This window comes from Solanum tuberosum, unplaced genomic scaffold (assembly GCF_000226075.1).
Source record: "Solanum tuberosum cultivar DM 1-3 516 R44 unplaced genomic scaffold, SolTub_3.0 scf00130, whole genome shotgun sequence".
NCBI classification, from domain to species: domain Eukaryota; kingdom Viridiplantae; phylum Streptophyta; class Magnoliopsida; order Solanales; family Solanaceae; genus Solanum; species Solanum tuberosum.
Window position 1 is genome coordinate 648,337 of NW_006239060.1, and position 72,089 is coordinate 720,425.

The following is a 72,089-nucleotide window of genomic DNA, read 5'->3' on the forward strand; positions in this document are numbered from 1 at the left end:
TTTGCTGCCAATTTTGCGTCTAGTACCGCATTTGCTGCTCGTGCGACCGCGGTGGCAAACTCCTCTTCCATTCTCCTTTCTCTGGTTTCTTGGATCTCTTGCCTGAGCCGCTGCAATTCCATCCTCAAATCCCCCTCAATTAGCTCTATGTCGATACATTTGCCCTTTTCCATCTTAGCAGCAATTTCACCTTTTCTGAGATAATAGAGTAATATTTTAGGATTTGATAATAGGATTTTATTTCTGGCTGAGAAACTAAAGATACATGGAATTTTGATCAGACATTTGGTAGTGACTTGAATTTGGTATTGCGGAAATTTTCAGAAAATTTTTGAAAAGGAGTGGGCTAAAAATGTTCCTATTCAAAGCAACAATACCACATAAACAGTTTAAAGCACACAAGCATATATCGCGTGTCCTAAACAAGTAGGGGGCCCTTTTGAGCCAAGGGTAGGCCTAGCGTATTTGAAAGATGTATGTGTAGAATTGAACCATTTTGTTACCCCAAAGCAAATTTCGCATATAAAATGATGTTCGATAAAGCAAAAATAAGCAGGGGGGAAGTAAGGAATAAACGGGAAACACAAAAGAAAAGGCCCACGCAGAAATTCCTCATGCATTTCCTGGGCTTCTCTTATTACCTCTCTTAGTTCTATCAAAGTTTTGGACCCTTTGTCCTCTACACTGCGGTAAATGTTCGGTACTGAGAAAGAGATACCATGTATATTGCCTTTCAGCCAAGCTTTGTAAGTTTCTTGAGTTACGCTCTCGAGGGCGTACTTATCCTCTTCTTGCTTTCAGAGAAATTCCTCATGCATTTCCTGGGCTTCTCTTATTACCTCTCTTAGTTCTATCAAAGTTTTGGACTCTTTGTCCTCTACACTGTGGTAAATGTTCGGTACTGAGAAAGAGATACCATGTATATTGCCCTTCAGCCAAGCTTTGTAAGTTTCATCGTACCCGCATTAAATCGATCTATGGCAATGGTGTCCTTGTTCATTCGCACTGCTCTTTTCCATTCTCTCAGCATCTCCGAAGCCTCGGGCACTCTATCATCCCCGATGTCGAACACATAGATACAGTAGTATGCTTCTGGGTGTGTAGTTTGTCTTCTTTCGAACTGCCTCCGGACCCGGATGGGCGCATATAGGCGAATACCTCGAATACCTGGTAAAGGAAGCACATGTTTTATGTCGCCCCATACTATGGCATCTTTCGAGATGAAACGGTCGAACATCCACTGGATATTTTCTTCTCTCAACTCAGAGAAAATTTGAGCCCATCTTTCTCTGGTTCTTTTTTTCTAAGTCTGCTCAGAACAACATGTCATTCAAACTCTTAAGAGCATTATGCTAATCGAGGGTATGAAGTTTTTGAGTTCCGTGTCTCTTCATCAAGTGACTCATTATCCACCATTGAAGAAGAAGGTTGCAACCCTGAAAGTAACCATCAAGTGACTCATTATCCACCAAAGCACGGTACATATCAGAAAGGATGACAGGTGCGATAGGATAATACTTTACTTGCCCTTGGTTCATATGTCCGTGGAATAGAATGTGTGCAAGCATTATCACCCGGGTGTTGATACTGAGGCTCGGGCCGTCTGGGAAAACCATGGTGCCTAATAGTGCGATAGTAAATGCCAAATGTCTGATCTCGTCCCATTCTCTGAAAGTGACCCTGAACTCTTGGTTGTAATTCGTATAGAAGCTCGCATGCCCGAATCTGACATAGAGATCCATAAAAGAAACGCTAGAACCCTCGGCCCAGTAGGCGCAATCCTTTCTTAATCCGAGCCAGTTTACAATATCCTCGGGGTAGGCTTGTTAGGGATTATGATGTTTTCCCATTTTCTCACTCTTTCTTCAACCCCTGTACCGACTGTGTCTATTCCGTCCCAAATTTCCTTAATTGCCGGAGTGATTTCCATGGTTCCAAATCGGAACACCATTTTCTCATTGTCCCAATAACCTGTGAGTACTTCAATTAGCTCGGGCCACCCGACCATATTGATCAGTTCTGTTAAGGCCCCTATATATTTGTTGAGGGCCCTTTTATGAACCACAGTGAGGTCGTTGTACCACAATTTGAGCAGAACTAGGGTTTCCATTACCATGTTAAATTTGGGAAATCGATCCATACCTACAAAATGAAGCACGGTTAAGGTTCCCTTCCTCAAATAGGCAACAATCGAGTTTCCACACATACATCTTTCAAATGTCAAATAATATGATATGTCGTTAGGTCGTGGACCTTGGACATGATTTTTTGGCGGTTTTACTAATGGACTTAATACGCCTTGGATATTCAGCCGTATTAGGCTAATGCTTAGATTTGGATTTGGTTTCGCTCAACTCTAGGTTGACTAGAATTGTTTAGAAATGACGGTTACCCGAGTCGATCAAACAATGGGGTGAAGTCTAATAAACGACGTTGTATGACCACAAGTCAACTATTCGTTTATCATTTCCAAATAATTCAACTTGTATTTTTTAAACAAGTAAACAGTTAAACACTTAGCCAAATACTTAATCTTAAGGTTAGAACCATTCAAGTCCCCAGCAGAGTCGTCATTCTGTTTTATTTAAAAATATATTTTAAATTGGTATAAGAGTCGCCACTTAATTTTTAAGAAAAATCAAGAAAACTATCGATTACAAAAGACTAAAATAGAAAATCTCATGAAAACTTTAAAGGAGTTCACAGTTCTTATTAGCATTTTAGAAAAGGATTTAAAGCACCCGAAACGCCCGCTAATACACGGTTATTCGGCGATTATTTATTTGGCTAAAAATAATCTTAACTTAGCTTGAATCGCAAAATTGAAATATATCTAAACTAAATGTTTTGTAAACTTATTTATTTGTTTATTTTATTATTATTATTTTTTTTAGTCGAATAAAAGATGAATAATTTATTTAAGTAATTAATTCAAAATGTGTGTCTTTCTGGGATTTGAATTTTTCAACCTTAAGATTAACAACCAATATTAACAAGTAAATAAACATAATCAAAATGAAGAGGGAAAGAGATTTGGGCACAAATCTGGTTTTCTGTCCGCTTAGGCCAGTATTTTGGCCTAATTTTTGTTTTGGGACCAAAAGCCCAATATTTAGTACTTGTCCTAAACTAATCTTTAAAATTTGTTTTTCTTTGGGCCGTTGGCCAAATTCTTGTCTCCTTGTACCTGTCTTAATAGCTAATAGATAATAATAATAATAATTACAATAAAAGGGCTTAGGCCCAAAAATAGCAAAATACAATTTTAAAATAAAGAGTGGACTCAATTTCTCGACTCTCCAATCTATTGCATATTCTTCCGGAACCTGTTCGTCGGTTTTTTATGGCTGGCTGACTCAGAAAGAGGAAATTAAGTCTTTATGGCTCTCTCGAAACACAAGAGGAGTAAAATGAATTCGTGGCGAATGCGAACATATTTTACATGCATCATAAAGAAGGAAAAAGCAAGGATTAAAGTGCGATCTAATCGAAATGAATAAATAAAGAAGTATGCTGAATTATACAAGAATGCATATATTAATTTCAAAGAAATTAACAAGCATGAGAGGAGATAATAGAAATATGTTGGAAATTAGTGAATCTTACAAGATATGACTGAGAAAAACCGTGACTATTTCACACAAGCACATTTAGTATGACAGCTTGATAGCACACCTGTAATAGAGGCGAGAGGGAATCCAACTAGCATCAAATAGCAGGATAATCGAATGCAGACAAATAGTAAATGCGAATTATTAACTCCTAAGGAAATCAAATGCTAAATTGACCACTTTTCAACCAAAGACGCTTAAATACGTCACACCATAACAAACTATCAAGAACTCAATAACAAATATTAGCAAACAAAACGAAAACAGGGCTACAGACGCCACGTTGGAGCAGAAAAGATGATAAGAGTATCACAAAGATAAATCATTACCTTCTTTCGAGCAGCGAACGAGGACAGAGCAAGTAGGGAATGCAACGAGATTTCGCCACCAAAACTCAAACCGAACAGCAAAAGAGAAGCCTAGGCAACAACTAGAACTCGAGCTAACTTAAAGGACGACGGTGATCGAACTAGAAGGACGGAAGCTAACTTTCTTTCTCTCTTTCAAGTGTATTCCCTATATATCCTATAGTTATTCCGATGTATCGTTCCCCTCTTTTTCCAACGCCCCCAATTTTCCTTTCTAAATTTTTTCCAATCTTTTTGTCCCCCTTCTCAACAATGAATCAACAACAACATATATATGAGGGAAATAGGGTTCGAAATGGGGGGGGGGAGTCTGAAAAATTCAGGTTCAAAGCCCATCCGAAAATTTCAAAACTCAAAAACTTCTTTCACCATTTTGGGGGAGACATGTTTTTCTCAAATTTTCTCCCCAATCTGAAAGAGGAAAGGGGAGAAACGCGTGCTTTCTACTCATTGCAATTGTACAGGCTGAAAGGGACCTGAGGAAGACGACAACAAATTCGCATTCTGTACTCGTCCAAGGTGTGAATCATCCTTCTCTTTTCTGTGTATCTTAACGTCATAAGGACGCCGCTTGAACTAAAGTTGTTGTTCGAAGCTGCTGCTGATGTCGTTTTGTTACTGCAGTGTATTGTTCTTGTTTCGCCGTGAAGTTTGACGCGTGTTGTTGTTGTAACGTTGAATTGGAATCGTCATCGTTAGCTGCTGCTGAAGTTAATGTAGCCAGGTTAGCGTGGAATGTTTGGAGAAGTTTCTGCGTTTCTTTTAAGGAATAGAAGAGTTGGGCCGGGTCAGGATATTTGTTGGTGGACTGCTAGAAAATTTCCAGATAGACCCAAAATTGGTCTACTAAGTGGGTTTAATAAAAGGCTAGATTTGGCCAAATGAATTACGAAATTAGCCAACTTATTAACCAAATTGAGTTTAACTTGCAAAATTGGCTAAAATCTAAATGAGATGAATTTAAACAAGATTAATTAACAAGCTTCTTAAATTTAACAAAATAAAATAATTAACTTAATCAAACTAATTAATTCAAAAAGTTAACTATAATTTAAGCTAAACTAATTAACAAAATATTTATGTAAAAGTAAAATCTTTTTGACATGATTTTCGAATATTTATAAGGTATACTAATTATATAAAAACATATTTATTATTTAAAAATCATAAGATGACTAAAATTACCTGAAAATAACTTGAAATATATTTGAATTTTTATAAAATTAATTATTCCAAATTGTTTGAAATTAATGAAGGTCGAAAATTAATTTCTATCGTGGATGCCCAAAATTGGGTGTCAACAGGTATAACTAATCAAATTATTGCTAGATTGTTTTTGTCTTAGTTTTAGAGGTGTAATATTAAATTATCACTAATTGAATTCATGAAAGGAAAAAAAAAGGGTCTCATTGATGGTATGGGTACGCCGTAGATTTTAGAAGTCAACGATGAATAATGAAGGGAAAGGGAATTTAATTTGATTTGGGAAGATGATGGGTTAGTGAGAATCCTAGTTGGTAGCTTAGGTGGAGGGAGTAGTTTCATGTGGCTTGTCACGTCATTAAAAATTTGGGATGTTAACTCCGAAGGGTATTTGTGGTCTTTTGGGATAACGACGGGGGTATTTTTGATCCCAAAATATAACGGAGGGTATAAGTGATCTATTTCGCATAGTTCAGGAGTATTTTTGACCCTTTTCCGATTATCACAAGATTGAGTTTGGTAAATCATAATATGATATTTTTAACTTAAATGAGGTCTTAAATTTACAATGTTAGTTATGAATTACCATATATATTACGATATATATATATATATATATATATATATATATATAAAACATTATAACGTAAACATTATAATTTTACCTTAAAATCATGATCGTCCTTGTAATTAAGTAAACTTCACAGAATTCATGAATAAGGTGATAAAAAACCCAAGTTGTATCAAAGGGCATATCAAATGCATTGGCAATGTGTTCATCTGAACTTAGAATATGTAAGGTGTGTTATAAGATTTCATTAAATATGTATAAATATAAATTTTTAATTTTGTAGATTTGATGGTAGTAGAATTACAAATTTGATCCATAAAATATAAATTCTAGATTCATTTCTGACCATAAACTCATATTAAAATACCCCTTGAAGAAATATTAATGCCACTAACATTGGCGTAATAAAAAATTTCATGAAGGGTGTACAAAAATTGTCATCGAGTTATTGCTCACTTCAAATCAAAAGTTGTGCGTTTTTAATATCTTACAGATTTTAAGCAGGTCACAATTAAGAAAAACAAAAGGTGGATGCAGTGAATCAAACCTAAGCGTTGTGTAAGTTTCGTGCATATCATTGTCACTGCGCTATGAGTCTATTTTTAAGTGTTTGACCTATATATATGTCACGACCCAAGGATACCTCCTAGACGTAACACGGCATACTTGACCCCGAATGGGTTGCATACAAGCCCTTAACATAATCATACACATAAAGTCATAAGAATGATGCGAAAAATTTAAAACTTTTACAATCGAAGTCAACTTCTTTTTCATAAACGAAAATAAGAATCTAGACTTAGCTTGTCTCAATCACCATCTAATACAATAGAGAGTACAAATATGGTCAAAAGCCCTTTACATCAATAAAGTCTCATAAGTAGAGAGTACAATAAAAGCTAGAAAATGATATCATCTTGTCCTCGAACTTGAGGACTCACCAAGCCTAGGGAATAGTCAACCCAAGCTTCACTTGAAAGAAGTAGTACGTCTCAACGGCCGGAACCTACACTCATAGAATGTAGAAAATATGGGTTAGCACAAATAATGTACTAAGTATGGAAGCCATGCACAAAAATCTTTAAAACATGCATAAAAGGGACATTTAGTTGAAATCAGGCCTTTATCAAGTTTAAAAGTCATTATGCACATTCATGAAGAAACATAAGTCAAATCAACATTTAAGCAACCCAAAGCCACACTAGTACAATGCAAAGGTAAGATCCCATAACCCTACCAAATGCCAAGTATCACATTTAGGCCACCAACAACATACATATCTTACTTTTGCCTCATCCATAACCAACATACATAAGTAAGGACTCATTCATGTTCATAACTTGTAACAAGTAAAGTTAACCTTAACATTCATACATATCTTACATACATAATCCATAAGTCTTCATAGCATAAGAGAACCTCACCATAACCCCCTCTTAAAGTCTACTTGTGCAATGCATAAGTGAAGTCCCATACCCCCACTCACACTAAGAAGTACCTCTTAAGAAGTCATAATTAAAGTCCATGTTCTTATCATAGTTCATATTCGTATCTTATAGGGAAGTTTAGCCTTAATCGACATAGACCATGTGAGCTACATGAAATCCGGTGTTCTACCCCCACACCGAAAAGAGGTGTCCTACTTGCCTAAGGTAGAACTTTCATAATAGCTTTTAGGTGGATCCACTAGCTAATGACCTATGTGGGCACATAGTTATGGGATAATGATATTGCTACTAGAAACCCTAACTACTAACGTGGAGGTTTCCATCTCATGAGATAACCATATTGGGAACCCAACTACTAGCGTGAAGGAATCCATCTCATACTCATATCCACTCGGTGCTAAGCATAATTCCCTTTAGAATTCATATTAGTCTTTACTTAAGTTCATGGTCATAAGAGAATGCACTAGGCACTCAACCAACATACATAATAATAACTCATAGATTAATTAGGTGAGAATGTCCTTTCAACGTTAGAATCATCAACATGTGAGTAAACCTTTCACATAACATTCATAGTGTTTCATAAGAATAGTCTTTCAATCAACATAACAAGCTTGTCATAACATACCTACATACTTCATGCATAATCAAGTGTAAGGGTATAGGGAAGAAAAAATCTTGCATCAATACCACAATTTACACAATAAGTCTATAGGACCATCACTATCTAAGTGAATCATGAGTTCATATACAATCTTCATCAACATATACAAACCCTAGATATTGCCCTTTAAGGCTAGGAATCAAGATCAACCCTAACTTCTAGAATTACAACACTAAATAGGGGAATTTCATGATTCAACAACTTGATAAACATAAACATAATCAATTGTCAAGCTTCCATGATCAATCAAGTCACACATTAGTTCACAATTTAGGAAGAAGGGGAAATCATGGGTCCAAGGGAGATTTTCATCAAAATCCAATAATACTCCCTTAATCTAACCATAAATCATCATAATCAATCATAATAAACCATAATTAAACAGTAGAAATCGTTTTGGAAGAAGACCCATGACTAGAGTGAAACCCTAAATTTTTGAAAGTCTTAAAATATAGTTTGAAGGGGATTCTTGGGGGATAGCTACCCAAGAATGAAAAGCATCCATACCTTGGCTTGATTTCCACAAGAAATTGGAGGAGAAAGTCTGGTTCTTGAACCCCTAGCTTGACCTTGACCTTGCTCTTCAATGGAGTCCTAGAGAGAATTTTTTGGAGAGGGAAGTTGGTTTCTAATTTGAGTCTTTTGAGTTATGAGGGATTAAAGGGTAGTTATTAGTATTAAAAGACTTAAATATATATTATAAAACCATAAAAACCATCCCCTAACTCTAATTAATTAATTAGGATTTACCCCTTAATTGGCCGAGAATAAGCAGTCCCAGGGATGACCTATGACTCCCCCACCTACGGACCGTAGGTGGGGTGACGCTATGTACTGGTGAAGTGTTGTTTGCTTCAGAGAAGGGGGAGGACCAGGGGAGAAATGGGGAGACTAAGTCTCGACCCACGACCCCCACCTACGGGGCGTGGGTGCCCATTTCGTGAGTCAAGCTGTTTTGACAGCTTTTTGGGGAAGCCCCTTGGCCCTCCTTGGGGGGGCCATGCCTTGTCGTTTAGGCACTAGGACCTTAGTACTAACTTAGGGAAGTTATTTTAGGACTCAAATCTTCATGTTAATCCTATTTAGGACACTAGACTAAAAGTTAGGCTCTAGCTTAGGTCATTAGATTTTCGGGGTGTTACAATATACAATGTAATTTTTTGACGAATGGTATTCAGTTGAACAGTTTGACATCATTGTAACTCATGGGCGGACCTACACAGTGGGTCAAGTGGGTTCTTCGTTGAAAATTAATACTATATATATATATATATATATATATATACACATACACATATGAGCTCATTATGTCATGTGAAATCATTTTTATGAGTTTTTTTCAACCCCTAATAAATTTCCTCAAATTCTTTGTTACAGATATATTCAACTAAAGAATTTTTAATATAATAATTCATCGGAAAAAAAAATTTGAAAAAAAAATGAAAGAAAACAATGAGCCTAGGTTGGAAGTCAAAGTACAAAAGCATCACCACCACGTGTCATTAGATAAAATCAAAGAAAAACTATTTTTCTTTCTTTGAGAAAGCAACAAATTATTTAGAAGCAGCAGTTCCCAGGTGCGGCGTTCGGCGGGAAATTATTTAAAAAATTAGAAAGATGGAAAAATTATTTTTATGTACTTTTAAATAATTAAAACGTAACGTTCAATATTAACAACATGACAAATTATAGTGGCCCCTCTACTTTGTCACCACGACTAGCAAATTAAAGCTGGTAAACAAACACTAAAATAAAAAAAGATTTGGGCTTTTCTTCATCAATTGGAACTAATATAATAATGCAAATAAGAAACTTAACAAATCAATAATATATACACACTCAAGCTATAAAATATTATAAAGAGTTTAATCTCTATTTAGTCTTGATACGTGGAATAAAGTTAGATATTACCAGATTCAATTTGGTATGAGAGTTTAGCGCCATGTTTGGTATAAATCGAATACCAAACTTAATTTTAAGATGTCATATTGGCATAATACATAAATATACTCTTCAACTTGACCTCATTTTATATTTATGTTTTTCAATTTTGGATTGCACAAATAGACACTTAAACTTGTATAAAGTTGAACGAGTAGACACATGAATATTAAATGACATAATACACGTAGGACACCATTTAAGATACAAATTGTCATATATATAGGATGTCACGTAGTACGTGTGCGTCTATTTGTTCAACTTTATACAAGTTTAAGTGTTTATTTGTGTGCAATCATAGTTGAAGGACATAAATATAAGTTGAAACCAAGTTAAAAAAACATATTTCTGTCATATTTTATCGCATTCAACTTAGAATCATCTTATACCATGTTTCATATAGAATAAATTAGTCCAAAGATTATAATCCCAAATTAATTTAATCTCCATAACAAAATACCCTCTAAAATAAAAGATGTGGTATTTCTAGATTTTTTTAAATCTCCTTATTAATTGTTTTTGGACTCCACCACTATTATAAAAAAGAGAAATCAATTACCCAGAAAAATAAAGCAAAATACTACACAAATAAACTATGCTAATATTGTCAACAATATCTTTTTACTTTTGGTATAAAATTTAAAACTCTTATCGAAAAGCTTTTATATGCACATAAACTTCAGAGTAATATAATTTGTGATTTACATTGTAACTTATTACGTTTTATTTTATCTTTTTAAAACAATCTACACCTTAATCTTAATTCCTTATAAAATCATAGAAACTCAATAATTTATGTTTAAAATATTTAAGATCATAAATTTCAAAAATCTCGTAAATATTGCAAAAGCCATTACAAAATGTCCCCTAGTAACCCTACACACATACTTTATATTGTCCCCTTTCATTTGACACTCCTTATAAAAACTCCCTACAAAGTCCACTATTAGCCCCACCTTCATATTTGCACCATTTCCTAGTCTGTTCGTGTGCTTCTTCTTCTTCTTCATCTTCATCTAATAATATTATGGCTACTACTGGGACAGGTTCATCACCTTGCGGCGCATGTAAATTCTTGCGCCGCAAGTGTGCTGTTGATTGTGTTTTTGCTCCGTATTTTTGTTCGGAACAAGGTCCTGCTAGATTTGCAGCCATACATAAGGTGTTTGGGGCTAGTAATGTTTCGAAATTGTTGTTACACCTTCCTGTCCCGGATCGATGTGAGGCTGTTGTTACTATTGCTTATGAAGCTCAAGCTAGGATCAAAGATCCTGTCTATGGTTGTGTTGCACATATTTTCGCCTTACAACAACAGGTAACTCTTCACTTTAATCTTTTGATACTGGATTTCATTGCTGGTTAGAGTTATACATGTAGAATTTTCATGTTAAAATATAGGAGTACTAGTTAACGGATTTAGTTATTCATATATAATCATGGTGTTTTTGGAAATTAATAGTACATAAATTAACCTATGTTTATGCATATTTTATTTCCGTGAAATTGTCAAATACTCTCTCTAGTCCATAATAAGTGTTAGATAAAAAAATTTATAGTTTAAAATAAGTGAATTTCTTAAAGTGCAAGACAATTGTTAGAGATTTTTTTTTTCTTTTCATATTTATCGGTTCTTAATTACTTTATAATTTCTAGTTTGGGAATGATGAGAAGGGTAATAATGAAAAATAAATTTAATTTTATAAAGTGTTACATAGTGGAACATAATTTCCTTTGAAAATGCTTTTTTCATAAAGTATTTTCCTTAGTACCTAGCTAACATATTACACACCCTCAATGTCAATTTTTTTTTCTTGGTACGTAATTGATTTCAATTTTGTTATATTTGTTAGGTAGCATATCTTCAATCTCAACTTATGCAAGTGAAGACTCAGCTGGCACAAAGTTTACTCAACAATTCAAGAAATTCAGACAATTTTTATCCTCATCAATGGTCCAACAACAATATGGCATCATCTTTCCAACAAAATAATAATAATAATCCAACATATACTATGAATTCAAATTCATCACCACAAAGTTCACTTGAATCGATTGACCATTATAGCGATGGAATAAATAATAATAATAATAATGTACCAGAGATTCAAAGCCGACTAGATCAAGTGTTTTATCATCAAGCGGCCTACACTAGTAATAGTAGGAAGAGGCCTTCTCAAACTGAGTTGGGTGAACTTCAAGCATTGGCTCTTAGGATGATGAAAAACTAATTAATAATTAGTAGTTTAATTTCTTTGTTTAATCTTAAATCATGCATGTGTACATAGACTATGAGAGAGAGAAGAAACTTTGTTTCATCTTATGTTAATCAAGAGCCTACAAAGGAGGCTATTTTTTTTTCTCAAGGAGATACTTATATTATTGCAAAAATGATCTTTTCTTTTCTTTGTCCTTATTTTTATTTTTGAGTATATTTAGAATGAATGTGAGCTTATTATATGTATATAAATTTAATTTTATTTCTAGATGTATATACAATAGCTTAGTTAAATTTATGAAAATTTTCTTTAGATTCACTTTAAGTTAGCTCCTAATTACTATTATAGTCTGCTTGATCACACTTCTAGAAAGTCAATAATATTTATTTCTTTAAACTACTCATTTTAAAAAGTTATACATGTTTGATCATACTTTTAGAAATGAATAGGTGTTTTTGAGTAGCAGCAAAAGAGAGTAATACTCTATCCGGACTTAGCTTGTTATATTTTTTGTTTTGAGAAATTATGTGTTTTTATTATAATACTCTTATAGTGAAAGAAGTAAAAAAAATAAAAAGTATGTGGGAATGATCAACTATACCCTTGAACTTTGTTAGAACTTAAACGGATCAAATATATCACTACATGTATCTTTTTAAATTAATTTTTAATTTTCATTGGGCAAAAACGGTATTATGTCCATTATTTGCATAACAGTAGAGGTATACCGTAAAGTTAAAATATATATCAGATCATTTTCCCTTTCAAAATACTGTTTTAAAAACTTGATCATTATAAATATGCATAAGATATGGTTTATACCAGGTGGTCTTAGAAAGCTAGTACTCGGAGAATACTCCTTTCGACCATTTTTATTTGTCATGTTGCACTTTTCGAAAGTCAATTTGAATAATTTTCAAAATTAAATTAGATTACATTAATTTGATATTTTAAACAAAAACTTATTCAAAAACTAAACGAAAACTACTATAAATTGCAACTTTTTGTATACCAATAAGATGAAAAAATACATCGAAAAATGTTAGTAAAAATTCTTATAATTATAGTTTGACTCTAAAAAAATCATGACAATTAAAAGTTGACGGTGGGAGCAGTAATGTAGACTTTGACTAATGATATCTTTGACATTTTTGGAAGAGGTCTAGGAATTTGAGTTGTACTGATTATGATATCTTCATTAATTTATAAAATTTACACTGGTCTTTAATTTGCATCGAGAAGGATAAGAAGACTTCAATTTCATTCGTTTCTCGAAGAGATCAAAAATTTAATAAATTAAACAAGCTAAAAGTCTACCTTCCTGCAAATTCGTTTGCTAGAAATAATTAAATTCAGAATGTGTGATCTATTCTATACATAAATTAATTTGTTTTGCTTGTCGTTTGATAGAACTATTACGCTCAGGGTCGTTTGGTATGGTACGCAAGATGAAGATATTTTATATATTGAAATATTTTATAAGATCATTTAATAATCATTCATCATATATTTATACAGAGGTGGCTCAACGTAATTGGGGGCCTAAAGCGAAATTTCAATTTGAGGCCTAAAATATAAACGAACTTTATATACATATTTATTCAAAATTTATTTTTCTTACACTGATGAAAATTATTAGTATTTAATATTGTTTTTTCAGTTATTGATTTTAGGTAAGATTTTATCAACTCAACATTAAAAAACATCCTTTGAGTGAGGCAATTATTATATGACTTGTTAACATAATTTTACAAGTAATAAGTTGACAAACATAAAATAAAGATAAGAGTTAGAACCATAGAATCTGATTCAAGAAGTTGATGATTTGGTAAACACCATTTTAAGATGCTTGTTGTAATGTTTGAATCTAAAATTTAAAAAGAAATAAAAAAGAATTTGTAATTCACTTTGTTCAACACTTTTCACTATTAATTTTTATTTTTAACAAAGTATAAAAGATGTTAAAGTGGATAAAATAATATATTTTTTATCCTAATTAAACAATTTTTTCTATAAAAATTTAACACATAATTTATTCTTGATAATAATTTGGGTCCCCCAAAAGGCATAAGCCTTAATCTACAAAGGCAAGAGCATTTATAGAATAGCATAATACTAAAATTAACTAATATCTTAAATTAAATATAGAACAAAATTAGTTATCAATTTTATCTCAAAATTATTATTTTTTATCTCATGTATCAAACGATTCCAAGATTTTTAACGTGAAAATATGATGCAAACAGAGAATAGACCCTCTAACGTACATTGATGGAATAATAAAATTGGATTGACTGAATACATTGATACTCCTTTTAAGTTTGACAATAATTTTTTTGTTAGATATTTAAATTATGATATGTTCTAATTAAATATTTGTGTATTATTATGTTTATATTAGACATTTCTATGTATATCAAATATTGAAAAATACTTTTGGATGTATTTTTATTAAGAAATTTGGTTTCTTAATAAGTCAAGTTCTTTGATTAAGTATGGCAAAAACGTAACGAATGAAAAATTGACAATATTGTTAACAACGAGATGACACTACTTGTATTATCTTGCCACGATTGTGTAAATATATGAGGAACTCATTTCTTTGATTGTTTCCAACTCTTTTGCATGAAACCTTAGTCACACAATTTCAGAGACGGATTCAAAATTTTAAAATTAATTAATATCTTTAAGGGCTGATTTCTTTGAAATTATGAATTCAAAACTTGTGTATTTTAGGATTTATGTCAAAATAGGTGAGTAATGAGTTTAATTAAACCCATATTCAAAATATGAATATGATCGAAAACATAGTTTGAATTGCTTAAGTATGCCGATAACTCCTTTGGACTGATTGGACATTGTTGTTTTACTCTAATTTGGTTTTTGTTTACCCAATAGGCCCCCCTTGGCGAGTATATTTCTGAATTTGCAATTCATATGGATAAAATCTACTTTATCCGATTCATATAATAATTAATATGATGATTTTAGCTTAACCATACCCTTTTAGAAATCTATTCATCCACATATCTAAATAAGGGTATATTTGAAAAATTGACCATTAATACTTTTTTGATTATGTGAAAATTTTAATAATTTTAATTTGAACTAAATATAAAAACTAAAAATATCATATAATATGAATCGAGAGTACAAGAAGATCATGATTCATTTATTCTGAAAGGTCACACGTTGGAGATTAAAAGTATATCTACTAAATTAAAGGGTTCCTCTTGCCTGTAATTGATGTTTAATTAAGTTGGTTTACCTAACATTAAGTAATATTTTTATAATTTTAATACCCATGATTATATGCACCTGTATTCGAATTTTTAGACAACTTGTCCCCTTAATTAACTGCATTTTGTCTGCATCGTCACCAAATTACGTTCTAATAGCAATTCTCTATTCTTTAAATCCTTTAGTTGAAACATCACATTGTGCATTTACTACTAATATTTTTGGAGTATATGAAGTTTTTTTTTTCTAAAACATTATAGTAAGCAGACAAAATAAGGTTCAAAACTCTTCCAATTTGTCGAAAATGATGTGTACTATAGTACTACCATCTATGAATAAAGAAATTAAAATTATATTAAATGCTGAAGAAAAAAAAAATCGTGAAGCTAGAAGTCTGGATACGAGTTGAGTCGAATTCAATAACTGTTGCTTGTATTTATATTAAGAAGTTTATTAAATACTTAAAATTGTTGTTATAAATTCAAAATCAATAAGATTAAAATGCTGACTTCAGCTCTAATGAATGTGATGGATCTAGTGGTGACCAACTTTCCAAAGACAAAACAGAAAGAACAAGAAAGAGTTTAATTTAATTAAATTAAATTAATCAGATCAATCATATCAGGTATACTTCGAGCCCATGACCCAAAGTCTTTAAAAAATAAAAAAAATAGAGCCAATTTATTAGTCAAGCTGCACGTAACACAATTTTCAAACTTCATTTCGGCGTTAAATAATTGAAACAAGATAAAAAGGGTTTCTTTTTAAAAAATAAAATAAAGTTTACTTATAATATAAGTTCAATCTCCATAGTAGACTCCATTAATTGCATTTAGAAAAGTAATTATTCGTTGATACTATTAGTTAATTAAGTACACGATGGGTGGGGACTCTTTTGTTGATTATATATCATGTTCAACAAGAAAAAGTTCTTTTCTAAAAGTTGTAAGTTGTAACAATGACCAAGAAAAAGAAAGATGACCAAATAAAGTAATCCAACTCATTATAATTGGTATTATTATTGTTTAATGATAGTATAACCTATGTATAATCAATGTATATACTACATACTTATTATGTTAATTTTTTTTCCACAGCCGCTATGTGACATGCTCGACCCAGAAGACAGAGATTTCAAGTCCCAAGCCCAAATCACTGACCACCTCGAAAGGTTATATCAGCGAACTGTTATAGCTATGCAAGTGAATATTTTTAGTAGATCGACGAAAAATGTTTAAAACCCCACAACTAATATATGTATACATTTAGTAGGTGTTTAGGTATGATTTTGTATTTAAAAGTAGGGGTGTACATGACCGGGTTGGTTCGGGTTTTTCAAATATCAAATCAAACCATTCGTGTCGGATTTTTAAATCTATAAACCAAACCAATAAAACCCGGGTTTTTCAACCTCGGATTTTTTTCGAGTTTTTTGGATTTTTGGGTTTTTTCGGGTTTTTCCGGTGATGTATTCATACAAACATATAATTTACTTGTACTTCAAATATTTATTTAGTCCTACCAAAATACAACTACCTAAGGTGTTTCTTAAGAAAATAACACAAAATATGATATGAGTAATGACACTAAAATATCCAACAAAAAATAATAATAATGAAATCGCGTAAAATAAATATTGCAAATTAACAAGTCATAATGAAAATGATCATATTTTAAAAGTACTAAATCATGCTAAAATAAGTTTAATAAGTATTAGTTACATGACTAATTATTAAAGGAAATTAAAATTAGATTATGTATTTGAATTGTCTAAACCAATATAAAACCAAAGAAAAAATATATAATATTATTGTCATTCTTAGTGTTGAATTGATTTTCTTTTTGCATTAGTATTAATTTGATTTTGATTTAAGCTTTATTTTTAAAAAGATAAAAACTATGAAAAAGTATAAGAAACATTTAAAAATTATATCAAAGTAAATATTTTTTATGTATAAAATAAAAATTTAAAAATTATATATATAATGTCGGATTGGTTTGGTCTCAGGTTGGTTTTTTTAGTTTAAAACCAAACCAACCCAAATATAGTTGGGGGTTTTTTTTTTCAATACCAAACCAAGTCAAACCAATCACTAGTCGGGTTTTTTTTCTCGGTTTGCGATTTGGTTCGGTTTTCGATTCAGTTTTGTACACCCTATTTAAAAGTAGTATTTGAAATCGAAGCTGTAAAGAGTATTTTGAAGTGAAGTCCTTTTGGAGCATGAAAATAAAATTAAAGTTTTATGAGTGAAAACTTGAACGACTTGTAGATTTTTTTTTTCTTTTCAAACTTAAAACTTAAAATTAAAATAATACTAATCTAATTCGATGAACAAACAATTACAATTATTTGGAAGCAAAATCTATGGTCAAACGAAGTCTTAATTAATTCCTTCCGTTTGCTTTTTTTGGGTCAATGAATGCCCTTTCAAGTTGAAAAAGAAGAATCTGTTATGCTATTTAACTGATATTGAAATTAACATATACTATAAAGTGTTCAATGGACCATTTTTATTTCTGGGTCAAACAAAGGAATAGAGGGGAAAAAATGAAAGAAGAAAAAGACGTGTGATCAACTTTAGGTTATAAAGAAAGTCAAAAGTTTAAGACACTATTTAGCTTCAATTCTACGATAATAAGATTTTTGTTCTATCGAGGTTGGTCTGTTATATGCTATGACAAATAAAAATAATTTTAATGCAACTACTTTAGTTCATAGTAATGAATTGTTGAGGCTTAACATACCCTTTATGATAATGCGTGATAACATAAATTAAAGATTACTTTTCACTATTATCCTTTGAATTATTCTAATGTTTTGCTACTGAAAAAGTAAAGTAGTTAAGAACTTCATTGATAAATATGGAAAAAAGTCCAACAATTTTTTTGAATTTTGAATTATGAAAAAAATCCCAACAATTCAATTAATATGAACTTGATGGATCGTGCTTGACTTTTGGCCGATGATTCTGAATTAATTATAAATAAAAAGAAGTAGAATTTTTTTTAAAAAAAAATGGAAAACAGAGATAATTTCGCTTAAGAGCTATAATGGGTAGGTAAAAGTAATTAGTTTAAACTTCAATAGGTAGAAAAATAAAGGATTAGATAAAGATGATTAATTTGATTTTTGTGGATAATTATATAGCTTTATTAAAAAAAAGTCCTTCTAGAATCTGTGGCTAAAAATAAAAAATAATAAATCTGTGGCTATTCTAGTAAAAAAAAAAGTAGTAGTACTTAAAATAAAATAAAATTGTAGGCTTGAGTTTTCACCAAAAATCAGCTAGAGTTGGCAACTAAAAAAAAGTGAAGGCCTAACACTAAGGAAATTTACCTATCATTAAAAAATTGAAAGTTGGTGGACTGCACACGTGAGAAATTTCTCTATAAGTCGAGTTTTTTTTTTCGTTTTAATTTGTTTGTTCTATTTTTTTTTAATATGGTACAAGATAAAAAATAATTCTTGACAACTTTTCAAACGAGTAGTCGTCTCGGGTCAAATGAATCAAGGAAAATTATCTTGATATTGCGGTTACCTTTTCAGAATCTCATCATGAGACCTAAGTATGTCATTCTCTTGGTCATTTCAACTTTTCATATGATATTTTTAAGACAACAAAATAAAGAATATTTTGGTACATTCTAAATATTTTTAATTTAAGACCACGTGATAAAAAATATTCTTTACTTTTCTTGAACTCTGAGTCAATTTAAAGTCAGGATAAATAATTTGAAACGAAGGAGTACCTACTTTCATTTTAAAGAAAATAACATTAATATACTCGGAGAATGATTTTTTTTTTAAAAATAAGATTGTTTCCAACATTTCAAGATAAAATTGTGATATAATCTAAGGAAAATTACATTTCAAAAGCTAGTTATTAAGATTGAAAAGTTCAAAACTATGTAAAACGCATATAACACTTTGAAATATTGATACGAAATTCAAGTCTCATACCTTACAATATCGTATAACAAATGATCACGCCCCACATCTATCGTTCTCGTATGACCCAATACAGCCTACGATCCAAATGGGCTTTTAGAATGGCTTGGGCCTAATTGGCTTGTAGATGCAGAAAAAGCCGAGCCACTTTTTAAATAAAATGTCTTTGTTGACAATTACTTTTAGAATAAAATTATTCGAGAAATTAAAGTCTTATTTATTTACTATTTCTCATTTATATTGTAATTCGTTTATTTTTGAGAAGTGATTATGAGAATTTTTTCCTTTTTATGTTTATAATAAATGGATTTAAGATTTCAATAAAAGTAGCTATACTTTCACAGAGTGTTCAGTGTAGTAACTTTGCAATCTCAATAGGCCTTAAGTTAAGAGCTAAAGTTATAAGCAGCTTGATGTAATCGTTGATCATAATCGCAAAAAAAAAGAGAATTCAGAATTTAATTATTTTGAGTTCAATTTCTACGATCTTTAATATTGAGCCGTTATATTTTAAAAGTTAGATATAAACAAGATAACATCACTCTGCATCCGCCTCTGATTGCGAAGTCAGGTATTTTACCAAAAAATCTGAGTGTTCATTAGTATATACTGGATCCGAGCTCGTAAAGGAACCCCCTTCGATAAAAAATTACACAGTTTATATATAGTTAAAATCATATTTTATGTATATATAGAGTAGATGTTCAATCTCCTTCGACCTTTTCGTGTATTAACTTCTTCATACTTTGAACTCCATAATAAAAATTTCAGATCCACTACTGAATATATATACACATAGAATATGATTTTTTAGAAAAAGATGTTCAACTAATCACCCGTAAAACAGAAGAAGTACTATAGCTAGTCCCCTTGGTAGTTCAACTTGTATAATTATTGGATGGATAGGAAGTAGGGGTGTACATAGCTGGGTTGGTTCGGGTTTTTCAATTATCAAACCAAATCAGTTGTGTCGGATTTTTAAATCAATAAACCAAACCAAACCAATAAAAATTGGGTTTTTTCGGATTTTTTCGGGTTTTTTATTTTTTCGGGTTTTTTCGGTAAAGTATTCATACAAACATATAATTTACTTGTACTTCAAATATTTATTTAGTCCTACCAAAATACAACTACCTAAGGTGTTTCTTAAGAAAATAACACAAAATATGATATGATTAATAACACTAAAATATCCAAACAAAAAAAATAATAATGAAATCGACGTAAAACAAATATTGCAAATCAACAAGTCATAATGAAAATGATCATAATTTAAAAGTACTAAATCATGCTAAAATAAGTTTAATAAGTATTAGTTACATGACTAAATATTAAAGGAAATTAAAATTAGATTATGTATTTGAATTGTCTAAACCAATAGTAAAAACCAAAGAACAAATATTCAATTATTTTTTTTCATTCTTAGTGTTGAATTGATTTTCTTTTTGCATTAGTATTAATTTGATTTTGATTTAACCTTTATAACTATCAACATCTGTGCACTATAATCTTTATTGAGCCATTCAAAATTCTAAGTTTCAAACTTGAAATAATATATTAAAAAGATAAAAATTATGAAAAAGTTTAAGAAATATTTAAAAATTATATCAAAGTAAATATTTTTATGTATAAAATAAAATTTTAAAATTATATATATAATATCGGGTTGGTTTGGTCTCGGGTTAGTTTTTTTTTAGTTAAAACCAAACCAACCCAAATATAGCCGGGTTTTTGTTTCCAATACCAAACCAAGTCAAACCAACCACTAGTCGAGTTTTTTATTCCTATTTGACTCGATTTTCGGTTTGGTTCGGTTTTCGATTCGATTTTGTACACCCCTATGGAGCACTACACATCCAAAATTTAAGGTTTGAAATTTGTGGGATCTGTAAAAAAAAAAAAAGAGGCAAAGAGAAAAGAACAGAATTGTAGAGAAGATGAAAGTTTCGATCGCTTGTTGAGTTGGATGGATACATTTTAAAATTATATATATAATATCGGGTTGGTTTGGTCTCGGGTTAGTTTTTTTTTAGTTAAAACCAAACCAACCCAAATATAGCCGGGTTTTTGTTTCCAATACCAAACCAAGTCAAACCAACCACTAGTCGAGTTTTTTTTTCCTATTTGACTCGATTTTCGGTTTGGTTCGGTTTTCGATTCGATTTTGTACACCCCTAATGGGAAGTGTACAATAATGTCTTCTTATTACGAAACTTTTTTTCAGTTTTATGTGCTTTTAACATATAAAAGATATTCATTTCTTCTATTTAAATTATAATAGCATAAGAGATCTCATTTCCTCTCAACTTCAGTATAATATCACTTCACTACTACAAAAATAAAGATTTTTCTCACTACGAATCGGTGTGAAAGTTGTGCTATATATAGAACATGTTTTTTCCACTCATTTTCAACCAAACCAACTCAGTTTCAAAATGCATGGTGAAAAATAAATTCTCATGACTCAAATAATGAAAAACATCCTATTTTTTTCTGTAAAAAAACATTACTAGTTTTTCTTTACTCACCGATTTAAAAAACCCTAGAATAAAAGGTTTCTCCCTAAGAAAGTATAATGAGTACTAGCTAAGGATCAACAAACAGACTCTTTGTAATTGTTAACTTCTCACCCAACTAGTATTTATAGAAGTTCAATTGAAACTCCTCAATGCTAATAAACTGGTTATGCTAAGTCATAACAATACTAATTAACTTATAATTTTGTCTTAAGGCAAACTTATGTCATGACCAGAAATGACAAATGTCTTAACAAGAAAAGCAAATAAACTTAGCAGATTCCTTTGTACAACATCCTTCAATGCAACTTTTGATAATTTTCATATCTTCCTCTTCTATTTGAGGATTTCTCACAATTTACAAAAATCAATGTCCTATCTTTATATTCAAATGCCATAAACACAAAACACATCTTATCTTACTTTAATCATTAATCACACATATAAATGACAACTTCAATTCACATAAAAACATTATCAAGAGGTGCATGAGTAATGCCTCATGTCCCTCTCCATGTATTGCACCTTTTTGGAATTTCAATATATATGATGGTAGAGGTCAATTAACCATACACCCCCATAACAATACCAAAGTGTTGTAATAGAAGACTACAACAAGTTTCAATATTCAGAGACGAATCTAGAGTAGGTTATGTAAATTCAACTGAATCCTCTATTTTCAATACGAATATGCGAAACAAATTAAATAAGGTATACACATATCTTGAACCTAATGACAATATATAAAAATCATGGATCCGCCTCTACCATCTTCAACACAAAATATTGATAAATTCTACTCATCATCTGATCTTTTGTGCAAGATTCTTCCTTTGCGGCTTGCAGGATTTTAAGAAGCAGAACCTGACATTTACAGTCTATTGTTGACTGACCTATCACTAGAATATTACTTAGAACTTGTCTCTAAGTTCTCATTGTCAGTATAATATGTGATGTATGTACTTTACACCTAACAAAGTTCATCTAAATTAAGGTTAAACATTAATTACAAGCTCTATTTTCAATCATTAATTAAGTATCTCCAACAACAAGTATGATAACACTTTTTTAATCAATAATTTCATAGGGATTGGCATTGCAGGGGATATAAGAACATAATTTACTCATCTCTCTAATTAGGAACACTAATAACATTATATATTTATATATATGCATGCACTCTACTACAAGTAATAAACATTTAAATTAGTGATCTAAATTTTAACACATTAATATTTTTGCATATTGAAGTCTTTTTGGAAAAAGTTCCTTCAATCTTTTCAGTCAAAAGAAGAAAGTCCAAGATCAATAGTCCAGCTTATTAGCACATGAGAATTATGTTGCTTGGACTCTTCAGAAATATTGAAATGTGTATGTCAGATTCTCCAAGAGTACAATATTTTTGGAGAATCCAACACAGGTGCAGCAATATTATTAGAGGGTCCGAGCAACATACACTTGGACTCTCCAAAATTGCGGCCGCACCTGTGTTGGATCCTTCAAACATGTACTACTTACACACCTGATAACATTTTTGAAGAGTCTGAACAACATAACATAAGATAAATCAATCAAAATGACCTAAATATTGTCAAGAAGGGTTAGGGTAGCAAGTCATTTACAATATTGTAATTTAAGCTAAAAACCTACAAATTGGGAAAGCATAAACAGAAACATTAGGTTCCTGTATGCACTGATGATCATAATAAGGTCTTTGATTTACTAGTTCTAATCTTGATAGATCCTCTGAAAAGCCAAATTAAGGAGTACTAATAAAAAGACAGATCATTAATTTTATTAAAATATACTACTAATAATATTCTACTTATATCCAAGGTTACACATGACCTAAGGAGAAACAATTGTAGGCAGAACCATAGCTAATAGGCTGATGATGTTTTTTTTTTAACATCTTTTCTAGGGTTTCTAGCAGATATATCATGTCATGTCATAAAAAGGTTCTTTTTTAGCAATACAAAATTGACAAGAGTAATTAATCAATCTTAGTAGTAGTAGTACTCAAGAATGTTGAAGATATCTGAAGGCAACTGATTGGAGGTCATCAACAACATCATGATCTTGAAATGTCCATTGCTTGTTGTTGTCAAATGAAGAATCTACTGAGCAAGATCCACCTTCTTCAAAACTTGACATATTTTCCTTAATTGGAACCACAAAATTAATATTCTCATAATTATTCCCCATATGGTAATTATGATCATTTGAGGTCATGTTGTTGTAATTGTTTTCATCATAATATGGGATTGATGATCCAATATTATTGTTACTTGTCAAACTAGAAATAGAATGATCAAATTGAGGCATAGTGTTTGGATTTTCAGATTGATGATGAAACCAACTTTGAACATCTTGAAATTTGTCATAATTAGGGTTTGCAATATAATTTGAACCATGTTGTATGTTTTGAGCTGCAGCTTGTTCCTTGAGTGAAGCAAGTTGTGCTTGTAAATTAACAACCTATAACATCAACAAAAAAAAATCTTATAAATTCGTAGATCAAGTAATTAACAATCCAATCTTTTAAGATTTGTGATTATCAAATTATAATTAACTATCATGTACCTGTTGCTGAAGAGCGAATATATGTGAAACACAACCATAAATTGGATCTTGAAGTCTAGCTTGAGCTTCATAAGCTATGGTGACCGCGGCTTCTCCTCGATCACTCACAGGTATATGAGCTAAGAGTTTAGACACATTGCTAGCCCCAAACACCTTATGAATAGCTGAAAAATGTGTAGCACCTTGTTCATAGCAAAAATAAGGAGCAAATACACATCCTTTAATACATTTTCTTCTCAAAAATTTGCAAGCACCACAAGGGGAACCAGTGCCTGTCATCTTAATAATAATAATAGTAATAATATTGTGTTGATATTTAATTTGATGGTGATGATATTTAATCAAGCTAATAATTTTGTGAGTTCTTAGCTAATTGCTAGCATTATCACCATGTTTATAAACACTAGAGGAAGAGAGAGGTGGATCATAAAATATTGAATATTAAATTAACTTAATTGATAGTGGTTCCCTTATTGGGCTACATTTTATTTATTTTTTTGTAATATAAAATTCTCTTTACCCCCTTACATTCTCAAATTAACATCCTTAAAGGACAAAAGAGGTAGCAAAAACCAAACCCATACATCTCTGCTTGCTGCTTCATGACTAGCTTATTATTCACCTCATTTTATCAATGTCTTTCAATTAATAACAACATTTATATTCGGGGACGTTTGATCATGAAATTTTTTCATTTTTTAAAAAATTGAATTTCTAAAAACACATTCAGTCATAAAATTTCGGGATTCAACACTTGAAGTTGAATTCCAGAATTTTCAAAATAACAAAAATGTATTTTCACTCCAAATTACTTATAAAATGTCAAAAATTGCTCCAATTTATATTCATGACCAAACAAACTCCAAGTTTCAAATATTATTTTTCATTTTGAAAGAAAAAACTATTTTTTTTCCAGATTTTACAATGAAACATAGCCAAATTACGTCCACTTATTTTCTTGATAAATCTTATCCGGTTGCTATAGCTATAAGATTTGAAGGCCTTCATCTGTGTCATGGTTAAAAATTAAAATCTTGAAAGTTTTTTCGATTTTGAGGGACTTAATTTACATATACGGATAGTGTAAAGAGTTTTTACACGATCAGGCAATTAATTTTACTTGTTATTGCAGATGAGTTTAACTAATATCTACCGTGAATATAAACTTTATTTTACATAAGCAGGTAAGTTTAATAGGTAATAAAACTAAAATGAGACAGAAGAAGTATTTTTCAGGTAATCTAACAGTATAACTATTCTTTTATGAGTATGATCAGAAGTTAAACTCTACTCTAGTACTTTTTTTGTCCTAATTTATGTATTACACTTTTCTTTTTAGTATGTTCTTAATTAGAAATAATTAATTTGATTTTTTTTTTATCCCTAATGAAATGATTTACAGTCACACAAATATATAAAAAATTATTTCTTTCTTAAACTTTGTGAATAATCAAACGATGTCACGTAAATTTTGAGTTATGAAGTATATTAAATGAATGTTTGTATAAATGATCTAATCAAACGTGTGAAAGTGGCTTATACTGTTACAGGATAAGACAAAGCCTCTTCTCTCAGTAATTCGAGGAAGGTAACCTACTAACTACAATAATCAATTATTAGTTCTTAAAAATAGGATTAAAAAAATTATTAGACACTTGGAGTATGGTACAGTTTGAGTAAATTATTATATTTTTTTTCTCATGAAAACGGTTTGTTTTGCAACACAATATAGAGCTGTTTCAAACCTGGATGTTTGCTAAACGAAATTCTCTTTTTTATTTTGTGTCACTGCATCAGAAATGATCTTTAACGGTAATTAATTAACTGTAATAGTTTAATTGCCGTTAAATATGTATTTTTAGAGGCAATTAACACTCTTTGTATATGTCCCTAAAGCTTTTAGCGATACTAATTCTAATGACAGTTACTAATGCCGGTAAAGACTTTAGCACTCTTTATTAATGTGTCTATTTATTGCCGCTAAAAGTTGTTTTTGTTGTAGTGTGTTTTTTAAATGTTTAATTATTCGAATGAATCAACATAATTATTTTCTTATTTTTACTAATGATTCTAATTATAAAAAAATCTATTTTTGAGATTTAACAAGAGTTTGTATTGAAATGAGAGATAGGAAACAAATATTAAAGATCAAAGACCAAAGAAAACTAAAATGCTCAACAGCTCAAAGACTCCTATATGGCAATTAGAAGCAAACGAGTATTGACTTGGCATAATTATTTTTTTTTAAATGACTTTTTATTTTGTGTGTCTGTGAAGGTGTGGTGTGTGCAGGGGTTAGAGGCAGAGCAGGATTAAGAATTTGGAAGTTATTTTTTTTATTTTAAAAAAAAAAAAGTGATGGGGTTCAAACCCACAATTCTAGTGTGAAAATTATTTTCACGGTGATTTTTTTACCATTGAATCGTCAATCAATTTTGTTAGGGGTTCACAAGGTAATATACATATATATTTATTTATTTTCTAGTACGAATACATAATCTACGGAAAAATTACTGGGTTCGTCCGAATCCACGAACCCCCACCTAGCTCTGCCTCTGTGTGGGGTGGGGTTGGGGCAGTTGCATAGCAATATTGATCATGTTCATCCTTTGTCGAAAAATTATATTATACATATAAAAAAAAATATTTTTACAGGTTAAAAATATTGTTTTAAAAATATATATTAAAGTTTTGAACATTTCTAGCTTCGTCACGGAGTTAATTAAGGAAATGAAAAAAGAGATAGAGCATTATTCATTTTGATTGTTTATACAAGTTATTAGAATATGCTTGGGAACAAGAGAAAGTAGCTTTTAAATGGAGTAGTACTTAATTAGTGATCAGTGTAGCTACCAATATTTGTAATTTTGTATTATAGTTTTGTGTTTTTCCTAAAAGGTTGATTCTTTGACAGATGTGAAAGTCACCTATATATATATCTGGACAAACTTTCTCCCATCTTGTTTAATTAATTGTACTACTTGAACAAAGATTTTTAATAGGCAAAACATGGAAATAAATAAACTACATAAGTAATATTTCAATATTTTCAAATAACAATATAATGTAGTTTAATGTTCGTAACTATGAGTTGATTATAATTAACTCAGAAGATCACTCAACTACGTGTTAAAAGTTTAGAGAAGTAAGCATGAATTTCATAATTATCCCCGTATGAATTAAATCATGTTTATAATGGGAGAAAAGACATCATAGGATATTTTACTAATAAGCTGTAAATCCTATCACTAATTGTGATATATGACATCTATGTGCGGTGTATTTTCTTAGCAACAAATTAAATTATTGCTTACACGCTAATTTATGTATTGAAATCTCTCTCTCATAGAATAATTAAGATTAAAAAAGGCCTAACCTATTCTACTCCATGCTAACATTTTTGCAAGGATATGTTCGTTTGGCACATTTTTATTTAAAAGTATAATTTAACACGCTTTCCAAAAAATTATTTTGGGAAGACAACTAATTATAAAAGAAAAATATTATCCAAATAGTAGCTTTTAGGAGACATCTTTTTTCTCCAGAGAGCTTTTTTTCAAAAATATCTTTAAATTAAGAAAACTTTTTTAGTGGTTTTTTAGAAGAAAAAAAGAATTAACTTTACATTGCCTACTTACAATTTGTGCGTGTATATATATATATATATATATTATATATATATAGAAGAAGTTATTACGTTAATTTAAGGCCTAACTCATTGGTGGCCCCTTAAAGTTGGCACGAAATTTCATTTAGATATCATAACTGGACGATGTTCATTTTAGACACCTTATGTTGGCTCCTATTGTGTCATTTTGACATTTTTTGCTTACATGACTTAGTAAGTGTAATACATTCGTTGATCGCGCGTGAAAACCTATTTAGTCAACTTTTTAATTTTTTCTTCTTCTTCATTTTAAGCCACCATTTTTTAAAACTTAAACATCCAACAATGGTTAATAAATATAGTTACAATAAGATGATGAAAAATATTTTAGAAATTTAAGAATAGATCCATTTCGAGATTTAAGTATTAAATTATTCATGGACCGTGTGTAAGTGCGTGTGTGCCCAGATATTATGCCAAAAAAGGGCTTTGGACAAAAAAAAAATCAGGGGAGGAATGTTATTCACATTGGTGACTTTTTATTTTTATTCAAAACTCATTATTTAAGAATTGCTTTTGACACAAATGACAAGTGTTATCATTTAATCTGTCACTTTACACGTCATTCGCGAGTGTAACACACACCTCATATAATTTTGTTGATTGAAAAAAAAGTATCAAAATGATACAATTGAACTGTATATGAGGTGTCTAGAATGAACATTGTCCAGTTGAGGTGTTCAAGTGAAACTTCGTGTCAACTTTAAGGGGTCACCGATGGGTTAGGCCTTAATTTAATCATAAAGCAAGTGATTAAACAAGGAATTTTACTGATATTTCAATTTGATCAAGACAAGAACTAGCTAGATTTTGTAGACTACATAATTAATCCCTTGAAAAAAAAATGTGTAAAGGGAAATAATAACTAGCTAAATTTTAGTGTCTGTCTTTTACCCTTTTTCCTGGTACAAGGCAGATGACACTAAAGTTATACAGTATTAAAAAAAAAAAAAGGGAGTACTATATGCTAATTATATAATATGGAGAAAGAAAAAAAATATATATGACTTATGAGGACAGTGGAATAGAACTATCCAACGTGGGAAAGCACGTATAAACTGAGTTAAAATTATAATTAAAATTTCTTACATCATTATCAAGTTACTTTTATTTATTATTTAGCTTAAAATTATAAATTTCATTTTTTTAATAAGTTGTATTTGTAGGTATTATCTAAATAATCTGATAGTGTAAGAACTTATTTATACTAATGTTGTACAATTGTACACAACTTAAATTAAGGACGGAGTTAAGGTGTATGGTTGCGGATTAGGCCAAATATTTTATTCAGATTATGTATTAGGGTGGTTCAAAATTGAATCGAAATCAATAATTTGGTTATTGAGTCAATGGTTCGGATTAATGGGTTAACAGTTCGGGTCTCGATTTACTATAAACTTCTTATCGGCTTATCGGTTCGGGTCTCGGTTTGGCCATAGTTCTAATCGGGTGCCCCGATAACCAATAAGAAGTTTAATTAATTACATTTATATCACTTAAGGCCATAGGCACTTTTAGCCTTTAGGGTTTACACTTCAATCTTCAGACTTTTTACTGTGACTTTATAGTTGACACTCAAATTTTACAATAATATTTCAAAGCTACGACATCACTCATTACTCATTGATTCATTGTCACTGCTCCCACGTCGGCGAGTTATCTTCTCATTACAGTGAGTGAGTCAGCGAGATATGCCTGCAATATTGCAATACTACAATCTGCAATGAAAAAGTTTTTATTAGTAATGGTTTCATGATCATTAATGGTTTTCGTTAGTAGTGTTGTAATGGTTTCTCTTTATACTTCATATCGAAATTGACTTGGTTATTATGAGGAATCCTTTTGAGTTTTGCCAGTTTGGACAATATTGACATCTATGTCCAGGTTAATATGGAGTTTTATTAGTAAGTCTTTATGTAGTAATAGACTAATAGGGAAAATTTCATCAGGGACTACTGGCTACTGCATACTGTTAATTAGTGATTAATCCATTAGTAATTCTCAATGAAAATTGTGTGAACTATTAATGGTTAACTCGATAACTGAACTGGTAACGATCACTAATCGATAAACAAATAACCGATAAACCGATATCTTAATGGTTCCATAACTGTTTAAAATGATTACAAACCGATAACCGATAAGTAAAATCGATAAATTTCAAAATTGAACCGAACTGACCGATATGCAGCTCTATATTTATATAAATCATTAATTTAAAACTTAGATTAATATGTTAGAATTTAAAACTTAGAATAATATGTTAGAATTTAAAACTCATAAGCTTTAAATTACGACTTGATCTGATATAATTTTGGTAAAGAAGAAAGGCTTTTTGTAATTCTCTTTGTTTAAGGCAGGGAGGTCACAGCTTGTCGAGCAATATTGTATTTGTTATGATTAACTAATCTTATTGTTTAATCATTAATCACTTTCAATCACTATCTTGTGTCACTCTTAGCCACCAACATGTACACCTTACCCCAAATGTGCATTTTGGACCCACTCTTTACAACTCCTAATTATGACCCCTCACTCCACTTTTTTTTATTGTTATATACGTACTCCACCTGTTTTATTTTATATGATATAGTTTGACTTGATACGAGTTTTAAAAAGAAAGAAAGAAAGACTTTTGGAATGTTGATCTAAAATAAGTGATGAATATTTCATTAATGGTAAAAAAATGAATATTTTACTGTTATTAAATATAAAAATGTATCATTTTTTAAGAATGATTAAAAAAGAATGTGAATCATATGAATTGAGATAAAGAAAGTATATATCATTGTTTGAAATTTAAAATTTAGTGACTTGATTACTTTGAATGAGTTGAGCTAAAATATTGATTAAATAATCATTCATCTAATTGTTTAAACTAAAAATTAGTCAATAAATATATAATATATGTATGATTATTTATAATCAATATATAATCTATCTTCTATATTGATTAGAAAAAGTAAATAGTAAAATCTCTTTTTTTTTTTTTAAATATGTATGAGTGAAGGGATTTTGGTCTATCTCACTAGGCCTCTACTTTTAATATTCATTTCCATCTTTCTTCATCTTTAGCAACTACTAATTGTTTTATTAACAAAATGCCGAAAGGCACACTTAAATTGTTACAATAAGATATATATATATACTAACATATGTGGAATTGAAAAAAAAAAATGATTAGCTTTATTACCGTCATAATGGAATTAAATTATATATCTAGCACACAACATATATAGATCCTGAATATACTCAGGTCTATCTAGGTATAAAAGCAATTTTCATTTGATTTTCTATATTTAGCACCAACATGGACTTTAATTATATGTGCTTAGTGCCAATGCCACTTTTTTCTTATATTGTTCAAATTTTATCAAGTATCTTCATAATTCATATGATGATCATTTTGTATTATCAGTTGGTTTTTCTTGTTTTGATCTTTTCCATAGTTTTGGTATATTGTCATTTGTGACTTGGAGGATGAATGACTCAATTATCGAGGTGATTGGATGTGTTTTAAAAAATATTTTTAATTTTGAGATAAATTTTATCAAAGTTAATATTTTTGTTAACGAGCTTAGATTTGAATTCTAACAGTTTACGAGGTCTGAAAGGTAATTTTTGACTTAGTTGAGTGATTTGCACAAAATGATCATCATATGAATTATGAAGATACTTGATAAAATTTGAACAATATAAGAAAAAAGTGGCATTGGCACTAAGCACATATAATTAAAGTCCATGTTGGTGCTAAATATAGAAAATCAAATGAAAAATATCAGTTGGTTTTTCTTGATATCAGTTGGTTTTTCTTGTTTTTGTATCTTTTTCCATAGTTTTGGTATATGTCATTGTGACTTGGAGGATGAATGACTCAATTATCGAGGGGATTGGATGGGTTTTAAAAAATATTTTTAATTTTGAGATAAATTTTATCAAAGTCAATATTTTTGTTAACGAGCTTAGATTTGAATTCTAACAGTTTACGAGGTCTGAAAGGTAATTTTTGACTTAGTTGAGTGATTTGCACAGGTACAAAGGCACTCAAGTTGGCAAAGAGTAATGTATACATGGATAGAATTAAATCTCATTTCGATCTTGGACTTTTTATTTTGATTTTGGGAGCTAGAAAGCTCTGTTTTGAAATTGTTGAAGCTACTTAGAGATTTTTTTTTCATGGATTTAAGATTCTAACTTTCTACTTGTTTTTTTTTTTTGTTGATTTATCTATTATTTTGTTGTTTAATCGCGTATTGATAATGAAATTTAAGGATTTTTCTCTTAAAGTTAAGAAATCATAATTTGTCGTTTTGAGGGTTGATTCAAATCACGTTTTCGATGAAATTTTAGATTTGAATTTCTTCTCTTATGAATAAATTGATTTTGAGTGAAAACTCCAGTTTCAATTTTGAAAATTAGGGTTGACTTTATAAATCCGATTTTGATTCAGACTTTTACATTTTAAATATGTATATTGATGGACTCGTACGCGGTACGCCCATTTGGAGTATGACTTTCATTTCATTCATACATGGTCAATTCAGCCAAGGGAAAAGGAGTATGATCGATCATAATTTACTTGTCTTTTTTAACCTCATTTTTACCAATTTACATGTCGTCCAAAATAACGAATTTTTCAATTAACGAAAACCACGATTAAAATACTAAGAACTTGCAAAGAAGTGATAGAAGTTATAGATGTTCACGCCAAACATTAGTTTTTCAATATTATATTTTCTTAACGACATGCTATAGCTTAATTCCAAATATAGCACTAATTTTTTTCCCCACAAAGTATAACACCACACTACTTCAAGAACCAAAAAAGTGCATGTCACACCTAAAGCAATCGACTTGACATCAAGTTTAAAAGCAAAACTTAATTTAATAGTATAAGATTGATGAGTAGGCTAATCTATAGTTGGGTGTTTTGGGTGGGATTTGTTCTACATACATTGTTAGTATAAAAAACAAACTAATCCCAACATATATTTTGGTAAAAACCCATTTACTTTATCGTTTTTTAAGATGACTAATCTATATTTACAGTAATAAGTAATAAAGTTACTTAGTATTATCTTTTAAGTGATCTGATCATACCGAAAGCATATGAGCACTAGTTATTATCATTTGTGCATGGAGTGGCCTTTCTGGCTGGCATTATCTCACTGCTTATATCAATGGCTTACTTTAATTTGTTTCATTATATATAGTTTGTGTACTTGTTGGCCACTTGTATAATTAAGCATGAAGAGGAAGAGTGATTTTTGCAGACAAGAAGACATGTTAACCAATGCCAAGATAATAAATTATTTAATTCATTCTTTTTAAGCAATAATGCAGGATTCATTCAACTTCACAACCAATATTACACATTTATCTATCTCGTACAGAGTTTTAATTGGAGTACGTACATATCTTCCATATTTATTATAATAAATAAATAAAATAAAATACACGTATGTTGTCCTTTTGGCATTCCAAAGGCACTTTCTGAATAGACCATTTCAATGTGGAAGTACCATTTGGATTATAAACACCTTAATTATTAGCTTGATGATAATTAACAAATTTCATTGGGTCAAATAAACTTGAATAGGACATGCGATTTTATCTCATAATATGAAATTTTGAGATGAAATCAGCGTGAAATCATGCGATCTCATCTCATGAGTTCAATCCAAAATGATTGATATGTGAATTTCATATCATGTTTTCACATTTTTCAAATATAAAAATTGACTCATACATTTATATTTTGTAAAAAAAATTCATTATTTTATATTTACATTTTTTTTTTGCAAGAATATCAAAGTAGTGATGAAGTAGTACACTACAACTCATGTTTAATTTTACCTTTTTATTAAGCTAAAATTTGATCAATAAAAGTTGTATTATTTTTAAGAATAACTTTATGATAGTGTATTGTACTTTTGTTATGAACGTCTTCTTATTTGGTAAGATTGGTCAAAGAATTGAGGTAATTTTGATACTTTTCACAACTTACGATTTTTTTTAATGTTTATGAGCAAAACATACAACTTAAAAAATCAAATTATATATCCAAACAAAACTTTAATTACATCTCATATGATTTTATCTCACGTATATAAACAGGCTCATAGTGTTCCATGTGTACTAATTATGTTTTTAAAAAAAAATCATTTTTAATCTGTAAAAAGAGATACTTTTTCATAGTTAATTTTAAGCTTCTTATTTATTCTTAATACTTCGTGTTTCGTGTTCAATCAAATAATATTACATAAATTGGGACGGAATAATTTTGAGAGATAGAGTCTACTAGGAAAGAAAGAAGAGAAGGATAAACAAAGAAAAATAATAGAAAAAGTATGGATGAGAAGGACGCACGAGGAGAAGATGAAAACGTTAACAAGTGCCACATTCATCAAACTCCCCCGAAAATAATAATAATGAAAAAAACAGATTCAATCATTTACTTACTAGGAACAGAGTCTGATCCCATTCATTTTGTTCTATACTATATTATATGATTCTTTAATTATTCCTTTCCATGTGACTGAGTGATTGTGTCACTTATCTATAAAGGACATTAGTTTGATTTTTTTTAATAGACTTATTTTTCTCTAATTCAAGAAAAATAATTTTTCTATCAAAGGTAGAAAAAATATATTTCAAAACTTTCATTCAACTTCACCATCACCTGGCCCTGGAACCCTAACCTCTCGACTTACCACCTCGTCACTTGACCTGCCCAACCCTTGATGCCCCACTCCCACCTTTTGCTCAGGCCCACACCCTCTCCCGTGACCCACCACTCACTCAATCCCTTTATCACCCATGCCTCTGCCTTCCTCCTACCTACACCCTCTTTGTAGGGCCCACCCACCCTACATTGAGGCTCGAGTCTTTGGCCATGACCCCCACCTAACTCATGATACAACCTTGATACGATTCTAACACAAGAGTTGACCTTGCCCCAACTCAAAACTTGACCATGACCTCGAACCCGGATCGAAACCTGACTCACGACTTGACTCTAACCTAGAACCAAGACCTGAACTAACCTCGACCTGAGACCCTACCCCAACTCGGGAGTCAACCACGACCTTGACTCTAATTCGGGTCCCAACTCTCATCATGACACCCTCTCCAACTTGAGATCTGACCTCGACCCTGACCCAAATGCAAGACCCAACCTCGATCCTACGGTAGGACCTCACCTCGATGAAGGACCTAACCCTCGGCCAAATCCTGACTCAACCCCCTTTTTGACCGAACATAGAACTCGACCCCAAGTCAAGATCGTGTCTCGGGTCAAAGTAGGATCCCAAGTAGAGGTCAGGGTTAGGTTCTAGCTTGGGTTCTGGCCTCCAATCAGGGTTTGAAGTTTGGTCTTATTTGGTCAAGGTTAGGTTAGGTTATCAAGTCAGGGTTGTTGTCTCGGTCTCGAGATAGGATCAGTTCGGGGTCGGGTCCTAGGTTGGGGCTAGGTCAAGAGATCAAGTTCTGGGTCGGGAATATTGGATCTCAAGTACAAGTCATGGGTCTTAGGTATAGACTTGGATCAAGGTCATATTTCAGGGTCAGGTCGAGGGTCAAATTCTGAGTCGGAGTCTTGTCCTGCGTCGCCGACAGAAGTCCAGCTCTATGGTAAAGGTTGGGGGCTGATTCAGAGTCAAAGTATTTGCCTAAATTATACCTAAATGCTTCTGGACAATATTTTCTCCTTACTAATGAAACATTACAAAAAAAAAAATTAAAAATCTAGAATAATATTTCCTTGCAAAACATATCCCATGGAAAACATTTTTTTTTTCATACCAAACACACCCATAATCTTCTTAGATTTTTTTTATATAGGTGATGGTTAGAAAAATAATTGTAAATTTAAGTGGTTTACATGTTGAATTTCCGTACAGTCACCAACCCATACAATATGTATGTTATAGAGGACAGAAAGACATTCCAATCAAATATAAATTCATTTGGTCTTTCATCTTTAATCTCTTTTTAATATCCACCCTAATCAGCTCCAGGTGTTTCAATATTTGTTCAAACTTTTTCAAACTCCCTGGAGATTCTTCATATCTAAAGATGCTTCTAATTATTATTATTATTATTATTATTCTCTTTCCCACGCTAAAATGTCTTTATATAATTCACTAACTAGTAACTACACCATATATAATAATTTATTCTCTTTCCCACACTAACTTGTCACTCTATATTCATTAACTACACAATAAAATCCAATAATTTGGTGAAAATCATTAGTGTCAGTGGCTTTGTTGATGGAATTATTATTTTTGATTGGGTGTTATTTGAAATATAATTGACGAGGACAAGCTTTAGAAGGTACTCCCTTCATCCACTCTTAACGGTTGTATTTGGATTTGACACACCTATTAAGAAAAATAATAATTGACGTGGTTATTTTTACCACAGTTTCCCTATTAATTGATGTTTTACTCTCTTGACCAGGTCATTATAAGAACATATATTAGATCTTGAAAAATGATTTAGATACAAGTACTTAATACATTCAATCTTCTTTTTTTATAACTTTTTAAAATCTGTATAAACGTGTAGTGTTTAGATTTTGTATAATATAATTTATTTAATGTAATTTGTATAACTATTTAAAGTTCATATGTTTATGTTTGTATTGATTCGTTATTTTGAGTTTTATCATATTTGTATAATCCAGATTTTATATTACTCAATTATACAAAAACACGCAAATATATAAACGTACCCACGAATCATACAAACGAGATGCGAATTATACAAATTATTGCCCTCTCTCGGTCGCCTCTCTCCCCCCTCTCCCAATCTCGCTCGCTGATATACAAATACATATGTATACCAGTTACGTATATACAATTATTTTGACAGAAATACATATACAATTCGCCTCTATCCACTCGTTGCCCTCTCTCGCTCGCCTCTCTCCTCCCTCTCCCAATCTCGCTTGCCACTCTCCTCTCTATAACATGTATCTACGAACCGTAATTTGCAAACTATAGCTATGGAGCATAATTTTACATGGTAGAGGTCTAGTCAAAAACCCCACACTCGTAGGCTCAAAACTTATTGGTGATGGCTTTTGTTAAAAATAAAAAAATTAAAAAAATGGTTGTATGTAAAAATTCCCCAAGATTTTTTCATATTCAAAACATGAACTCGAGACGTCTAATTAAAAGAGGACCAACTCCATTCACTACACTATGGCGGACATTAAATTAGACATGGACGTTGTTTGAGTTAAGAAATTGTACACCTTGACAACATTGAACTCTGCGTCTTCCATGAAAACTAGGGAGGAAAACAACAAAATGGGACTCTCCATACTTTGGAATTTTTTTACATTTGCAAAGTTTGGTTTTTAAGTATCCTCCTTCTATGAATTTAGGTTTAATATGTCATTAACATATTAGAAAAAAATTAATGTTTTATGATCCCAAAGGTTTCCGATAAGATGTTTTTTTTTTTTGGATAATTAATTAATCAATAATTGATTCTTGAAACCACCAATTTAAAGTTTTACTGTTATGCGGACAACGAATTGCATGGTGTAAACTTATCTGGTAGAATATATATAGTTCGAATTGAAAATAATGAATTTAGTTAAACATGTAGAACTCATTCTAAATTTAGCAACGTTAATAGAAAAGAAGGAACTAGTATAAATAAAATTTCATAGTTAAATAACAAAAATCTCATGTTAAATTTTATCATCACTGTCTTTTTTATCGTAGTGTAACAAAGGAGTCTGACACAATTTATATAAGAATTGTTAGACAAGTCTACGATATACAATCGGATGCATAGAGTGTAAATCTCATAAGTTTTACACATGAATTTCAAAGCATGTTGTCAATATCCCACCCTACACGACGAATCCAAAATTGTCTTTTAAAACACGATGACAAATAATATAATTATTAACAAATAATTGGAAAAAAAAGAAAGTGGGAGATCCAAATTTAGTGATTAAAGGACTCCACCATCATATCAAGAATTCACAAAACACTACTTTATAGCACCTTTGGGTCCACTACGTTATCGGCAACCCCAAACTGACAAATTAGTGTTCGTTTTTCCTCTTTTAACTCTTTTTTTCCGTTTCTTTCGGAAGTCTATATACATCGAACACTTTTTCCGTTTCAATGGGATATCATTAATTTTAGGGAGTCAGTTAAAATTTATTTACACTTCTTATTTCAATTTATATGATTTTAGAGTGTAAGTTAAGATTTTTTGAACAGTGTTTTTTATTTTTTTTTAGTTGTCAATTTTCGTGATTTATAACATTTCTTTTGCGTTTTTTTTTCTAATATAGAAATTTATTTCAAAAAAACTCAGAGCTTCTTTATATATATATATATTTTTTAACTTTTAGTATACCTAAGACGATAATTTGGGGCCTCGAAAGCCTTACTCTTCGGCCGGCTATGACTTTGGCATGTGGAATGTTTAGTTATCCCACATCAATTTTGGAACCAAGTCTTTTTTATATAATTTTGAACTATTCTTGTCTCAAAAGCTAATTTTCAATATTAAATTTCATTAGCAATGTCCATATCATAATTCTTACGATCAATTAAAAGAAAAGTCGTCCAAAGATATTTGTTCAAATACATATGGTAGGATAGGGTGAGCAATACTACTTTGCGGTCAATCTTTCGAGCCGCGCATGGACCAAACTTAAAACGTGTGAAACTTGTACTACTTCATAAGGACATTGAGACTATAACATACTTTCAATAATGTTTATAGCATATATAACACTCACGATCGATTAAAAAGGAAGTCACCTAGAGATATTTGTTCAAATTCAGGTGGTAGGAACCAATCTTCCTAATCGTGTATGAATCGAACTTAGAGCGCGTGAAACTCATCACTGCCTCATAAGATCAACATATTACACGAAAGTGTCACTTTCTCCGTAGTGTCTCACATATCTACACTCTGTAACGGGCTCCATTTTACAAATTCAAATTTTGCCTTCTTTAAAAAGGCAACAAATGTCACTCTACAATTGTAATGAAAATAAATATTGATGAGAGGGACTTAGACCCAACATGTTTCCTTAAGGTTACGTAGATATAATTTTTGGTGTTTCTTAATAGTTTTTTTTAAGTATAAATCATATTTTAGGCAAATTTATTTTCGACAAAAATAAATAAATAAAGTGTTGGAGAATGATGCGGACTTATGTCTTATTCCAAAACTGGTCAAGCAGACACAGAACTTGCACGTGGGGCCATCGCACGTGTACATATATTCTACAAGAATTTTTAAATTTTCCTATTTATTTCTACATCTCAATCTAGTATATTTTCTGACCAAGAAAAAAAAAACAAGATATTATTGAACCCTACATAATTAAGTTTTCTTCTATATCTCAATCTAGTATTTAATTAATTGGATGCTTAGTTGCTCTTTCATTTTCCATAATTAATTTATTCACATTTTTTTAACAATTCAATAATTGAAAGATGTGAGTTTGAATTTCGAATATGACTTTTAATGAGAAATTTAAAGCAAGTGTTTTTTTAGACTTGTCGGAGATATATAATCGAGTGTGGTTGTCTACAAATATTTAAAGCCATTTTGGTGAAGACTTATACATACTTTATACACGTTTATACAAGATAATAAATAAATTGCTTATATATAAGTGTATAAATACTACTATATAATAATGTATAAAGTGTATAAATATTGTGGCAAACAATAACACTATTAGCTTTGCACGATGTAAATTAATTAAAAATATGACTACATGAGTGAATGTATTATTTTGTGTTGGGTTATATATTTGTGTAAATTTATTTCCCTTAAAATTATGATCACAATTTATATCATAGTGTCATGAGTTCGAATATTACATGTCTCCTCGTCACTATGTAATCTTCTAATATGAGTTCGGAGCCAAAAGGGAAAAAAAAAATTGTCAAAAATTTTAAAAGGGCGCATCAAATTTTTTTAAAATCAAAAGGGCAAAATCGCTCCTGACGAAGCAATTTCTCTCTGACACAATGACTAAAAATCCAAAAACTTTTTTTCTTTTTTTTATTAAAAATCGCTGCCACAGCAGTAATTTTAAGTCGAATTTTTTTTTTCCTTACACATCGCTGCAGGGGCAGCGTTTTTCATGCCTAGTGCTATTATTTTCATGCCTATTGTTAATTATTAATAATATAAAAATGCCTATTCATGCCTATTGTTAGCAGCGATTTTTATTTTTTTTAACGGACGACGTAACTTTTGTCAAAAGAAAATCGCTCCTAATGGAGCAATTTTTCCCTTTTGGTTAAAATTCTTTTTGATGTGCCGTTTTAGTTTTTTGAAAGAAAAAAATTGCCCTTTTGGCTCCGGACTCCTTCTAATATACCCCCTTGTTAACAATATATTCTTTCGATTCATTTTTACTTGTTCATCATCTTTTAAATAGATTTCCACATTGCTTGACACGTTTAATAAATCAAGATTCTATTCATGTTTTATTCTTAACATTAATTATTTATTTCTCAAATCATTTTTCAATAACAATTAATATCGGTATCATAATAAAATACACATATCAATCATTGATTTTTAAAAGATGTGCAAAGTTCAAATATATTAAATATATGAGGTAAAAGTGCCGCTCGTGAATAATCTTGAAAGATTAGAGAAGACTAATTAGTTTAGAAATATTATGGAAGTTTTCAATGGGTCACACCGACAAGGAAAAAAAAATACGAATTGTTAGGAAAAATATAGAATGCCTAATGATTAAGAGACAAAATTAGGGAACTTCATTTTCATAAAAACAATTAATTATAAAGTATATATAATGTCAAATTCACTAATATTAATATGTTTACGCTAAGGTGTAGTTTGAACAGCAGGCAGTTATTCAAAGTCCAAATCCTTAATATAAGGACTTTTTTTTAATAAAAATTAAAATTAATGGATTGCGTAATTTAAGCTTATATAAACCAAAGGGATAGTCAGCAAGGTCATTTCAACCTTAAGGTGGTGTATATTTATTTATTGTCTATTTACTGATTCTTTTTATAAAAAAAAAAAACTGTTTATGGATAGATTAAACTGGTATAAGAAATTGGAGATGTTATATTTTTAATAGAGTTACAGGTGGATATGATATGACAATCAACAATAATAATAATGTATTAATATTATATTAATTAATAATATTGTTGACCAACAATGATTGTGCTGTTGAGGTGAAGTGGTAAGTATTATTTTCTCCTTAACCAAAAGTTCTTGAGTTCGAAGTTCCCTGGGATATCGAATCACCTAACAACTCTTTACCCTCTGATGTGAGATTTTCCGATGCAAATCCAAATTTAATCAGATACTAGATATCAGGCGGGAAAAATAAATAAATTAATAATAACATTGTTGGACTGCTTTTCCATTACGTCATAACAAACTAACAATGTATATGATGCAAAGATATTGTACTATATACTTAAATATTTGTAACTTACGACGTGTAACTGTTCTTTTATATATTCTCTTCTTTTAATTTATGTTAACATTAAAAAAAAAATTAATCTTGATATTAATTTATTTTAAAATTTATAGTCACACAAATGTTATCATATGGTTAAAATTACATATTTCAAATATCTTTCTTTTTTTAAATTTCTTTTCTAATGAATTTTGGGGTGGCCCAATGTGTAACACGAGTAAATCAACTTTCAAGTTTGGAGTTATTGATATATACATATTATATACTTAATTATCCTAAATTATGTCATAATCGATCTCAAAGCTACCAACAAAGATGAGAAAAAAAATTATATTTCATAAATCATGATCATCATTTCAAAGTTAAAAATAAGAAAAGGAAAATAAAACAAGTCATTACAGATCCATATGACTTACGATATTATATGAAACTGTCACAAGAAATATACATATATAAAAGCAAAACTCACAAAATAATTTCTTGAAATTCCTAATATACCCCCAAGGCATACCAACCCAAATTTTAATTTAAAGAAGTAATAAAAAATTTCTTATTCTTCTTGCTAGATTCTTCTGTCTTTGCTTGTTTAACTTTTAATAAATATGTCTCATAGAAAAAAAAAAAAGAGAAAATTATATTTTTGTTTAAGGAAATGTATATCAACTTTATTTGACATCCAAACATGAATAGAAAAGGGTGAACAGGATTGTTTAATGGGCCGGCAAAAGTGCATTTAAATGCTTTCATTTTTTGATTAATCCTTTTTTTATGGCCCAACCTGTCTTGTCTTGTCTTGCTCATTGTACTTGTAGTTTAATATAAACTATTTCCCACACGAATGGATATATGCATTATTATAGCACTAAGAATAAGTGTTTTAGAGAATATTTTTGTCAAGCAAAAGCTAGATATGATTCCAGACAGGTCCATCATTTTGTTAATAAACAAAATTCTTAATGATTTCTACTTTTATGGTACAAATATATTAGAATAAATATGGGTTGGGCTTACGCGTCTTAGTTGTAAGCCCAAGTTAGTTTACGCGGAAGTCCATTCTGGCCTTAGCCCAATACTCAAATGCAAAGTGTTAGCCCAAGTTAATTTACGCGGAAGTCCATTCTGGCCTTAGCCCAATTCTCAAACGCAAAGTTTTAGGGTAATTTATAGAAATCCCGCTAGTTTAGGAGCTAATTACTTAGATTCATGTTAGTTTGCAATATAATGAATCTTACTAGATTTTGGACTTCGGATACAAGTATATGACGTGTCCAGATACCTCTTTCCATGTCCCAGATACATGCATCTAGTGTGATTCACATATATTTGGGGATTTCGCTTGCCTCTCTCCCTATTTGAGTGCGTCTAGTAGAGAAAATACATGTATCTAGGTGTATCTGACATGAAATTTGGTATGAAATTATTAATTAGTGTGACAATATGTAATTATATAAAGAATTAATAAATATGGTAAGAATATTTGACTAATTAGGTAGTTTTTCCAATAAGTTAAGGAAGAAGATTAGAGGCGATTTTAACAAGATTGAAGTCAAAACTCACACTTGGGAAAGTGCCACTGCTATATGTGTATATCATACAAATATTTTGTTGTTTACATACATGATATACATAAGATAAACAGATATACAATGATATACACGGATATGTATGAAGTAGCATAATAAGAAGTCCAAAATCCTTGATTTGGCCATGTTAGACTGCATTGCTTTGTTTATTAACAGAGTAAAATATTAAATTGAGTTCTGTAATTCATTTCCAATTTTCTTGAAATTTATAACCAAATATTATGAATATAGATTGTAGCCTTGTAGGCTGTAACTATGCATTGCAACTAGCAAGTCTTTCATTTGCATTTTTCTCAAACCAGACAAATTGTCCTATTATTTCGTGGTACAAAACTACTAAGCTGCAATCGTTTCAAATTCGATTTTATGAATTACCAAGGCATCTTAGAAGGAACTAAAAAGTAACTTATGTTGAAGGTCAATCAATGATGTACAAAGCTAAAATTCTGGAAAACAATCACACTCTGAAAATGGTTTACATGATGAAGAGCACAACCCTTTACTCTCCATCATCTTGAGGGATCAATACTGATTCATCACTTACCCTCGTTGTGTCTCGAACCACTAATCTACTCTACTGGTTTGACGTGGAGGATCTCTGCGAGAAATCCTCACCTCATCAAGAGCATAATGCTTCTCCCACGAGAGCATTTCACACATAAAATACAAGAACATATAAACAAACAAACCGGAAACAAAGAATTTATTGTCTTCACAACTCGTTTAGAAAGGGAAATCGGATATGTTGAACAGAAAACCTTTGAAACATCAGTATCCTGACTCAGAAGATTTCAAGACCTCAGTCTGACTAGTAAAATGTATGTCTATTCTGACCTTCCAGCTCTACACGTTGATCTTTGCTTGCAGTAGCTGCATAAGAGACCATAATACATCCATGCGATGCAAGGTTCTATCATTCTGCCCCTAACGAAAAGGTAATAATATATCAAGAGTCACGCAAAATAAAAAATGAATTAGTCGATAAGTTAAATCAGATGGGGAAAAGAAAAAAGGAATATGCTAATTCTTGATTCTGCAAGCAGTGTATTGGCATAACAATCTGCAACCTTTCTTTTGGTTGCTTCCATCATATTGCGGACAACATTATCTCCCAAGTCTTAAATCGTCTTTCAATTTGGATTTCTTCCTTTTATTCCATAATTGTCTTATTAGCTACGCATGTGTTTATTAAAAGATTATTTAGGAAATACTTAGCATTCTCTTAAAGATAATGATGTATACATTAATGTCAAAAGATACTGGAAATATTTTATAAACATAGTAATTCTTTTCATTTTTCTTTCGTTTGATAAAGGACTAGTTGACCCACAGTCCAGTACCAACAGTCCTTATAATATATTGATACGACTCCTTTAAGAGACAATGAGGAATCACACAAGAAGTAAGTAGATAGTGGATACACCATTAGTTGATACGATATCTTGCTGAGCACCAAGATTAATTTCTACTTACGGTTGAGAGAACATCATATCAATAGTCAGGATTGTACCTCAACCACAAAACACATGCGCGTCCTCTCACTATAAGCCTCAGCCAGACCTTTTAAAATTGTAAGACCCAAGCTCCGGATGGCTTCTGCTATGTCAAGGAAATGGCTTCCGTCTTCGAAGATCTGCATTGGACTCACATAAGAATGTTTCATCCCTTACTGTTTCACCAAAAAGTCTAAACTAAAATTAAAAGATGCTAGAATTCACAATCAAAATTATCATTACTTACTTCGACAAGCATTTGACCATTCATGCCTAAGTTTTCAACCCTCATCGGACAAACTTTTTGGTTATTTCCAACTTCCACTGCCCAGCTTGAACCAACCTCATGGGAGGAAGATCCACAGATATCCGATTCTTTGTCAACCAGCTGTAACATGTTCAACGCAAAATAAATTAGTGGAAAGAATTTGATAACCATAACCAATAAAACTAGCTACTTCCTCAGCCGGTTATAGGCACAATAGAACCATGCAACAGATGCTTAAACTAAGAAACACATTAAAGCACTTCACATCCAATAATTTGGGTCTTTCACAGGGATGCACTTTCAGAAGTCATCACACTGAGCACAGCAATTATTCCCCGGGTGAGGTCAAATACAAAATAAAACTAAGAGAATTGAGAAGTCAACCTTACAGAAGTCCAAGGACCCGCATTTTAAAAAAGACCATATTATTTCAACAGTATTTGCTCCGCCCTTTCCCATCCCCATGTATAAAATGTCAGAAAATATTGATTTTCCTTGAGCTATGATTCATCAGCAAGAGAAGATTGCCACAAAACAAAGAACGGAAGAAGATTTCCATCAGCAAATATCTGCATTTTTTATCTTAGCCCCAACTTCCAATTAGGATATACAAAACAGAAGAAAATAAATAAAAGTACGTTAATTACCAAGGATAAACAATCCGCTTTCAGGTTATGCCTTTCCTTTTCTCAAGGGAAAAAGGAGGTCTTTGGGCATCATTTTCAATTACCAGACTTTGACTTAGCATTACTTAAACCATGCCAATTGAAAAATAAATCACTGACTTGCAAGAGAAGCTCACCTTTGATGCAGAGCATTTACTTAGCTTGTCAGCATGCTTGGTAACACTTTGCATGAAGAGCATGTGTTTGATTGTTCGTTCTAGAAGTGAGTCTATACTGCACTGTGGTATCATCCAAAAGTTTCAGCACATCTGAATAAAAAACTAAGCAACTTCAGAAAGAGAAATATAGCCTATTAGGTTACCTTCGAACCATTTGGAACAAGATCACGGAGCTCCTTGATGCGATCTTGGATCAATTGTCTATCCCTGGGTCTAGGTCGGCAACTTTCACCAGGTCTAGCTCTCTTTTTATGCATTTTAACGGGTTCAAGTGGCCTCTCAACATGTCCGCTACCTCTGCTACAACTGGTTGATGAAAGACCCCTAGAAGACCGAATACTACATGTACCTGATGAGTTGAAGCTGTTCAATGTTTCCCGATCAAATGAATAGCCTATAGAACTGATTGCGCCGATATCACTGCTACAAGGTTCGGCAGTTATTTCAGTGGTCAAGAGGGAATCAACAGATTTACAGAATGACTTGACACTGCTACAATCATTGTCATAGCGGTTAACATTAGCTATTACTGCTTCTAGAAGATGCTCATTGCCAGTGTTGCTCATTACCAGACTGCTGGTGCCAATTCCCTCAAGCATGTCAACAGCCATTTCTTCCCGCTTCCCTGCCTCCCAGTCCTTGGAAGAATTCCCTTTCTGGAAAACTGGCCCTAATGCTTCGTATAGTTCATAGCCAGCACAGAACCTGAAAGGAGTGTGCATCGTGTCATTACACTGTGTCTCAAAACCTAAATTTGTCTCAGCACATTTATCTGCATATGCATTGGGAAGATCCGACAAACCCAACTTTCTGTTTCGATCATTGTCAGCTTCAGAAGCAAGATTGTTTCTATTTGGCTGAGGGCATTCCGTGACTTGTCCAGCATCATATGAAACACTTCCAATACTTGCATCACTTCTAAAAGTTGGCTCACATTTATCTACCGAGCCCTTCCCCAAGACTCTCAAGTTGCTAGTTTGCCCTTCAAACTTTGGATCAGTTTCTTCCCACATTTGCCCTTCCTCTTGGTGTTTTATAATGGAACTTTCACAGCTTGCCGGAAGCAGATTCTCAGAGTCATCAGATCCTTGAACTGAAGTCCTGTGAAGTCCTTGGTTATGTACCGCTTCAAGTATTTTATTTGGGAAACCTCCAGGTTGTGAGAAGATACAAGAATGATCAACAGATTTTTCAACAGATGTATATAGAGGAGACCACATATTTCTCCCATCTTCACAAACACTTCTACCTAGATTATTTACGCAGTCTTGAAAAACCTCTGAACCTGAGGTTCTTGTCGATATCTCTGACTGGAAAATGTAGCAGCATCAGATAAAGGCGTAAATGATTTGTGATAACAGTAATTCAGTGAGCAATAGTCAATTTACCAAGCAAGAATTTTCCATGCTGTACTGCATCGAACTCCGCAAGCAACTTGCCATCAACTCCTGGAGCTCAGAAAAGACATCTCTAATATGCTTGATCGCCCTCAAATCCTCAGGGATCTAATAGAAAGAAAATAAGATTTGCAGACAAGGCATATCTAGTTACTGATAGCTGCTGTAGAGATCAATGGTAACATATGATGTTAACTAAGCTAGAAATGATAAAACCAGTTGGAAATTCATTTCACAAGGTGATGAATTTTAGATGGAACTAAATGACGCATTGGAGGCAGTCCAAAATGTAGTGAGACATGTGAAATTAAACAAATACAGGTCAAGAAGAGATCAGTCACAAAATTGTCATAAACATTATAAAGAAAAAACTGAAGGTAGTTTGAAATAAAATTCTATTTGTCCTGCACTTTAACCATTTACAGATCTTAAACGATGAGGTTGATCATCTTACACTATCCAAGGATCCAAGTTGTATAACTCCATGTGGAGCAACAGCAGCAACAACAATGGTCTGCATTCAAGAAAAAATGTTTCTTTGAGGCCCCATATTATGTAGCCAATAAAGTTCATGATAAAATTCATACGATAGGAGACGGATAAAATTACAGTTAAGATTGAGAAGTTAAACTATCTTCATAAACTTCACATGTGCAGGTTAGCATCAAGAAGTCAGTTGATGCAAGCCTTGTCATCTCATGCAATGACTGTATTGCCTTGAAGGACTAGCAGCAATGTGAAAACGATCTACTTGTCAGTTGTCACATGCATTTCACAAGAATTTTGTGGAAGAAACTCAATGACCTTCCTTAGAACACACAAAAACACGGTTTACTGATTCAAGTAGGATAAAAATTTAGGAGGTATTTCTTTTCTTTAATTTGACAGTTTTAATACAAAAAACACAGTTCTTCGGCTTTAATCCAATCACTCTGTCAATGCCAGAATGTTAGGAGCTCCCTCTATACACCTTAAGTTTAAATGTAACTGATCATCTACACATCATAGTAATGCACAACCATTTCATCCCCTCCATCTCACTCTATTGACCTAAGATGATTCAGCTGAGAGATTTAGAGGAAAGGTTGAATGAAAAATGGTTCAAGTTAGTTGGAAACAGTGTTTATAACAGTAGGGCATCTCCAACCCTATCCTCTATTTTACTCTCCAAATATAGAGTTCTCTATTTTTTCAGACAACCAACTCTAATCCAATTCTCTATTTACTCTCTAAAAAAGAATCTTTTCTCTCTCCTCAATATTATATTATTATTTCTATTTCATTCTTATTTTCTTATTTCATAATATATATCATTTCTTTTTCTTTTTTTCCCAAATAATCATTTTATATAATTTTCATGTGATATAATACTTTATTTTTCAAATTCTTTATTTAATATAAAGTTACATTTTATTTTAAATTTTTTAATAACATAAATTGCAAGCAAATATTCTATATTATACAAATTAATGGACGATTCAAATAAAAGAAACCATTAATGAAATACAATTACATAAATAATCAACTTTCAAGATTATGACGTTGCTCCCATAAATGCTCTATTAATGCATTACGGAGTTAAAAATGAGCATTTTTGTCCTTAATTTTTCTATGTTTAGCTAAAAATTGTTCAAATCATAGATTTTCAAATTATATTAGTGATAAAAAATTTAAAAAAATTAAAATACTATCAATTCGAGATGAAAATAGTATATATTAAATAATATATATCTTAAAATATTATATTATATTTAAAAAGAATTACAAATATTAGATATTTAATTAATAGCATTATATGTAAAATAATATGTTCATTACAAAATAATAAAAATAATATTAAAATAATAAAAAAGTGAAATAGAGAGTAGAGATTACTATGGAGGTGGGTTGGAATGTCCATTCTCTATTTTACTCTCCAAATATAGAGAATGGAGAGTAAAATAGAGGTGGGTTGGAGATGGTCAACTGCAATATTTAAAATGAGTTATGACAGAAGGAACAGGTATCACTCAATGGGCGTAAAATTTTAATACAACTTGTATGCTGATTCTACTTGTGTAGGAAGTAGGCTGTCATTCTTGGTGGTTGTCAATCATCTTTAGAAATGTCAAAATTCCCCGGAATACTCACATATTCTTCGAAATGATAAGTATCAACTCTCACACATTTTAAGTTGCTTAGTTTCTTTATACGCCAAGCATGTTAGTCCCACATCAAGAATTTTGCACTTCTAACCCTTGCTGGACAATGGGTGATGGACTATCAAATCAAAAATGTTATTGACATCGCAATATTGTAGAGAAAAACTTTTAACATTTTCCATAAAGTGCTATGTCAAGAAAAATAACGGAAAGATCAAAAGCTGTTGTAAATAGAATAATATGGTGTGAGATATATGCATCAGAGGTGAAGAATACATCAAACACCAAAATATTATAAATGAAAGAAATTCTAATCGAAAAATAGAATGAAAGATTCTAATAAAAAATAGATGTTCATTGGTGCTCTATTAGGAAACTGAAGTGATGCCAAAATCTTAAACTTCCAGACCATCTCTATATCCATATATGATGCACATGTATGGCAGACTATATCACCATGAAAAATATTACAACTGAGGGATTAAGATAGTTAGCTTTACCTTAATCCCAGCAGAAAATTGAGCTTGCCACCCATCACAGTGCTGAAAATGAAAAACTCATAATGAATAACCGTGTACACAATATACAATCTACCCTTAAATTTACTATCACATTTTCAATTTTAAGCTGGGTAAGTCAACTTCTGTAAGATGGAATACCTTTCAAGTTAAAATCAATAAGAAGTCTAATGGAACATACTTTTACTCTATCCACCATCCAAATAGTTCAAGAAGTAAGTCCATTACACAGTTTTGGAGGTAATTGTCACAGAGTAGTTCATATTGAGAATTCGAGTATAATAGATCCTCTCCCAAGTCAATGTACTTATTATTAGAAACTGAAAAATTTTCTATCCGTAACATTCACGTTTGCATAAAAGGAAGTATATTGTTGCATCTTAATACATAAATTCATCAGAAGCATGCTAATTGTACATGCTAAGAAAAAATGGCTCACCTCAGGCGCCAAGCTGGTGATAGCTGCAACTTTGTCTGCTGAAAGCCATAGATGTTTTCCAGTAATTGCAACCTGCCCAACAATACTGTCCAAAGGGATAGTTAGACATTTAATTACCATAATCCACCTCAGAGAGAAATTATATCGTAGATTCAATCTAACTGGAACATATTGTCTACAAAGAATTACTGTGTGACGAACTGACTATACTCTCAAGCTTTCTACTAAAGCTTGCATGCTGAAATGAATTAATCTCATGCAGAAACAGATAGAGAATAAAATGCAATTTCTTCAACGGACATATTTATTTCCTGAAGCTTTAACATCATTAGAATTGACAAAATGAGATAAATCATAAACTTGCTCCTGGTCATCTAGATATCATACCCTTCTCCAAGAGAATAAACATGATAGGACATCTTTGCCACAGCTACTCCAAGATGATTGTTGGAATAATGTCCATCATAAAGGTTGCCTGCTGTACTACCAGGAGATTTTTTCCCTGGAAACCCATCGTTATCATAGTAAGCATCCTCCCAAGTCAACATCCTACAATGAAATCCACATGATGGACAACAGATAAGAGAGGAATGTTGTTCTTTTATAGTCAAAGGTATTAAATAAAGGCCAAGTTATGCCGGATTACCAACCACAACTAAGAAATCTATTCATCTCAAATGGACCTCGTACTTGATAAAATCAAGTTTCAGCAATTATATTATAAAATCAATCTTCCAATAAGCTTCACAATCAAGGTCCATTCTTATAAGTCTCATGAAGGCCTAATCAGATGGTGCTATATCCGTAAAAGAGGGATACCAGAATTTTCTAAAGAGGTTGTCTTCATATGTTTACTCTTTACAAATGCACTAGTCTTGTAGGAGATAGAATTCAAAAACCACAAATAATGTTTCTCTATGGTATGGCCAAAAATTTCCTGCAAAGGTAGTTTCTAGTGTATGCAAGCATTTATTTCTCAGTTGAAGGGGAAGCTATTGTAGCTTTATATCCTGAACCTCCTGCTAACTGAGAAAAACAGATTTTGCATCTAGATTCCTTATGTGCATTTCGGAGTCTCAATACTTCAGATTAGATTCTTTTTTCATTAAATGAATATGAAAACACAAGTTGGATGACTCCAGTAATAAATCTGAAAGGAAAAACCTTTTCATTTTCTGGGCAAGCTAATCAAAGTTCTGAGTTAACTAGAAAAGCAAAAGCATGACATACAAAAATATATTTTGTTTCACTTTTACCCATTTTGTAGCAATACCAAAAGAAATAATATCAGTAACAGGAAGCTAAAAACTTGATGAATGAGGCAAAAGAACTCACATACGAGCTCGATGTGTGAGCTTCCAGAACACAGCATACTTCCAAGGAGTATTGCAACAAAGGCTCCTCAGTGCTTGTTGCAGTTGGCTTGCCATATTCTTTCCCTAGTCACCAAAAAATTTAACACACTAATCCCCACCACCAACTCTCAAAACAAAACCCAGTCCTAAACCTCAAATAACCCTAACAATCCCCAATTTTCTTCCCTTATCCCAATACCTAACTTCCTCTATATGATCCTCTGCCTGCCTGCTTCCTTCTCAACCCTGCTCGCCGCTTTATTGGCGGTCCTACTGTTGAAAGAAGCAGCATACCATCATCTTTTCCCATTCTCCCTCTTCCCAGAGCTCAAAAAACCAAACCCCACACCAGAAAAAAAGAGTCAAAATCTTGATTGAACCAACACAGCCAACTAACCCTATTCAGTAATCAGCAACACAAAATGAAACCAAGAATCCAAGAAAAGCAATACCCATAAACAGAATTGTACTATCCATGCAAATTTCCATACCAAACAACAATAATCTTGAACAACAGTATCAACTTGGGAATAAAAATCAAATCTTTATTACCCTATAAAGACCAAGAACAAGAAAACTAACAAATTAATTCTTAATTTTTCTACAAAATGACAGTAACATCTCAAAATCTGAAGTGAGTGGATGAAGAAACTTTAAAAAGGAAGAATCTTTAGCTAATTTATCAACAGTAAGCTTTCTGGGAAGAGTAGAAACGGCGTTTTAGAGTTAACTTGTGAATTGCAACATTCACCTCCATCACTATTTCAAGATTTTGAATATACTGCTTCTTTGTTTTAAGTTGAAAAGCAATATGTATATAATACTAGTACTAGGAAAAAAAGTGAACAGATGAGCTTATGGACTAGTGATTTTGATTTTGATTTTGATCTTCTCTTTATATAAAAAAAACAACAAATACTACTAGTAATATAGTCTTCAAATGCACGGCTTTTTGGATCCAAAATTCACTTTTAGGGACTAGAAAATCACTCCCCTACATAAATTGTTTTTTTTAGTTAAAGAAGGTAGTACTATAAAATAAGTTTATTTGAAGTTAGAAATTTTATTTGGAGACGTAATTTCAATCTCAAAAAGTCATATTTTTCTCATAAATGTGAAAACTTCATAATTTGTGAAAATTATTTAAACTTTTTTTTATCAAATGAGCAAATTATAGTCCATACACAAGGTAACAAAATATCGCAAGACGTTGCATTAACAAATCGCATATTTCCATGTTCTTTTTTTAAATAAATGTTTGTGTTTATAAAGATCTATTGATCCAATAAATTAATAACAGTAGTAAAAATAGCATAAATGATACAATTCTTCCTATTTTATCAGTGAAAATTATTAGCCCTAAAAGTATGAATTTGATCAACATAGAAAAGTTAAATGATTGATTCATGTTCATTGGTCAATTTAATTAATCAAAATAAATTAATTCATGTTCATTTATTGAAAACTTGAGTTCAAGAGAATATTAAATAAGGGTGCAATGATAAACTTATCTTTCTTAAGGGACATAAAATCTAAAATGGTAACATATAAATAAGAACGGAGGAAATATTACTTAAGATGTTTATAATTTTCAAGAATAATAAATGTTGTCTTGAACTTTATGATAAATAATTTGAGATAACTATGTTCAGAGGAGTACTCCTTCAAAAAAAAATTGTTCTTTTTCTAATTCCAATTGCTTTTAGCCTTTTATTATTTGTAGAAGTGATGATTGAAAAAGAATAAGTGAAAAGGTTTAATGAGATAGTCTACTAATATGGCAAACAATATGATGCCAATGCCTATGAAAATGCTACTTATCTTGCCATCAATCTATCCACAAGATATACCTTTGAACTTACCCTCCAACACCCCTTTTCTAAAATGATTTCTACTGCTAAAAGTTGTGACATCTACTCACCTCCCATTTTCATTGTCTCCCTATTCTTAATTAAATCTCTTTCTCTATTTTTCTATCTATTTATCCTAGTGGAAGTTTAGCTGTTAATTACTAGCCAATCAAACCTCTTTCAACTCACACAAATAGCTTAAATTTTTTTAAAAAAAATTATGGTAAAAAATCAAAGTAACAATACATATTATTTAGTTATATAGTTAAGTGACACTACAACAAAAATAACTTTTAGTGGTAATAAATATTGACATTAATAAAGAGTGCTAAAGTCTTTATCGGCATTAGTTAAGTGACATTAGAACCAATGTCGCTAAAGGCTTTATGGACATATACAAAGAGTGCTAATTGCCGCTAAAAATACATATTTAGCGGCAATTAAGAATTAATTACCGCTAATGATCATTTTTGATGTAGTGTGATAAATATGTGTATAAGAGATAAATGCATTGCACTCATTAGTTTAAGTAAATAATTACAATTGAAATGGACAGTTATTCGACTGTCAAATGATATATTTTTAATTTAAGAATTCTAGGCCTGAAATCCTAATTTTCTATCTAATTCTTATAGAAGTTAAAAGTCAACGGGATTTTCAACATTTGTAAATTGTTTGTTGAAGAAACTAATTACCTCCTTTATTGCGTCTTCTTTATCCTCTAGCTATACTCACCTTTACTATAGTTGAATCAAACAAATGTCATGACCTAATGAATTTTAGGACTAAAGCAGAAAAAGAGATGTCCTTGTCTGAGGACCAAGCCACGCGAACAAAGTTTTAAATTTTATTGATCTTCTGTATGAATTTTTTTCTTTTATTTGAGTATGAAAGAATTTAGTGTTTCTTTACTTTAAATATTAAAAAAAATATTAGAAAAAATAAGGGATATTCCTCCCTAGACGTCGACCTTTAACTTTTAGAATTGTGTTAAACTAATCATTTTAAGTTCCTTTCAAATAAAGGATTGACTTATCCTACTTCATTAAATTTGAGCTAGGTTGAATTGATACAACTCTAGTTTGAAGTCATACTTTGTGAGTATTGCAATATTATTTTCTTACATTTTCTAGTACTCAAATCAAGTTTTGTTTTATCCTTGCAAGCAATATTCCAATTGATCATAAAATATACATTTTTTTTAACTTTGTATCAACCAATAAATTTTTTATGTTAATCCTATATCTATCAACACATCCTTATAAAAAGTGCATTAATAACTATTTCACATGTTGATAAAGGACTTGCCAAGAGTAGTTTTATCTACAATTAATAGAGAGAATTTTGATTTCTGATTTAATCAAATAATCTTTAAAAATCTTTCAACTCCAATAAATTTTCTATGTATTTGTTTAGAGATTTATATGTTAGTAGAAAATATAATTTTTTAAAAATATTTTTCATTTTAATTTTATATAGTATTAGCTTGAGATGAATTTAAATGAAGTAAAAAATATTAATAGAATTCTATATAATTGACCATAATTAACCTTAACTTATTTGAAATTAAAGCACATTTTTTGTTATATTGCCAACTTATGTGTCTCTATTTTTTTATGACACAGTTCAACAATAAAACAAAACATATTTGATTAAGCTTATTATAGTTGTGCTACACCAACTCAACACTATAACAAGATTCCTTTAGCAATGTATATAATCGAAAGGAAATAATTATCATCAATTTCTAATCATTATTACCATCTTTTTCTCAACTTTTTTTTTGTGTATATTATAAATTAGAAGAGTGAAAATAGGTGCAGCGATAAATGACAAAACATGCTTAGGAATTAAATAAAGTTTAGAAATGATTACATGCATAACCATCACTTCTAATTACCAAAGGGCCGCTATAATTTGTTAAAAAATAGTTTATTCAAATTTTCATTTAATTGTGTTTTTTTCAACAACCCCAATACAGGATGCATGTAATTTAGCTCAAATGATGTGCTAGCTCTAAAGCTATAATATTTGCAGTTTCTTAAAATTGTGGGGCAAATTTTTCCATAATTAAAAATTAAAATTCTCTTTTTATCCTTAATGAAATAATTTATAGCTAGCCACTTAAATATTTCAGATTTGTGTTAGACTACACGTTTCAAAAATCTTTTTATTGTCCCCCTTAAATCTTACGACAAGTTAAATTATGTCACATAAATAAGGACAAATAGAATACTAATTAATTAGGGGAAATTTTCATTAATTGATTAATGAAAAAATTGCGTCAAGTTAAATTATGTCATAAAAAAATATTGTAACTTTCCATGCATCCTTTTGCTAGATAAAATAAGTGAGTTTTTAGGTAACTAAGAAGATATTAATTTTTTTTTCTCTCTATAATTTCAGAAGAGATAGATTTAAGTATAAAGTACATAATTCTCAATAATTTGTGCACCAATTACATTCTATCTCAATTTTTTTCAACTCACGGATATATTGCTCCTTCGCCCGATACATAGCAAATGATACATAAGTTATGTATAAGATATATAACTATAAACCAGATACATACTGATTTAGGTTTGAAATAATTGAGATTATATATCAACAATAATATGTGTATCAAATACATTGTAGACAAACAAAGTTGTACTATATTTGATAGAGGTGAAGTAATGTATCCGGATGTTAAGAGAGAGAAGGAAAAAAGAGATTTTTTTTTATTAATTCAAATGATAGAGATATTTTAGAGATTATGTTATATTAAATCGTATAATTACAAAATTTCCCTAAATTTAATATAGACAATAGCATTTTTAATTCAAATTCCAAAATAACTTTTTTAATAGGTGTGCAAAAGGCTAAAAGTAAATAAATAAAAAGGAAAGAATGGGGTAACTTTTTATCAAAAACTTTAATCTTGGGGTTACTATTAACAATGTTATTCAAGAAAGAATTCCTTTAATGCATGAAATCATTGTTCTTTTGTCAAAAAAAATTTCAACTACCTTATAGAGTCCAAGGCATGAATTCTCCACTAAGTAAGATATATTTTTTTAATATAAGATATATCATAGGACTTCAAATCATCTATAGGGCACATTACACGCAATTAAATATATGATATTGTTCATAGTCAATACTATCGTTGATAGGCATGAATGCTCCACTATACTCAGATTATTGGACTTGAACTTCAAACCTACTAAGGTATATCTAGCCAATTAGGCGTAGCCACACGTAGGGAAGGACGGTCAATCAAATATTTTTTGTCAAAAAATTATAGTACTATATATGTAAAAAATTATATAAACTATATAAGTTAAAAATTATTTTTCATACGTATATATTAAATTTTGAATATCCTCAACGGAATTTATGAGCTAGTTGTCATTTGAGAATGAATTGAGTTATATCTAAGGGGGAAAGGACAAGAATATATAATGGTCTAATATTCTAATTTCCTCCTGCGAATATCAAGAGCCGATCAATTTATATAGACGGAACTATAATCGTGTATGAGTTCGATATAATTAATTTAGTAATTTTGATCAAAATTTTATATTTATATTTTAAAATTTATGTAATATATAAATAATTTATCAAGAATTCAGTAAGATGTCATTTTTATAATCCAAAACTCACAAAATTTAATTAAAATTTTAACGCTGCCTTTACATATAGTAAATATACTCTAATATTTCACTTATGTATACTAAGTTGAACTTATAAAATCACTTTTAATCGGGAGAATGCATATAAATATATAATCAACCCAAGAAAATATTTGTAAAATTAAATTAAGTAAATGACTATAATGACCACTATTAATCGATAACCTAAGAAATATAACATACAATAATATCAAATCAAAATTACACTAATCATACAAGAAAATTCACAATCATTAAATATATATAACTTAAATTCAATACACAATTTTGATTTATTCTCTAAATTTCATCTATATTATATAAAATAAGAAAGTATGTAATATATATTGTGTTTATGCTGACACGGACTGTTATAAGATGATTGAGTACAAAGACACAAAGAAGAATGATGCCCCTTTGCCCCAATTTTATCAATTTGTTATGTCTCTATTCATGATGTGGTCTTTCATCAATTGTCCATAAATGAGATAAGCATTATGTAACGGTGCACATGATAATAAACAAATTAAGGGTTGGTATGGCTAGTTTTTAATGTCATTTTGCACTTAGATATGGTAGACCATCTTATATTTTGATCATTCTTGCAATAATTTTGCTTTTTATTATTTCTCATGCACTCAATTATATTAGTAAATTGGGAACCAAAATCATCTCAACTAGATTCTGAAGCTATGCTTTTTAATAGCATGAAATCTTAGACAGTGACTATTTAGTCATCTTTGTCATGAGTAATTCTTTGATCTTTATGTTTGTCAAGTCAATTTTCTCAGGCCCTTTTTTTCCTTTCCCATTTTACATATGTTAATTAATCTCAATTCTTAAGCAATTATATTGTTGCTTGCATTAGTAAATGATTAATTAAGTTCAAGATTTTAAATCATGTTATGTTACCACTTGTTTTGAAAATTTTACATTTTTAGATTTAGAGACCATTTGGATTAATTGAAAATAGTTAATAAGTGTTGAATCATATTTTTAAGTGTTACATTGATTTTATAAATAAATAATTACGTGTTTAGATAGAAATGTTGAGACTATTAATAAAGGTGGTATGTTTTGATTAAATAATACTTCGTCCGTCTCATATTGGTTGATTTTTTTTTTCTTTTTTTGCATATATTAAGAAATCATAAATAAAAAGATAATTTAACTAGTTCACACCTTAAAAAACTCCTTGGGGAATTTTACAAACAAATGCTTTCAAAAAGAATTAATTGCAAGGATAATATAAGAATAATTTAATTAATGCTTTCTTGATTTAGTAAGGTGAACAACTAATATGAGACAACTATTTTTAGTAAGATATCAACTAATATTTGACGGAAGGAGTAATAAATTGAAAATTGGTTACTATCTCCGTCCACTTTTAATTGTCATAGTTTCCCTTTTTAGAGTCAAACTATAAAAATTTTGACTAACATTTTATGATGTATTTTTTCATCATATTGATATGCAAATTTTTTTTGCACTTTATAGTACTTTTCGTATAGTTTTTGAATATCTAAATTTTTTGTTTAAAATATCGAATTAATGTAATCTAATTTAACTTTAAAAATTAGTCAAATTGACTTTTGAAAAGCGCAACATGACAAATAAAAGTGAACGAGAGACTAGTTATTTTTTTGTCAAAAGAATCTTCCATTCAAAACAATATCGCTATGAAAAAATATTCTAAAATATTTATACGTAATCAAAAGAGTGAGTGAAATAAAGATGAAGTGTATTGGCGAGTAGAAAGAAGACAATCTATGTAAAATGCCATTTGCTGAAGAATTTGTTTTTTGTACTTCCACTGACAAAATCATTTTTTTTCAATTAGAAGTAACTTAATTTATTTTTAAAATTAATTCAGAAAAATTTAACGAACCAAATATAAAAAAATTAAAAAATATTTTCCTCCGTAAAATGAACAGAACAGTAGGGCAACCTGCGATTTTTTTTTCTTTTTTCGAAAAGGCATTTTTAAATTTTCATGTGGATCTTCAAAGCAGTATATATATATGTTGATCGTAGAAAGCTTATGATTGATTATGAGTTTAATTTAATTTTACTTTACAAGCAAAGTGACAATTGTTATAATGACAACCTAGAAAAGGAACAGTACCAACATGTGGACCAATGTTCAATTTTGATCATGACATGCACTTTTGAATTACGTTTTTATTTATAACTAGCTATAAGCCTATACTACGTGTTTCTTTTATTTCTTCTTCTTTTGTTTTACTTTTTAAGATTTTAAATAATATTATTGGATTAAAACAATTTAATTAATATGGCGTGATATTATTTACTTTAAATTAAACTTATTCATTTGTTTTAAAAGAGGAGTTCTCATATCGATAAATTACGCAAAAAATAGTTATGATTGAATTATACAATATGAGATTATTTTTTATTGGATATTTAGTTTGATGTATTACATGTAGTATATAAGGTATACTTTAAAACTATTTTTGAGGATTAGTTTGGTCATTTTATAATTTTAATCCACATATTATTTAAGGAAATATTATGGAACTAATCAAAACTAGTAACTTATTTATGAAAAATAGCTATAATTTAAAAATATTATTTTAAAAAAACAATATATTATTTTTAACCAAATGCATATTAGATATATTGTGTTTATAAAAAAAGAGCAATATATCTAATATGTATTTGGTTAATGACAAACTTGATACATTGTTAATTAAATCAATACCCTTTAAACTATGTGGAATTAAACAAAAATCTAGAAAATATAATGGTAAAAAATGTCTTTAAACTATGTGAAATTAAACAAAAAATCATCCATCAATAGTTTGATCCAAAAATACTTTAACAGTCAATACTTTGATCTAATAATGCCCTTGGTGTCAGTTTTTATCCATAAATGTTTCTATTGTTACTTTTGGGTAGATTGCTTATACTTTGTAATCTGATTACACACAAATTATCTCTCGTTCCATATATGTGACCGTGCATTAGTGTTTAGTGCCAATGAACTTCAACAGTGTAATAAAAGGGTAAAATTAATATACTTACAATACAAATACAAAATCCATAAATGCAATTTTGAAGTTATAGCGAATGGTTTTGGTTGATTGTGCCTCAAACGAAACAGTATCACGTGACACTCCTTAACCTAACAAAGGGTAAAAAACAAACAAAAGCCATAACAATGACAAAACCAACACATATATTTGAAAAAACTAGAGTATTATTCAATAGGAAAGCAACAAGTTCACCATATCAACACCAGCCATTAGGCCATCTATTCTTGGGGTCTAATCTTTTAAATACTTTCTTTTTCTTCAAACTACTACCTAGAGATGAGCTCGAGCAAGAAGATGATGGTCGTACTATATTCAGCTTATGTCGTGGTCGCCATATTAGCTTCCAAAACTTACCTTTGGATGCAGGGGACTCGTATTTCGAGGCCTCAGCATTCAACATGTTTAAAAAGTTGTCATTTTCCAGCTCCAAAAAAACTTCATCTCTAGTCCTTATAGTATTCAGCCTAACGTACCTTTGCTCAAGAGACTCTTCAGGTACATTTCTTGCTAATAAAGGAGAAGCACCACCCCAATTATTTCTACCTAAAGATGGATGTTGAGGTGTCCTAAACTCTTGTAAATCCCTTTGCCTCATCTCTAATTCACTTTTCAATCTCTTAATTACCTCTTTTTATGTCTACATAATCACTCTTGTTAACATATCATATATCCAAATTTGATGTCACTCTAATTAACCTCAGTCCAAAAATATTTTCTTGTGCTTTAAAAAATGGATTTTTTTCCAAGATCCAGCTCATATGATTGGTTATAGTAGTAGCCCTTTAACTTATTCTAGCCTAATAATGGAGGCAAGAACAGAGCCGGGTAGGATCAAGGGGTTCATTTAAATCTCCCTCAATAGAAAATTACACTATTTATATTTGGTTAAAATTATGTTTTATATATATGTTGAACCCCTTTGACTTCTTCACGTGTTTACTTTTTTATATTTTGAACCTTTATTGAAAATTCTGACTCAGCAACTGGATGGGGTGTATATGGTCATATTCAATCTACTTTGGCACCAAATGGATTTAATTAAGATGGGAAATATGGGTGAAAAACTCAAGAAAAACCTTGTTAAAACAATGCAAGACAGAAACTTAGATTCTGCAAAATGACAACCAATTGGAACTTCCTAACAAAGCTGTGTACCTAGAAAGATGCTTTCTTTTAACTAGAATCATGATATTTTATAAATGGAGATGAGAACATTGATAATTTATTAAAGGATCTTATTATATCTACTATATCTTTAATTTTGCACATTCTTTCTATAAGCTATTGTCAAGGAAAATAGCAAAAATGTCATACATAACTCAGCAAGAAATGACTCTAGGCTAATCGATATACAAGGACTACCAATGAAGCTTAAGGAGGGGAAGATATAACCTTTTCACTATAGATTCATTTGAACTCATAACTTTCGATACGAAGTATAAATATAAAGGTAAACACATGGTAAAATACACGAGGAGTACCGACGAAGCTCAAGGAGGGGCAAATATAACCTTTTGATCACGGGTTCATTTGAACTCATAACTTTCAACACAAAGTATAAAATATAAAGGTAAAATACACAAGGAGTACCGACGAAGCTCAAGGAGGGGGATAGATATATCCCTTTAACTACAGGTTCATCTGAACTCATAACTTTCGACATAGAGTATAACTGTATAAGTATAGAGGTAAAAACATACTAAAATGTCAAGAAATATTACATTTGAACCCATAATTTAACAGTATAATAAGTACTACAATACTAAAATTATCAAAAGTTGAACGCATTAAATATAAATCTGGAATGCACCTCTGACCTGAGGACTCTAACAAGAACTTTAGGTTCAAATCTTACAAAATTAATAGTACTCATTAGCCTTACTTTGCTAGCAAGCTTAAGTCTAGTTAATTGATAATTCAACTGTACCAAACACAACTTCTACATCCAATGTTGCACTGTGGATCAATGTATTGAATTATCAATCTAATTAAACAAACCCCGTTGATCAGTTCCAGTTGTGACGCAAATACAGTATCAAGTCATGATATGTAAACTAAAGGGAGAAATTAAACAAGGCTTTACCATAAGAGAAGATCCCTACTAAATGCCAATTTTCATAAATCCATTCAAGAGCTAGTTCTTCCGGAATTAGCTATTTCCGGATTGTTATCCCAACTTCAATGTGGGAAAAAAATAACACGACAATCCCAAAATAATTAATTTCAAAATAAGTATCCCAATCAAACATGGAATGAATTCATTATAAAATTAATTTCGAGACTAGTTATTCATTATCCCTAGCACCTATTGAGCCCTAAGACTTACAATTCTTCCGTCCATCGATTGATCACATGAGTACGTATCTAGTCAACACATAGCAAATGAAAAAAACATTCATCCTGAATTTTAGGGGTGTGCATCGGTCAATTCAGTTCGGTTTTATGTATTATCGGTTTGATTTATCGGTTTACGGGTTATCAATTTTTGCCATTATCGATTTACCCAATAAGAAAATCTCCATAAAATATGTAAATGACTTCTCACTTCTCTAAATGCTTTGATGTAGTGAAACAAGAAAAATAATGAGAAATTGCATCAATAAGAGAAAATATAGTACGAAGGCTATAATTACATATCACCGCCAAAACATAGTATGAAATTTCTGATGTTAATCAAATTACAGACCTTTACAAACTTGCAAAAGCTACAATCTACCGTTACAAACGAAAACTAAAATCAAATAATCCAACAAGACTAAAACTAAAACTAAAATCAAATAACTACAATTGCTAACCCTTACTTTAGTCATTAGGTTTTGACTAAACAGTAAAGACTAGTATAGCGGCCTAGTGTGAAGTGGCAGAGTACTACTAATTTGATGTAATTATAATGTCTAGTTATATATTAAATTATTAATATTTAAAATTTAGGAATGGTAAAGTAGTAAATTAATACCGTCTTATTGGGTTATTGGGTTACCCAATAACCCAATAGTAAAAACCAAAACCGAGCCAATAATCCAATAACTTTTTTTATGAACCCATTAAAAACCCAATTACCCAAAAACAATAGCTCAATAACATTTTTTCGGTTCGATTTATTGGTCGGTTCGATTTTTGCACACCCCTACTAAATTCTCTTCCTAAAAAAAACATGTTTGTCAATTGATTTCTACCGTCAAAGTCTCCACTTTTCATGTCCCTCTAATAAGAGATGCACCATGCTGATAGGAATTGACAAAGACTTCTGGTACACGTCTTCGAATGCAACATTCATAACAGTCACACTACTTTCTTCCGAGGGTATGGTAATACTTTGTTCTTGGTCCTATTTGATAGATGTCACCCTAAACTAGTCTTCTATTTCCAGGGACATTTTTGACCTTTTACCCGAGTGAAAAAAAAGGGAAAAACATCTTCTTTATTAAAAATGAAGCGATGAGGGATTGAACAACCTTGGACCCAAGGGTTTTGCAGGGTTTAACAAAACCAAAATACTATTAGCTAGGTTCCAATCTTGAAATATCACCATGAGAAAAGTCTCATCTTTTGCTGTTCCACATCTCCAGGAGTACACCAAAACTTCATTCTCTCTCATTTCTAAAGACTTCATCTCCCACTTTTCTTCTCTCCCTAGCACCAGCATCAACCCCATCAATGGAAATCAACAAATTTCTCCTCAATCATCAAATACCCATCTCAAATCTTGCAGCAAGATTCAATCTTTACATTTCTCCAATTTCAAAACCCAACAATTCCAAACTTTCAACACACTTGTGGAGCAAAACCCATCTCAGTTATCTTCAAGACAGAGAAAGATTAAAGAAAGATCACTACTTGAAGAGGCTTTTGATTCAGCAAAGACTATTCAAGAAATGATTCAGGTTTTTCAAAAAATGGACGTAAGTTTTGATGAGAGGGAACTTGGTTTGCCATGTTTAAGAATAGGTCTCAAACTTGACCAAGAAGGTGAGGATCCTGAAAAGGCTCTGTCTTTTGCTAATAGAGCTTTGAATATATTGGATAGAGATGATAAATTGTCTTTGCCTCTTGCTATGACTTTGCAATTGTTGGGTTCTACTTGTTATAGTTTGAAAAGATTTAATGATAGTTTGGGGTATCTTAATAGGGCTAATAGGGTTCTGGATAAATTAGTTAAGGATGGTTCTTGTAGTGATGAGGATGTTAGGCCTATTCTTCATGCTGTTCAGCTTGAATTGTGTAATACGAAAACGGCTATGGGGAGGAGAGAAGAGGCCCTGGCTAATCTTAGGAAGTCTTTGGAGTTGAAAGAGATGACTCTGGAAAGAGATAGTAAAGAACTTGGAAAAGCTAATAGGGATGTCGCGGAGGCTTATGTTGCCATATTGCATTTTAAAGAGGCTCTACCATTTTGTTTGAAGGCCTTGGACATACACAAGGCACAACTAGGGCAAAACTCTGTAGAGGTTGCACATGATAGGAGGCTTCTAGGGGTTATTTATACTGGGTTAGAAGAACATGAGAAGGCATTGGAACAAAATCAATTATCCCAGAAAGTTTTGAAGAACTGGGGTCTTGACACTGATTTGCTTCGTGCTGAGATCGATGCAGCCAACATGCAAATAGCCTTGGGGAGATATGATGAGGCCATTAATACTTTGAAGGTTGTTGTTCAGCAGACTGGAAGAGAGAGTGAGGATAGAGCTATGGTCTTTATCTCCATGGCAAAAGCATTATGCAATCAGGAGAAGTTCACGGATGCAGAGAAGTGCCTTGAAATTGCATCTGGGATCCTAGGAAAGAAAGAAAAAACGTCCCCTGTTGAAGTTTCTGAGGCATACATGGAAATTTCTATGCTGTATGAGACAATGGATAAGTTTGAAGCTGCTATATTACTATTAAAGAGAACACTGGCAATGCTTGAAAAGCTACCTCAGGAACAACATTCAGTTGGAAGTGTTTCAGCACGAGTTGGCTGGTTACTTCTCTTAACTGGTGGAGTGCAGCATGCTATTCCTTTCTTGGAGGATGCAGCGGAGAGGCTGAAAGAAAGCTTTGGATCAAAACATTATGCAGTTGGTTATGTATACAATAATTTGGGTGCAGCATATTTGGAATTAGATAGACCACAATCTGCTGCCCAGGTTTTTGCATATGCCAAGGATATCATGGATGTTTCTCTTGGTCCTCATCATACAGATACAATTGAAGCATGCCAAAACCTTTCAAAAGCATATGCTGCTATGGGGAGGTGAGAAATTCAATCTTTTCTATAAGTTATATTGTCATTGTTAGTGTGCATTTTTCTCTTTGTATGCATGCCCCCAAGGCCTATCTCAAGTGGCAAAAGGTGGAGGATTTGTGGCTTAGGTCGCAGGTTCAAGCCCCACACCATGCAAAGCGAAGCCCGGTATTTAAGTGGAGAAGGGTAGAGGGGCGGGCCCATTATCCACCGAGTTTAGAAGGCTGTGATTGGTCCAAAGGGCGGGTCACAGACGGATTTCTCGGTTATCAAGGTTATGTATACAATAATTTGGGTGCAGCATATTTGGAATTAGATAGACCACAATCTGCTGCCCAGGTTTTTGCATATGCCAAGGATATCATGGATGTTTCTCTTGGTCCTCATCATACAGATACAATTGAAGCATGCCAAAACCTTTCAAAAGCATATGCTGCTATGGGGAGGTGAGAAATTCAATCTTTTCTATAAGTTATATTGTCATTGTTAGTGTGCATTTTTCTCTTTGTATGCATGCCCCCAAGGCCTATCTCAAGTGGCAAAAGGTGGAGGATTTGTGGCTTAGGTCGCAGGTTCAAGCCCCACACCATGCAAAGCGAAGCCCGGTATTTAAGTGGAGAAGGGTAGAGGGGCGGGCCCATTATCCACCGAGTTTAGAAGGCTGTGATTGGTCCAAAGGGCGGGTCATAGATGGATTTCTCGGTTATCAAAAAAAAAAAAAAAAGTACACCATATGAGCAATTGAAATATGTGTTATATGAATTCTTCATTTGTCTTTGATGTACCGGTTAAAATGGGCCTATTAGGCAGGTGTAGGTAAATATAATAAAATTAGCACAAACTGCATGTATTCATATCCAATACTTGCACACAACCTGTATCATGTATGTTTGAATGTGCCCATGCAACATTTATTGAAACAAAAAGTTTAACTTTTTAAGTTGATTCGTGAGATTACCTTTCTGCCGTTCTTATTTCATCTTGCCTCTTGAATTTGTTGATCTGTATCTTATATGATTCATTTTTGTTTCCATGTATTCCTCATATAATTCTTATTAATATGTCAAGGGAATAGGTACTCCTCTTAGTAGCCTTCAGTATCCGTTGCTTATCTGACATGTTATTTCATATGCCAAACTTCTGCATGCTATATATGTTCCCTTGTGCTGCCACACATTTTGTTGAAAACTAGTGTTCCAGTTATATAAATGTACTTTGGGCTGGGTGTATGCACTGCCTCATATTCTTCCTCGTTGGAAGTATATCGATACCAACTTTTGGAGTTTCTCTTTTCTTCATAGAGATTATTGGACTGCTGTTATGCTGTGACAGTGGCAAAACATCTCCTCAGTTTGATCATGTTGAGACAGCTTACTTCCAATAGATTTGATCAATTATCTATAAGAATCATTCATGGTTGGTATGAATCCCTAATATTTTATTAGATGGAGATATGTAAAGGAGGATAATAGATGGAAACAACACCAAAACTTGTACTTATCCATCTTGGCTAGTGACTTGACACAATTGAAATATTGAGTTTTACCAGTGTTTGGAATTCATGCCATAAGCTCCTTATGCTCTTCCAAAGAGCAAAGTGATATGCTAGGGTTATTGTCCTGGTAATCCAATGGCTGTGCATCCCATGTTTTGCTCCGAGTACCTTTCTCCAGAGGGCTTCTTCTCTACTGGATCTTCATTACCGTTTGAACAACATGCATTTATTCCGTAGAGTTTTTTTTAAATACTTCTAAGTTCCCCTCTCTTGTGGTGCTATTACGATAGATAGTTTCACCGAGTGGATCAGAATTTCCTTCCCTTAGGAAGCTGCTCCTTATTCTGTTCAATGTTTCTCACCGTATGCAGGCATCGGGAACATGGACACTATAAATGTGTGAATGCTATCCAAGAGAATATTAGGGCTGGCATGATTGCTATAGATACATATTGTTTCTTTAAGATTGGAAGTCCCTTTTCAAACTTTTCAATCACACCTTGCATATCAGGTTCCACCTGATTTTTTTCCTCCCAAAGGAAGGTCCAAGCATACTTTTTGTATTTCTCCAACTCTACAACCCAAAGTGTGCTAATTCCTGTTTGTTTCTTAACTCGTTTGTTTGAAACAAAGAACACTTTCTAACATTTATATGTATCCCAAATCCTCGAATGAAATCAAAATGACCCTTCAGTGTTATAATTTTTTCACTTCTGCACTGTAGATAATAAGAGTATTAGCAGCATAAACTAAAGAACCTCTGATTTTAGTCTTTTTAGGGAACTCCTATTTTGCCTAACCAATCCTGTACTAGTATTGGAATTTGGAATGAAATAATTCTGAACAAACCGGAATGGACACAGAGGATTATGCAGCCAGTCCCAACTAGGTTTGAGATTGGGAAATGATTATTTACTGATTGATCTTAGGACAATAGATCAACATCAAGCGAAGTGATTTATATTTGGATACTACAGAAAGGATACCCATGTATTGGTTAGATAAACAAACTATGTAATCTAAGTTCTTTTGTTTGAAGAAAGCTGTTATGCATGCAAAAGCCTTTTTGATTACCCTACATTTGGAGTGCTCTTTTTTTTTGTCAATAGAGTTATATACGTCTGAAAAGGAAAATGAACTTAAGAAAAATGGAAAAGTCAAACAAAACCTTTTCTGTCCAGGAAATTTGATCAGTGGAGGAGATTTGTTCAAAATTATTCCTGAAGTATTAGAGCTCCTTCAGTTACACAGGAAGACCTGATTATGTTTTGGCATGCAAACTTAAAGCACTGAAACTTAAGCTAAAGGAATGGAAACAAGAAGAGGGTGGAAATCTGGGCAGTCAAAGAAGGAGATTGTTAGAGCAGTTAGCAGAATTAGATACAGAAAGGGTAAATAGAACTCTCACTGTGGAGGAAACGACAAAAAAGGCTGCAATCTTACTTGAGTATGAAGAGCTAGTCAAGAAAGAGGAAGTTTCATGGAGACAGAAATCAAGAGTACTATGGTTGAAGGAGGGAGACAAGAACACCAAATTCTTCCACAAAATGGCAAATGCTCACAGGAGATATAACAATATAGATCAACTCATGATACAAGGAGAGGTTACTCAAGAGAAAAGCAGAATTGAAGGGGAGATAATAGCATATTATAAGAACCTGTATAGAGAAACACATCAATGGAGACCTTCTTATAATAATGTTGAATGCCCAATGTTGACTGAAGAGGAAAAAATGTCCCTGCAAGGCAGATTCGAGGAGAATGAAGTTCTAAATTGCCTAAAGCTATGTGCAGCCGATAAGGCTCCTGGTCCAGATGGGTACACAATGGGTTTCTTCATCAAGTGTTGGGATGTACTGAAGAAAGACATCATGGACACATTTCAAAACTTTTATGAGCAAGAAGTCTTCGAGAAGAGTTTCAACGCTACCTTCATTGCACTCATTCCAAAGAAAAAAGGAGCCAATGAGTTAAGGGACTACAGACCAATTAGCCTCATAGGGAGTATTTACAAAATACTTTCCAAAGTTCTCACTGAAAGGCTGAAAGGTGTAATAGATAGACTGGTGGACTCGCAACAAATGACTTTTATAGAAGTAAGACAAATTATGGATGCAGTGTTGATTGCTAATGAAGCTGTAGATTCCAGGAATAAGCAGAAGAAACCTGGCATTCTATGCAAGCTGGACATAGAAAAAGCATATGATCATGTGAATTGGAAGTACCTTCTGAAGATTTTAGAGATGATGGGATTTGGACAAAAATGGTTGAACTGGATTAGCTTTTGCATTTCTACAGTTAGCTTCTCTGTTCTGATTAATGGGTCCCCTGCAGGGTTTTTTCAAACTCAAAGAGGACTCAGGCAGGGTGATCCATTGTCCCCTTTCTTGTTCTTAATTACTATGGAGGGGCTGAATAATATGCTCAAGACAGCAAATATGAGAGGATGGATAAAAGGTTTTGATGTGGCTAGAGAAAATACAGAAAGCTTGGAGGTGACACATCTTCAGTATGCAGATGATACATTGATTTTTTGTGGAGCTGAGGAAGACCAACTGAAATACTTAAGGGTGATCCTGGTGCTGTTTGAAGGGGTATCCGGGTTGCACATTAACTGGATTAAAAGTTCTATGTATACTATCAATGAGGTCAACAACATAGAATTGTTAGCTTCAATTCTAGGGGGTGAAGTAGGTACTCTACCTACAACATATTTGGGTATGCCATTGGGAGCAAAATCCAAGTCCTTAGAAATTTGGAATGGTGTGATAGAGAAGTGTGAGAAGAAGCTGGCCAGATGGAAAACTCAGTACTTGTCAAGAGGGGGTAGACTGACCCTCATAAACTCAGTCCTAGATGCTCTCCCAACTTACATGCTGTCTCTATTTCCCATCCCACCAGGGATCACTAAAAGACTAGACAGCATAAGAAGGAAGTTCTTGTGGCAAGGAAACAAAGAGAATAGAGGTTTTCATCTAGTAAAATGGAATGCAGTGACAACTGGAAAGAAGAATGGTGGTCTGGGAATAAAGAATATGGAGCTACATGGCAAAGCACTCTTAATGAAGTGGTTGTGCAAATACTCAAATGAAAACCAAACACTTTGGAGAAGAGTGATAGGTGCCAAATATGAGAATCAAGATAGTTGGATGACTAAGATTGTGACCACACCTTATGGGATCAGTTTATGGAGATCCATAAGAGCATTATGGGAGGAAGTTAAACCCAAATTCAAGATGAAAGTGGGGAATGGGAACAAAATCAAATTCTGGAAGGATGAATGGCATGAGAAAGGTAACCTGGAAACTCTTTTCCCTGATATTTACAATCTGGCAATGTTCCAACAAAGAACTATTGCAGAACTATGGACACCACAAGGGTGGAATTTCATCTTCAGGAGAGAACCAAATGACTGGGAAGTGATGAGGTTGGCAGAATTCCTCAAGTTGGTTGGACATTTTACTGGACTTCAGGCATATGAGGATATGCTTTGGTGGAAAGGCAACAATAGAGGAGAGTTCAAAGTGCATTCAGCTTACAGGCTGATGGATGAATCAAGCCAGCAGAGTCCCATCTGGCCTTGGAAACAAGTATGGAAGTGTAGAATCCCACACAAAGTCTCATGCTTTATTTGGCTGCTAGCTAAGGAAGCTGCCCTGACTCAGGATAATGTAATGAAAAGGGGGATAACCTTATGCTCTAGGTGTTTCCTATGTGGGGAAACCTTAGAAACTGTAAACCATCTATTTCTACACTGCAAATACACCCGGCAGCTTTGGAGGATTTTCTTGAGCCTTAAAGGCATATCCTGGACTATGCCTAGGAGAGTTACTGAGGCCTTGTACAGCTGGGAGGAGGCAGGTGCCCTTGCAAAAGACAGAACTAGATGGAGAATTATCCCTGCTTCAATATGGTGGGCAATCTGGAAAGAAAGGAATTCCAGATGTTTTGAAGGCATAGAAAATAGTGTGCAGGATGTTAAACTAAACTGCATTTTGTTGTTATGTTTTTGGTGTAATCAATTATACTCAAATGACACTGTCTCTATAGTTGATGTTCTAGACTCAATATAGAAATAGAGTAGGAGTGTCTAGAGTGCATCTGTATATAAGGTTTGAGTACAACCCATGTACTTTTGTGATATAATACATCGTTACCATTTTCAAAAAAAAAAAGCTGTAGTAATCTACTGCAAATAGAAATAAAAAATAAAAAACTTAATTTCCTTAAATCTTCCATGTGTAAAACATTGGTAGACTAAAAGGAGTGCTAACATTACTCCCCTCTTCAAAGCGCGCTTTCCCTCAAGCGCTAAGTGTGGAAAATATTAGTAGTTCCCCCTTTTCTAACAAATTCTTCCTCATTGTATATAGAGTCAATCTAGAAAAACTTCTTGCACTGATGACCTCAAGCGAATGGTTCATCACAGTTGAAACAAAGTCCCTTAAGTCGCCTTTCCTCCATTTCAGATCTGGTCAGTTTCTTCACAAATCTGACATATTGTTGAGGTGAAAAATCTATTGTCTTTGATGTGCAAGCATCTAACAATTGCGAACAAATGAGTTTTTCCTTGCGCTCATAAAATGGGGATAAACTCATTGCCATAGCTAAATCTGGAGGATTATGCAACTCAACCTCAATTGCTATATAATTAGTAAGACCGTTGATATAAAGTTCAATTTTTTGTGACTGTGAGTGTACCAACCCGCGAAATTAACTGCTCAAATGTTTCTTGGTAATCTGCCACAGACCCGATCTGGCGTATATTCCTGAAGTATTAATTAATGACGTCCATCATCTAATTGGTGTCGATAGGTTGCACCAATCATTCCCACCTGTGTTTGAGCATTTCCTACTGGTATCAAGGTAGACATATTTCCATCTGTAGTGAATTGGCATTAAGACTTTAATAGTTTAATTGGAGTCAACCATCCCACTCAATATCATTTGGGGTCACTGGTCCTCTTTGCGCCAAATTTATTTGCAACTTGTTACTTATTATAACACAATAGCATCTTTCTTTATTTCTACGCTTTTGTCGTACATTAGATTATTAGTTTGTCCTTGCAGCTGTTCAATCACCACTACACTAGAAGTTTAAACATCTAGTTACTTCTGGTTTTTAATTTTCTTGAGTTAGACAATGGCTTTGAGGGGCCACTATGCGCTCATAAACAACTTTGGATGAGATATTGACAGATAGATCCTGATATTGACTTTCTTTGTATATTGCTTTATAGTTAATTCTGTTGGCTAGATTCATAGTTGTCATTCTTCTCCGTGTTTTCTGCTATTGCATCTGTCTTAGACTCTTAGGTGGAAACG

The 72,089-nt window shown here is 31.7% G+C and overlaps 5 protein-coding genes across 8 annotated transcripts in view; 2 read left to right on the top strand and 3 right to left on the bottom strand.

Annotated features, from left to right (window-relative positions):
* Positions 1 to 10,782: 10,782 nt before the first annotated feature.
* Positions 10,783 to 12,182, top strand: LOC102588369 (LOB domain-containing protein 16-like). The gene is made up of 2 exons (XM_006351580.2): positions 10,783 to 11,121; positions 11,657 to 12,182. Exons 1-2 carry the CDS (start codon positions 10,834 to 10,836, stop codon positions 12,032 to 12,034), a joined length of 666 nt encoding a protein of 221 aa, XP_006351642.1. The 5' UTR covers positions 10,783 to 10,833; the 3' UTR covers positions 12,035 to 12,182.
* Positions 12,183 to 23,700: 11,518 nt separating this feature from the next.
* On the bottom strand, positions 23,701 to 24,613 carry LOC102604971 (LOB domain-containing protein 29-like). Its single transcript, XM_006351627.2, has 2 exons — positions 24,311 to 24,613; positions 23,701 to 24,205 (listed from the first exon to the last, which is right to left on the bottom strand). The coding sequence occupies exons 1-2, from the start codon at positions 24,587 to 24,589 to the stop codon at positions 23,747 to 23,749; spliced, it is 738 nt and encodes a 245-aa protein (XP_006351689.1). The 5' UTR covers positions 24,590 to 24,613; the 3' UTR covers positions 23,701 to 23,746.
* An 18,755-nt stretch (positions 24,614 to 43,368) lies between these two features.
* LOC102588698 (transcription factor EMB1444) lies at positions 43,369 to 51,582 on the bottom strand. 2 transcript variants are annotated; one of them, XM_006351581.2, is made up of 11 exons: positions 51,467 to 51,582; positions 50,519 to 50,680; positions 50,132 to 50,216; positions 49,675 to 49,716; positions 47,488 to 47,547; positions 47,025 to 47,141; positions 45,780 to 46,946; positions 45,595 to 45,696; positions 44,772 to 44,912; positions 44,542 to 44,664; positions 43,369 to 43,949 (listed from the first exon to the last, which is right to left on the bottom strand). In XM_006351581.2, exons 1-11 carry the CDS (start codon positions 51,559 to 51,561, stop codon positions 43,875 to 43,877), a joined length of 2,169 nt encoding a protein of 722 aa, XP_006351643.1. In that variant the 5' UTR covers positions 51,562 to 51,582; the 3' UTR covers positions 43,369 to 43,874. The 2 variants fall into 2 exon arrangements, with proteins under 2 accessions (XP_006351643.1, XP_015166064.1); XM_015310578.1 differs by having other exon boundaries at positions 43,369 to 43,955.
* Positions 51,583 to 51,659: 77 nt separating this feature from the next.
* LOC107061401 (uncharacterized) lies at positions 51,660 to 52,383 on the bottom strand. The gene has a single exon (XM_015310579.1). The coding sequence runs from the start codon at positions 51,794 to 51,796 to the stop codon at positions 51,686 to 51,688; it is 111 nt and encodes a 36-aa protein (XP_015166065.1). The 5' UTR covers positions 51,797 to 52,383; the 3' UTR covers positions 51,660 to 51,685.
* An 11,071-nt stretch (positions 52,384 to 63,454) lies between these two features.
* Positions 63,455 to 72,089, top strand: part of LOC102589460 (uncharacterized) — a 9,876-nt gene continuing 1,241 nt past the window's right edge. Inside the window, exons 1-2 of one of the 3 annotated variants that reach the window (XM_015310580.1) lie at positions 63,455 to 65,106; positions 65,544 to 65,715. In XM_015310580.1, the coding sequence (XP_015166066.1) occupies positions 63,576 to 65,106; positions 65,544 to 65,715 (1,703 nt within the window). In that variant the 5' untranslated portion in view covers positions 63,455 to 63,575. Of the gene's footprint in view, positions 65,279 to 65,543; positions 65,716 to 72,089 lie in introns of all 3 variants that reach the window. The other 2 variants (XM_006351585.2, XM_006351584.2) reach the window with 2 other exon arrangements.

Coding starts and splice junctions, on each gene's coding strand:
- LOC102588698 (XM_015310578.1), bottom strand. CDS start 51,561: ATGGCAAGCCAACTGCAACAAGCACTGAGGAGCCTTTGTTGCAATACT. Junction 50,681..51,466: donor CTCACACATCGAGCTCGTAT/GTGAGTTCTTTT, acceptor ATTTCATTGTAG/GATGTTGACTTGGGAGGATG. Junction 44,665..44,771: donor ATGGTCAAATGCTTGTCGAA/GTAAGTAATGAT, acceptor AGTCCAATGCAG/ATCTTCGAAGACGGAAGCCA.
- LOC107061401 (XM_015310579.1), bottom strand. CDS start 51,796: ATGGGAAAAGATGATGGTATGCTGCTTCTTTCAACAGTAGGACCGCCA.
- LOC102604971 (XM_006351627.2), bottom strand. CDS start 24,589: ATGACAGGCACTGGTTCCCCTTGTGGTGCTTGCAAATTTTTGAGAAGA. Junction 24,206..24,310: donor TATTCGCTCTTCAGCAACAG/GTACATGATAGT, acceptor TTGATGTTATAG/GTTGTTAATTTACAAGCACA.
- LOC102588369 (XM_006351580.2), top strand. CDS start 10,834: ATGGCTACTACTGGGACAGGTTCATCACCTTGCGGCGCATGTAAATTC. Junction 11,122..11,656: donor TTTTCGCCTTACAACAACAG/GTAACTCTTCAC, acceptor TATATTTGTTAG/GTAGCATATCTTCAATCTCA.